Source organism: Chelon labrosus (assembly GCF_963514085.1).
Source record: "Chelon labrosus genome assembly, chromosome: 5".
NCBI lineage: Eukaryota > Metazoa > Chordata > Actinopteri > Mugiliformes > Mugilidae > Chelon > Chelon labrosus.
The window spans coordinates 14,755,247-14,827,335 of NC_140341.1; the positions used below are offsets into that span (position 1 = coordinate 14,755,247).

The 72,089-nt window shown below is 40.2% G+C and overlaps 1 protein-coding gene and 1 pseudogene across 3 annotated transcripts; both read left to right on the forward strand.

Annotated features, from left to right (window-relative positions):
- Nucleotides 1-3,683: 3,683 nt before the first annotated feature.
- LOC311488172 (nectin-1-like) lies at nucleotides 3,684-19,373 on the forward strand. 2 transcript variants are annotated; one of them, XM_084544705.1, is made up of 7 exons: nucleotides 3,684-3,971; nucleotides 11,153-11,491; nucleotides 11,580-11,876; nucleotides 13,101-13,194; nucleotides 16,971-17,125; nucleotides 18,110-18,215; nucleotides 18,664-19,373. In XM_084544705.1, the coding sequence occupies exons 1-7, from the start codon at nucleotides 3,851-3,853 to the stop codon at nucleotides 18,683-18,685; spliced, it is 1,134 nt and encodes a 377-aa protein (XP_084400831.1). In that variant the 5' UTR covers nucleotides 3,684-3,850; the 3' UTR covers nucleotides 18,686-19,373. The 2 variants fall into 2 exon arrangements, with proteins under 2 accessions (XP_084400831.1, XP_084400830.1); XM_084544704.1 differs by having other exon boundaries at nucleotides 18,110-19,373.
- A 5,790-nt stretch (nucleotides 19,374-25,163) lies between these two features.
- Nucleotides 25,164-48,881, forward strand: LOC311487974 (nectin-1-like; annotated as a pseudogene). The gene is made up of 8 exons (XR_014699936.1): nucleotides 25,164-25,288; nucleotides 30,787-31,125; nucleotides 31,215-31,511; nucleotides 33,142-33,235; nucleotides 37,228-37,385; nucleotides 38,518-38,623; nucleotides 38,748-38,838; nucleotides 39,101-48,881. The product of XR_014699936.1 is annotated as a nectin-1-like (transcript).
- The last annotated feature ends 23,208 nt before the right edge of the window (nucleotides 48,882-72,089 follow it).

The window sequence follows — 72,089 nt, forward strand, 5'->3', positions numbered from 1 at the left end:
AATTCATGCCTTCATCACATCTTGGCTGGATTACTGTAACACACTTTATTTTGGGGTCAGCTAGTCCTTCCTGGCACGTCTCCGTTAGTCCAAAATGCTGCTGTTTGTCTCTTAACTGGAGCACAAAACTCCCATTCTGGCCTCCCTCCACTGGCTGCCTGTGCATTTTAGAGTCTTTTATTTGCATTTAAATCTTTAAATGGTCTCACTCCACCTTTCCTCACTGAGCTTCTTCATCCTTACACTTCTGCTCGGTGTCTCAGGTCAGCTGATCAGCTGCTCCCAGAGGTACCGAGGTCTAAACGGAAGCTCATAGGGGACAGAGCTTTCTCTGTTGCTTATTCCTTGGCTTTCGACCCAGCATGAGACCTTGTTTTGGGCTTTTAGTGTTTTTATTATTTTTAGTGTTTTTTTTATTGTTTTTATTGTTTTACTGTTTTTAATAATTTGTCTTACATACAGCACTTTGTTACAGCTGTGGTTGTTTTTTAAGTACTTTATAAATTAAGTTTAGTTGAGTTGAATCCAGTTTGAAAACAGGTGCTTTGAGGGAAGTGGACTCTACAGACTCTAATTAATACAATAATAATAATAATATTGTCTAAGTTCACCAAAGAAAGATTCTAAGCAGAAAACAATTCGCTGTAAAAAAAAAAAAAAAAAAGCATGCAAAATTGCACTAAAAAAATCTGCGAAACTGCGAGGCCACGAAAGGTGAACCGCGTTACAGGGAGGGACTACTGTAATGGAAATAAAGTTAAGTCAAAATGAACCCAAGGGTCCCTCATATTTCAAGCTAGACACACAAGACAGTATAATATTAGGGTCTCTGTCTGATGGTCACCATGTTTCGTGTAAGCCAAGCCGCCGTGCTCTTCATTCAGCTACTAGTTTTGCATCATGTCCTTGCAGGTATAGTGTATATGTGATTTTCTCTGGGTTTATTTGGAGATTAAGTTTTATGTTGTCTATTTGCTTTGCTTTCTTCAATATTAGCGACTCCAACAGCTGACAACAGGACTATGTTGGTATCCAGATGAGACTCAGTCACATTCAACTTCAACATAACCACAGAAAATGCTTCACATATCTCCTGGAACATAAAAAGATTCATTTATAAACATTCTCCCTTGATAAATCAGACTTTTTCAAGTGTATCCTCTCACAGACTGAGAATAGATCCTGAATTACATTTAAAGTTGAATATTTTCAGTGCTCAACCTGAAGATGTGTTTATACTTTTAATATTTAACTTTTAATATTTATTCAGTTTTCCTTTTATGTGTTAACAGCTAACTCCTGACTCAACAGGGAATAGCACTAGCGTATCATAGGGGGCTGGAGCCTATCCAAGCTGTCATCAGGCGAGAGGTGGAGTACACCCTGGACAGGTCGCACAGAGAGACAGACAACCATTCACGTGCACACCTACGGCCAATTTAGAATCACCAATGAACCTAATGAGCATGTGGGAGGAAACCAGAGTACCCGGAGAGAACCCACGCAGACACACGGAGAACATAACGTCCAGCAGCTCTAACCAGCACACCTGAGTAGAAGGACAGCAACAAGGAAGACCAGCAGGGGGCGCAAGTCACCACTTTAAGCAGTCAGTCACCACCTCCACCAGTGAAAATAGTTTTGAACATATTTAAATAGTCTTTAATTAAAATGTCAAACACTGCATTCAGGAAAGCTGAATTTGTTATTGTTGCTCCTAAGAGGATGATTGTGGAGACAGACCATTCACACTCACACCTACCCACCAAATCTATTACGACATTTTATAAAACGAACCAATAACTCACAAGTTAAAACAATAACTGCAAAATTGATATGTTTTTGTAGCCCAGCACTCTGCAGTAGAATGTGTACTTCAAGCTAAATTTAACTGGAAATATTTCTGTATTTTTTTTTTGTAGGACTTTTCTTGAAGTAACAGGCTTAGACGTGAAAAACAAAATGTAATGAAATTGGATTTAATCCTTGTTGTTCACTACTCCTTCTGCAAAAACACTTTACTGCCACATGTCTGGATAGCTTCTAACTGAGTCTTACATAACAAGGAGAAACAGTCGGAAACTTGTGTCATTATTGGCAGAAGATGATGGACTGGGACAAACAACAAACTGTATAAGAGCTGTTCTCAACATGTTAAAAAAAAAAATGGTTCTTCTAGTGTGGACAATGGCACCAGTCTGTTTGAAACCTTGTGTCATCTTACTGCACCTATGTGACTATAAAAATAAGAAACATCTGTCTTCTCTCTTTGCAAATATTTTACGTTTCTTTTATTGCCCAGGAAGTCATGGCAGTGACCAAATCATTGAGTGGGATGTTCTGGTTGGAGGTCTGCTGTTTTAACATGAGTGTCAGAACATCAGATATCTATAACGTTTGTGTCGGCCCACTGGCAATGCAGATAAGATTAGATGTGTTTGGAGTTTTTCCTTCCCCTGTTACTCTGCACAAGTTACAACATATTGCATTGGCTAGTTAGCTGTCTCTGCTAACTACACACAGTTCACTTTCATGCCTGTCCAAATTTATTTTCTACTATATTTATTCTTATGTATGATATGTTGTATGGACTGCTTGTTGTTTTACTGTGATGGGGGTGTGAAGTACTGCTGCTGTAACACTACAATGTCCTTTAAAGGATTAAGTATCTTGAATCTTGAATTCGTAAAAACATGTTGTGTAGAAAATGAATAATGGTCTTTGCAACAATTATTTGTTGAGTTATACCCCATTTTTGTGAGACCAAAGTGACTTTGACCTGTGACCTTTGAACTCTCATTCCCTCAAGGCGTTCCTGGGACACTGGATTCAAAAGATGACAAACAGAGAACCTGAAAACATAATGCCTCCAGCCACAGCTGCAGACATTTTTTCATAATTCCGAACCGTTTAATTACTCTCTCCTCATTATGACAACGTGTCTCATAACTAGGTAGTGTATTACATTCATCAGATTCTGAGTCTCGATTAGGAACGTCACCTACATGGCCACAACAAATGTTTTTGAGCGTTCATGAGGATTAAGTGGTGGGTTAGAGACAAGATATAACTATAAGACCTCAGCTTTGATGTGGTGCATACAGACCAAGTCTAGATGACTCTTCTTTTTAAAGCTGAGACAGTTAAACTGACACACGTTTTAAATTAATCATTTGAAATTTACTGGTAATTAGACCAGTAAATTTGTGTTTATTTTTGCGTCTTCCCGTTCGAGCCCCAATGTTCTACACCACAAACTTTGGGATTTGTGTCTTTAAATCTAAATGTTTAGTTGTCTTGTGAATACATTTAAATATATGTGACCAACTTTCAACTAGGAATTTTTGGTATTTATGGATTTTTGGTAATTGTTAGTTTGTAAAGTCTTATCTGTTGTGTTTGGAGTTGTGTTACTAAAGAGTGGAGGGAAACATGTTTACGCTTCATGTGGGTTACTGAGAGTGGGATGTAAAATAAATGAATAGCCTAAATAAAAGTCCATCCATCAATCTTCTGTAGGCCTACCCGCTTATTCCTGTTAAGGGTCGCAGGGGTCTGCTGGAGCCTCTCCCAGCTGTCATCGGGCGAGAGGCGTTGGTACACCCTGGACAGATCGCTCGTCTATCAGGGCTAACACAGAGAGACAGACAACCATTCACACTCACATTCACACCTATGGCCAATTTAGCACCCATCCATGGATGCTTTGGATGGTGGGAGGAACCCGGAGTATCACTGTGCCGCCTTAAATAAAAATATGAAACGAAACAAAGTTCCTGGATGATGACTTCGTTTCGAAACCTATCCGGGTGCTGTGGGTTTGGTCTGACACGTGTCGCCGTGAGTAGAGATGGAGCCGCGTCTTTTTTGTGTGCTCTTCGTGGGCATCTTTTTCCTGAACCGTGATTTCTCCGTGAGATGTGGACGACTGTTGGTGCTGTCAGTTATGCTGGTGAGCAGAAACGCTGAAGGTAAGTCGCTTATTTTAAATCGCATAATCGCACAGATCGTCTTGCAGAGAAGAATTTTCACTCAGAGCGGGTACGGGTTTTCAGACCCGGAGGTTGTCGTAAAACATCTCCTTTATTTGTTCGGTTCCGCTGTTCGTATTTGGGACCATAGACATTTATGTTTGGGACTGCTGAAACGTGACTGTTGTTATGACAACGATGAGAGGCGTAAGGTACTTGACAGGCATCTTGGAAGACACGTTTCTACCAAGATGTCTGTCTTAAATACGAGATGTGTTTGTGCCACACACCTTACAGTATATGGATTTAATAATAAAAAACACATTTCGAGGAAAAACTATGAGCATCACTGTAGCGGGAGGGTAGTTCTGTTTGTGTGGCGGAATATCTGAAGTATTTGTTTCTCGGTTTTGGTTTTATGGGCTGTGTTTTCTTAAATGTCCCACTGGATCACTGACTCATGCATGCCTTAGATGTGGTCTAGGCTTTAACACTAGAAGTCCCAGAGAGCAGCCATTTGGCTTTTCTACCTATAAAACCCAGAGGGCAGCCGATCGGCTGGAAGGCTTTTAGCTAATATCCTAAATCACCTGTGAACCCTCCTTTGGTTATGTAAACGAGGCAATCACTGGGGCACCACAGGAGGGGACATGCTGAGCCACTTCAAGGAAACTTGTGGGGAGGGGAGGGGGAGTGGGCCCAGAGAGCTTATGGGGGACGGGGTAAGCACACAGAGCAGTGTTCACTTCTAACCTGGCAACACCTTGGCTGCGTTCAGACTGCAGACGGATCTGATTCAAATCTGATTCCTTCTCATATCCGATTTTTAGGGCTGACTGTTCACACTGCCTTTAGCAAGTGTCCAAATCGGATATGGTTCTGTTCAGACTGGGCCACATTCTTCACCGGTCTGATAGGTTGCTGTAGCAACGAGCGGAAGCGTCATTCAGCACGTGTATTTGTCAGACGTTATATAATTGCGACAGCGACAAGCAAAACAACAACAAACAACACATGGATGTACGTCACGTCAGTGTAAAGATTTATAAGGCATGCAGTTTCTTCCTCTGTCCAAGGCGAATTGTTTTCAAAGTCCTCCTCCATTGTGATGGCTGTAATATCACTGTCCGTGGCCGTAACGTGGCTCCTCCACAACGGAAATAGGCACCCGGTCTGGCGCATTGGTTCTGGCCTGGCGTCGCGTAAGTGACGTCACGGACAGTCAAAACCCATCTGAGTGTTGGGAGCTGTTCAGACTGAGACGCATCTGTCCATATCCGATACGAATGCGATATGAAACTACCTCTGGATGTGGTTTGCAACCGTTTGGCAAAAATCGGATTTCATGTGATCTGTCACTGTTCAGACTTCAAAATCGAGATCCGATTCAAATCTGAATGGGCTAAAAATCGGATTTTGGCTGGCAGTCTGAACGCAGCCCTTGAGACAGAAACTGGTTCATCCCAAAGACAAAACACCTTGACATAAAATGGGGGAGGGGGGAATCAGAGAGGAGCAGGATTGCTGGGGGTTTGGAGGCCAGAGTGTGTGGGGGAGGGAGGCACACCTGAGGGCTGTGAACTCATTTGCTCTGTCCGGGCTGCTAGTGACTGTCTTTCTTTCACCAGTTTCACCAGGTGGCAGCCTGGGCAGAACAAATGAGCTGAATCAAAATGTAATATATGTAGAAGGATGTAGAAGTTATCAGGACCCTACAACACTGGGCTTCCAACATCCCCACCAGACACATAGGAAAAGTAAAAGAACAGAACCACATCAAAAAAGCACTCAAAATCTGTGGTTATCCCAACTGGGCCTTCATGATATTTACACATATTTACAAATAATAATTAAAAAAAATGCATTATCAGGATACAGTGTTAGAGAGTGGAAGTGAGTGAGACTTAGACTTAGAACTTAGACTTAAAACTTTATTGATCCCTTTGGGGTGACTCCCTCAGGGAAATTTGAGTTTTCTGCAGCAGCAAGCACGCAGAGCAGTTTGCAGACAAACAACAGCAGTGGTTTGCAAATAGTTATAGAAAAAGTGATTGAATAATAAAATGGTGAACATTAAATAATGAACGGTGAACTTCCTTTGAGTGGGATTAAAATAAGCTGTAGTAAAACTCTAGTAGGGAAAAATAAACAGTAAGTAACAGTAAGCTCGGGTGGGGACTGACCGGACAGAGACGGGCGAAAGATGGCACAGTGTAGTGTGAAGAACAGGTGGGGACAAGTCTCCATTTCACCCCTCCATCTCCATACGACGCAGATGGAGAGCCAACGGCTAAGGCCAGGAGGTCCATCTTGAGTCGTCTTCAGAGCTTCCTGTGTTTTATCACTCTGGAAATGCTTGGTTCCATTCGAGACTGTACTGTTGAACACACACAGCAAACGGAGCATGTGGACTGGTTCATGGCCCTCCTTGAACTAATGGCATTTATTGCTATTGTCATCTTGCGGGGGCTGACCAAGGTTCCATCACTGCGTGACTGCTGGTCAGCAAACCTGGGAAACCCCCAGATCATTGCAACTATGTCCCGAAATCGCTTCCAAGACATCATGCGACACCTACGCTTTGATGACAAGGACACCCGCAGTGAGCGAGCAAAGACAGATAAGTTTGCTGCAATTTCCGGTGTGTGGGGATCGTTTGTCACCAACTGCATCACATCCTACAACCCTGGTCGACACATCACCATTGATGAACAGCTTTTCCCGTCAAAGACTCGCGACAAAACCTGACAAGTTTGGGATCAAGTTTTGGGTGGCTTGTGACTTGAAATCCAAATACATCTGCAATGTCCTCCCATATCTTGGAAAGGACCCCAGTCATCCCAGTGGGGAGAGACTGTCCGAGAATGTAGTTATGAGGCTGATGGAACCATTCCTGGACAAGGGCAGAAATGTTACCACGGACAATTTCTTTACATTGCTGTCACTTGCACAACGACTGCTTAGCCGGAAAACCACCATTATCGGCACAGTCAACAGGATTCAGCGAGAAATTCCACAATCAACAAGACAGAGGGACCGCGATGAATTCACCACTCAGGTATTTTCAACCACTGGTGCCACGCTGATGGTGTATGCGCCCAAACGGAAGAAGACAGTCTACATTCTCAGCAGCATACACAGCGTGGTTCAGACTGAGAATGCCACCAAAAGGAAGCCAAACACTGTCACCCTTTACAACACCACAAAGTGCGGCGTTGATGTGATGGACCAGATGGTGCGGGAGTACACTGTCCGCACAGGAACACGGCGCTGGCCAGTCGCTGTGTTCTATAACATGATTGATATGGCAGCACTGAATGCATATGTGCTCTATCAAGCATGCACCAGGAGGCATGCAGAAAGGAGATGGCTTGGCAGTGCCAGCATTGTGCGTGATTATTGAAATGTACTCACCTCACTCACTGTTACTTACTGTTTATTTTTCCCTACTAGAGTTTTACTACAGCTTATTTTAATCCCACTCAAAGGAAGTTCACCGTTCATTAATGTTCACCATTTTATTATTCAATCACTTTTTCTATAACTATTTGCAAACCACTGCTGTTGTTTGTCTGCAAACTGCTCTGCGTGCTTGCTGCTGCAGAAAACTCAAATTTCCCTGAGGGAGTCACCCCAAAGGGATCAATAAAGTTTTAAGTCTAAGTCTAAGTCTCACTCACTTCCACTCTCTAACACTGTATCCTGATAATGCATTTTTTTTATTATTATTTGTAAATATGTGTAAATATCATGAAGGCCCAGTTGGGATAACCACAGATTTTGAGTGCTTTTTTGATGTGGTTCTGTTCTTTTACTTTTCCTATGTGTCTGGTGGGGATGTTGGAAGCCCAGTGTTGTAGGGTCCTGATAACTTCTACATCCTTCTACATATATTACATTTTGATTCAGCTCATTTGTTCTGCCCAGGCTGCCACCTGGTGAAACTGGTGAAAGACAGACAGTCACTAGCAGCCCGGACAGAGCAAATGAGTTCACAGCCCTCAGGTGTGCCTCCCTCCCCCACACACTCTGGCCTCCAAACCCCCAGCAATCCTGCTCCTCTCTGATTCCCCCCCTCCCCCATTTTATGTCAAGGTGTTTTGTCTTTGGGATGAACCAGTTTCTGTCTCAAGGTGTTGCCAGGTTAGAAGTGAACAGCCACCCTCTCCCCCATAAGCTCTCTGGGCCCACTCCCCCTCCCCTCCCCACGGGTTTCCTTGAAGTGGCTCAGCATGTCCCCTCCTGTGGTGCCCCAGTGATTGCCTCGTTTACATAACTAAAGGAGGGTTCACAGGTGATTAGGATATTAGCTAAAAGCCTTCCAGCCGATCGGCTGCCCTCTGGGTTTTATAGGTAGAGCAAAAAATGCTGGGACTTCTAGTGTTAATAGCTTCTTGTTTCACCATTGATGGTCACGTTGTGGATGGTTTAACTTCAATTCCACGTCCAAGTATGTTGATCAGTAATCTGAAGTTATGAGAAAGTGTCAAGATTCTTTATTGTCACAACGTCCCTGCAGAGATTACACTTTTTAAGACTACATCGCAAAACTAATGAGCCGGAAAATCCTCTCCAGACATTCTACGTTTTAGAGAATAATTAAAATGGCTGAGAATGGCTGTCCTTTGCCTTCTTTGGAGGACACTGCAAGCTCAAAATGTCTCTGCAGAACAAGGAACATTTTGAAGGACAGTGCACAAACTGTTTTCACTGCATCACTGAGGCAAGATGTTCCTAATTTTGACGATATTACGCAGGTGAAAGAAGGCAGTCCTGGTTACTGGTTTTAGGTGCGAATTAAAGGACATATCCTCGTTGAATATAACAAAGGTTTTTCACAGTAGTACTGGAGACCAAGGTAATGCCATCCAAAGAAACTAAGTGATTAGATAATGAATCTTTGAGATGTTTAGGGCCAAATACAATGATCAGCAATACTTGTATTTGGCCCTAAACATCTTTTGACTGAGTTTAAAAGTAAAAAATGAGTCCTCCCAAAAATGTGCCACCAGTACTTTGTAAATTGTTTACTTTAGCTGCTTGAATTCAGCAAGTAAGGCATAAGGCGTGAGCAGTTTCTCACTGCGGCAACACTTTGCTAAAGGGAGACTGACTGTCAGATGTTAGCGGTCCTATTTAGAACTCACATTAACATGCCACCTGGGAAACCCATTCGCAAGTGGCCGACTTTAAGTACTTGTGTTCATGCCACATCTCCAGCCAGGAATTCAGATCCAATCTCAGTTCCACGCTCTGTATGCAAAGAAACACAGACATTATTTGGGGTGCAGCAGAATATTTTAACAGGTAGCCTACTGATCACTAACGCTGTTTCAGAACCATGAACCGTGCTGTTTGGTCTGTGTGTGCGTTATGATTCGGGTACACAAGTTATAGGAACAGTATGTAAGAAATGTATTTCAATTAATCATAAAATGGCCCTGATATGTCACTAGACATGAAGAAATCATGTTCATTTCAAATACTTATATCACTGACAACAGTGGTCTGGCCAGGATTGTCATTTAAAAGTGAAATTTGCAGCCCTCAACTGATGTTGATGTTGTCATGTTGTGTTTTGGCCTGAGGCGCCACCAGAAAAAAAAAACTTACTGTGTAGGACTCGTCACTTGCCATTGGAAGCTCCTTGTAGCAGCCCACGTTCCTGCTGGATCCTGCAGCTTAGCTGGCCACTTCGAGTCAGGGGGGAGGCTGAGGGGATACACCGTTCTACAGTATTTTGAAAGTGATTGCAGTACCAGTTTTGGCCAGTTTTGGCCACAATCCTACATACTGTTCCTTTAAGTTATTATTTATTGATCTCCGCCCTGACATTAGTTATTCACAAGACCTGAGTAAAACTCACATTATAACTCACACCCTGGTAACTTCCTTAGACACCGTTTTGTCTGGTATTAAAGTGAAATAAAGACACCAGTAAATGAAGAAATACACTTAACTCTTAACACTTAACGCAACTTCCTACGTATCATCAGCATGACCCCATTAATTATTACGGTAACTCTAGCTGATACATTATTTATCACACACAGTATACTCATATTCAGAGCTTTCATTTGTTGATTATTGTTTAAATATTTATCATTTAGTCAATGTGCAGCTACAAGGACAGAATATTTTAAAAGGTTCTCATAACCACCTGTTGCCAGACACCACAAGACACCCTCAGAAGGCCCATGTCCATTCTCTGATGAGTCACAACAATTGTGGAGGCACAATGGAGACCTACACAATATTAGGGAGGTGGTCATAATGTTATGCATGATCAGTGTATTGATTTATGCAAGAATGTTTTAGGGCTCTGTCTAATTCTTGTTTTAATCGTCAAAATATCTCAATCAACTTCTCACTCACAGTTCCTACAGTCCAAATATGTCCCATGTGAAACTTTCTGGTTTCACCCTGTTCACACACTTTGGTTTGGGGAGAGATATTCACAGTGTTGTAAGTAGGTGATAAGTGCTTGTTTGAAGAATTGAGTCTCTTGTGAGGGAGTTGTTTTGTTTACCACAATGTACAAGTCTGTGGACTTCCTACTGCACTGAACTGCATAAATTACATTGCTATGCCATTGCCATGGTGTTTTGTGGAAGTAGTCCAAGCATAATACCCCATCCAGCTAGCCTAGTTTGACTCACACAGCACTTTGAAAGCTGCCAAGCTGTCTAGCTATTTATACACCTTCAGTGAGTTGGCACAAAAATCAGTCGAGACCAGTTTAAACAAAGAAGTCCTTTCTTTCCACCTGCAGGAACTTCTTCTTTGGTGGTTTGACTCAGTCCCTTGCCCTTCTACATACTTGTGTGGGAAGCCTTAGATTAGATTAGATTACATTAGATTCAACTTTATTGTCATTACACATGTACAGGCACAGAGCAATGAAATGCAGTTTAGCATTTAATCAGAAGTTCAATAGGCAGTAAGTGCACGTGGCATAAATAGTGTGGTGTATAAGCAGTATGGTACAGATTGTTTTTTAACAGCATATGGACAATATTTACAGGTATTTAATATTTAGGTAGGAGAAGCCGGAGCAAAACCTGCCCAGGATACAGAAAACATACATTCTATTTCAAACTAATTTTATTGTAATGTAGCCACGCACATTAAAGTGGTCAGAGGTGATGTGAAAGCCTAATACAATATTACGCATTTTACAGCCCTCCAGGTGATCGGTGGAAGCACGACCGTGGTGAAAGGAGGGACTGCTACCTTACCCTGCATACTCATCGACACCTCAGAGACCCTGACTCAGATTTCATGGCAGAGGAGAACCAGGGGGAAACCTAATAATGACAATTTCCTTACCATCCAAGCAGATGGACCCCGATTTGTTAATGGACCTGATAATCGATTTGAGTTTATTGGGAATTTTAACGACAAAAATGGATCTCTACAGTTGTCCAGTGTTGAATTGAAGGATGAAGGCATCTACACGTGCATCTTCACTTTGTTCCCCAGTGGAAATCACAAGACAGAGATACATCTGAACCTGCTTGGTATGATGAAACTATACAGTTAAAATGTTGTGTTGTTTTACCTTTTAGCTTTCATATTGACTGTTTTCATGTGTGATGACTATCCTAGTGGCTCCAGTCACAACCCTGAAGGGTAATAATGTAACTTTGGATTGTGAAGAAGTTTCCCTTGCTACCTGCACGGCTGCCGGCTCCAAGCCTCCTGCTGAGGTGACCTGGCTCACTGGTACCCTGGCAGTGAGGGTCACAACCAACTCCACCCAGCATGCCAATGGTACGACTACCACAACAAGCTCACTGTTTGGAGTCCCTACCACAGAAATCAACAAGCAGTCAGTTCAGTGTGTCATCAGAGCAGCTGCCCTGCCTGAAGCAGAACCCCTGAATTTCACTATACAAGTCTACTGTGAGTATACAAATACTGCCTTACACTGAATTCTTATGGATTTTGCTGTTGTTTACATAATTACAGGTATTGTTAAAAGGTACACAGACACAAATCCAACAAGATGTGTGAGCGCAAACATTGCCTAACCTTGAATATTTTAGGATTTCTTTCCTCTGTGGGATTGTTACTTCATTGACTTAGACAGACTTTAAACGTCCACAAGGGAAATTCTCTTGAGAGCCACAAGTAAAAAGAAAGAAAAATAAAACACAAGATTAAAATAAAATAAAGTACAAATCTAGTAAAAATAAAATAAAAAAGGTGGAAAAGGTGAGTTGTTGTACAGTTGAATAGAGTCGGGTATGAATTACTCTACATTGTTTTTCTAGATAAAGGCAGAAAGGGACCCAAAGACTAAAGAGGGAGAGGGTCAGGACAACATTAGGACATCTAGACTAAGACAAGGATCCTGGCAGACCAAAGTGCTTTCTTAAAAAAAAAAATTTAAAAAAACGAAGCTAGCAAACTGTGGGTGTAACATGGTGTGTCAGTATTTATAATGACATGTCTAAACAAGTACAAATAAACGCTCACTTGTTCACCCGTGAGGTTAGTGAGTTCAGTTAAAGTTCATAGCGGTTGATTGGCTGCCCTCTCCTCAAAAGTGAACATTTCCTCTGTGTGCACAAAGGGATAGGTTGGATGCAGGTTGGCTGAAATTATACTGTATGTCACAATAGAAGATGCAGCACATGACTGACATTTATAGTATATAGTGTTTCTGTTCATTATCTGTCACATGGTATTCTGTTTCTGGTGGATTTCCCCCAGCTGTCCATTTGGTATTGGTATTCTTCCAACATTGTCTGCAGGCATGTCTGTTTAATAAGACAGTCTCACCTCTCAGGTATCTAAAAGCTGCTGTGTGATGTATCACTCATTTAAGGTCATGGAAAAGTGTGAGTTTCAAATGCAATGCTGTAAAAACACCTTAATGAATGGATTCATACATTCAACAGTGCCTTTAAAAACACCAACATGTTATTCTGATCGCAGCACACATCAGTACCCAATACAGAGCAGTGTCAGGTTGTTACTGTTTAATCCATAAGACTTTAACAACAAGAGTAACTGGCTGGATAGGACCAAGTCATTCATGTTAAACCTTATTTTGATATCATTAGTGTCTCCTCCCTTATAGAAAAAAACAACTCATTCTTTCCCTGTTTTTTGTTTTTCCAGTCGCACCCATGAACGTGACGATCGTTCAACGTTCTGAAAACTCATATGAGTGTGTGACCGAAGCCAACCCAGAGGCAGATTTTACTTGGAGCAGGTACAGTAAATAACATTATCAGCTAAGACTCTATTAATCAAACAGCGATATTTACAGGATTTATCCCGGAGCACTGTATGCTTTGTCATTTTCCAAAGCTTTGCACAATGGTCTAACAGTTGTGACTTTAGCGAAAGGAATTTGAATGATGTCCTCTGTGCTTTCGACTGTGCGCAGTTGGAAAATACACTAAACTGTATCTTTGGTGAGAATAATTTAAAATGTACTCACATTTTTGGCCACATTGTAAAAATTAAAGCCCAATGTTACTGTCAGCAGTCTGGTTTACTACTTAATTACAGTTTGAAAAGGCTCATGGTTTATGTGGTTTAATGGCATCTGCCTAATAAAAAATGTACAGTCACTTTTTAACATGAATGTTTCTTTGACTTGAAATAATAAGCTGAATGAATATAATACTGAGGATTCACTAACTCAAGGAGTTCCTTTTTAATCTTCAATGTTTTCCCCCTTTTATGTATATTTATTTATTAAGACTACTAAAGAGTATTATAGAGTAGATATATCATTGTTTGAAGGGTGAGACTCAGAAAGAAGGATTGCTGGTTGAGGCGGCGGATTATGGACTATGATTCCGATTAGAGAATCAAGGCACTTGGACAGAGAGATCTGTTTTGTCTTCTTTAATAAAGGTTACTGGATTTCACCATCATGGTACAACATATGTTTATGTGTGTGGTCTGAAAATATAAAGAAAAAGCAATAAAATGTATTAGAAAATATTCTCAGAAGATTATTCAACAGTTAAATCAGAATAAACATTCATAAAGGAACTGCTATTTAAGCATAATATAACAACAGATATGTAATATGGTATGGTAATATGGTGGAGGAAACTATACAATTTCCAACATAACATTAGCAGAGGCAAAGCATGCTTAACAGCATTGGAGCCTTACATATCAAATTAACCACAGTGAATAACTAGACTTTAAAACTCCTCATTAACAATAATCTTAGTCACAATCACAACAATAAACTGAGTTGCAACATTGGTGCTAGCAAATGAAATATTCATAATTAAGCCATCACAGGCATCCAAACTTAGCTGCAGTGCTAGTAAGAGGCAGAGCTAACAACTACTGGGCTACAGGCTACTTCGCTAACTCAAACTCACACAAATACTTCCCTGTAACACAAACTGGAATAAATAAACAAAATATCCATGACTAAGAAGCAGAAAGCACATACATTTCCTCAAGAACGCACACATGATATGAGAAACACACAAAGTCCATGCAGCTTCACACAGTCTGCTCACTAGCTGGTCTGCTGCTTGTCAGTGTGGCTGAGCATGTCCTCCTGACCTGTTCAGGCTGCGTTACTGCCTTTCACCAGTAGATGGCGTTTCACCTGTTGTGCTTTCTCACAATCATAGAGTATTTCAATCATTGCACTATAGAGTAAATAAAAGCATTGTGCAGCATGTACAGTATGTGGTCAGAAAAGACAACAGATCTCACAAACTACCATTTGCTTTGTGTGAATTCAACAACAGTAACAAGAGTATCATAAAATAAGAATAAGCTTCACCAGGACAGTCTTATTACACAGAGACTGTGTTTTTGCATTTCAAAGGCAGCTGGTGGTTTTTAATCACAGTTTTATCAGACTGTCAGACTGAGTTTTTCAAGCAGCAAGTGAAATGGAAGGATGTTGCAGTGGACAGACTGTTATTCAATTTTACAGCTGCTCCTTTAGGCCATGTGGTGTAAATGGGTCACAGTTATTTGGTAATGTACAATAGTTGAAGTGAGCCTTGGTGAGCCTTCTACCATGTAAGGCCAAGTCCACACATATCCAAACGATCTTTTCCCCTTCCGCTTTTCCCTGGCATCGTTTCAAGGTTAGATAACTAATTGACCACACCCACTTATTTAAATGCAGATCAAAAACGCAACTTGTTAATGAGGCAAAGGCAAGTATAAAAATAATGAGTAAAATTAAATGATCAGGTTCTACTCATTATGTGGTCAGTTTAGTTTGACATGCAATGTTGTTTAGAAGTAAGTAATAGGACAATTTCAGCCATACTTGGACAAGCACTTGGATGTCGTCTTTACTGTGGAAGTATTGGCCTGAGACTCTTATGATTCATAGCTTCATATCTCCAACTAAAGTCTATATTTAGTCTGAGCCATGCATGCCTCTGTTACAGCTCACAACTCACGACAAAACAGGGTCGCCAGCCCATCGCAGGGCTAACACAGAGAGACAGACAACCATTCACACTGTTTGCACACCTACGGCCAATTTAGAATCACCAATTAACCTAATGAGCATGTCTTTGGATGGTGGGAGGAAGCCAGAGTACCTGGAGAGAACCCACGCAGACCGGGGGAGAACATGCAAACTCCACACAAAAAAAAAAAACAGTCGGCCCATGGATTTAACTTCATACACACAGGGATTGAACGTATTTTATTGTATCTTTGGTTGTGTCTTTTCTTGCATAGTTGCCTCTCAGCTGGTAAAGCTTGTCTTACCGAAATGAGCCTATGAGAGCAGTACAGTAAGCTATGGATTTAGGATCATAGACATTAAAGACAGCTCAGACGCAGGATCATTTTTGTTTTCAGCTTACAGTCTCGTCAGACGGGCACCAGGTGTTTCCCCTACACTGTTAAATATTTTCCTGTAAAATATCAGTAAAGAACTGGCAGCAGGGTTGCCATTATCTTACTGTAATTTTTTATTTTATACTGTAATTTTTAAAATGTACAGTTTTGTACTGTTAAAAATACAGCATTTACTGTTTTTTAAGATTACTTTCACAACACTTTACAGACAACTGGTTTGTTTAAAAATAAATTAGCAGTCTTCACAAAATCTATAAACTACAACCAAATGTCCTTTGTGAATTTAGAACAGATCAGCTTCTTAATGCACTCTGACTTTTATTTTAACATGAATTTAGAATCTCCACATTCAGACAGCACCTTCTTTCTAAAAAAAACAAACAAACAAAAAAAACTTTGTCTTTTTGCTGAAAATAGTGCAACAAAAGAACAATGTATTCAGATTCAGATTTGGAAATACTGAATAAATATTGATAACAGTTCAGATAATGAAACTTAATGAAACTAAGAGACTGTTCCACAAAGCAGATTAGAAGGTTAACCAGATAAGTGTAAACATTTTTCATTATCATGGTACAAACTCTCAGATGTGTGTGCCCTTTGTGTCCTCTTGTAATCTGCTATTGTAATCCGGTCTATGAACATGACAATCCGAAGAAAAGTATCACAAGCCCTGAAAAAATATCCAAAGTCCTGACATAACACCTCACACAGTCAAAACATGTCAGCGTGAAACATTCAAACAGTTGTATGTGTATGTTCAGAAACAGGACACAAATAAGTCGTCGAGAATAACAGGGATTCAGACCTTCTAGCCTGTAAGGGAGAGAGAAAGCGGGTGAAATTGAGAGGGAGAAAAAATTAAAGCAATAAGACAAGCTGGTGTCTTTGTGTGCGTGTGTAATGGGATTGAATAATTACACCATTTTAAATGAAGTCTTGCTGAAGGTCCATGAGTCTTCTCAGCAGAGTGGATACATATGGGTTGACTATGTATTCTGATTCTTTCTCTGCCCATAGCTGCAAAATAATTCATCATATAATCTACCCTGGAACAGCAAACTGTCATTTTAACACTTGGGTTATTGTGCAGATTAAGGAAATGAGTTTTAACATGTTCTCCTGTTAGTCTTTGTCTATGTACATTTTATGTTGACCCTCATTTGTCTCCTCCAGATCTGGCCAGTCTTTGCCTGAGTCTGATATTAAAGTGCAGGGTGCAACTCTGCAGTTTGTGAGGAAGACCTCTAATCTGAATGGCCTCTACGAGTGTGAAGCTGTAAACGCATATGGAAGGAAACGCGGAGGTCTCCACGTGTGTATGGATTTTGGTAAGATTTGAGTTGGATGTGTAGATTGTCAAAATACTTCTTGATATGTTTGTTCTGGACTTGTCTATTGTATCTAAGGACATACGTGATACTTGATGACGTCAGCATCTGGTGTCTTATTCAGAAACCCCTAAAGCAAAAACATTTGACAACAATGCTGACCCTTTTTCGGTTTGGATGCGCAGAATCTGAAACTGCTGAAAACCAAATTTATACACAGTGGCTTTTTTTTTGTCAAATAAAATATTCTAAAACAGTATGGTTTGACCTACACATATGAACATGTCTTCTACTTTTTGTGAGTTTCCATTGCTTCCTTTGGCAAATGGCGTATTTGGCGCTTTAAATTCCAGCACATTCTTTTCCTCCATGCCATCGGTCCAAGCAAAGAATTCTTTGGTGTTATGTTTAAGCTGCTTAGTGTACTTCAATGGTCAATTGAAAAGATTGAAAAGATTATTGTCTTGACAAAGTCTGCTATAAAACATGAGCATGCTTCATGCCTGAACTCCTTCCTGTAGAGGCATTCAAAACAACTCAGGCAACAACACAGAGCAAATGGAGATGTAGATGGGTAGCAGAGGTTGAGTCTGCTGCCAGCACAGCCCACTGAATAACTTAATGAATGACTACCCATCCCAGATAACTCTGAACTCAACTCTTTAAAACCTTTAGCACGTTCTGTCTTGTGAAGTATTCTGTTCCTGTAAGTTCATGTGTCAGGTGCTTTTTGTGCTTCAGGGCCTGTCTACATAGGAACGATTATATGCCATTGCCAAGTTGTTTGTAATATAAAACTAAATAACCGAGAAAAAAAATCTCCAAAATCTCCCCAAAGTACAGTTAATAACTGTAGCCTACAGTTTCAACAAAGAGAACGGAGAAAGAAAACCTACAGAGAACCTGGTTTAATTAGTGACACTGATGATTCAGTATTTTCATCTGAATGTTTTCTTTATTCTTGTGTTTTTTTTGTTGCTTAAGGCCTCTACGCTGCTGGCTGGACATTATTTGGTCTTCTGCTTTCCCTGAACATTGCAGCCTTTGCAGCCATGTGGTACCTTTGTAAACACAAAAACAAGCCACTAAGGTACCAACTACAGTCGCCCTCCATACATTTAAGCTAAACATATGGTGCTACTTAGTATACAAATGCATACTGCTCATGCTATGTGAATATTTTGTTGTATTTATATTGTTGTTTCATTATGTAACCCAGATGCTGCTCTAACATTTCCTCCAAGTGATGATGGAGCAGAAGAGATAAAGGAACAAATACAGTTCATTTGTTAAAATGTATTATACCTCTTTTTTTGTTCCCTCCTCTGCCAAGAAATATTTTATGTATGAATACTACATGTGTCTATGTGTGTTATATTTCGCAGTTGTATCTTTAGTTGTATCTACTTTTCTTCGAAGATCTGAAAAGTAAAACAGTAAAATTAATTTTATTGGTGTTCTGTTTTTATACATTCTTTCTGTAATCTGCTTAGATTCTGAAGATTCAATTTTAATTTGTTTCTTGTTTTTTACTGCAGGAATCTATTGCAGAAGGAGTAATGAGATTGACAAGAGTTTGACAGGTGAAAATTGGAGAATCCGAAGCAAATGACTGGTCAAAGTACACTGAGGCAATCTACAAGAAGGGCCAGAGTTGAGTCTTCTTTTTGAGGAGACTGAGGTCCTTCAACATCTGTCAGACAATGTTGAGGATGTTCTATGAGTCTGTGGTGGCCAGTGCACTCCAGTACGCTGTTGCATGCTGGAGCAGCAGGCTGTGAGCAGCAGAAGCAAATAGACTCAGCAAACTGATCTGCGAGGCCAGTGATGTTATAGGGGTGGAGCTGGACTCTCTGATCACAGTGTCAGAGAGGTGGATGCTGGCAAGAGTGGAGACCATCCTGGACAACTCATCTCACCCACTCCACAACACAGTACCTTTAGTAATAGACTCATTGTACCCAAATGCACCACAGAACAGCACAGGAGGTCATTCTTGCCTGTGGCCATCAAACTTTATAACTCCTCCCGCTGAGTGTTGGTCACTCTTAACACTCTCAACACTTCAGACTCTTGTTAATATATTTGCAGCCTCTTACCTATATTGTGAATACTCTTTTATTTTTTGTATTTTTTTATATTACTTTTGTTTTATTGTATTTGCTCTGTCAACTACCAACTGTCAATTTAGGGGAGTATCAGCAACAAAACAATTTCCTTGATGGATTAATAAAGTATTCTGATTCTGGTTCTGATGATTCTGAAATGTTTGAGAATCAACTGGTCAATGAAGAGTTGGACAACATGGGCAGATGGGCAGTGTTTCAGTTTATATCCAAGGGTTTCTCTTACTCATTGGTGTCACACAGGGACGGACAGGCCATCTGGCATACCGGGCATTTTCCCTGTGGGCTGATGTGCTATTTGCACACTAAGGCTATGTAATGAGTAGGCTAAAGCAACACAACCACTTGGTAAATAAAACGTAATAAAATAATTTTGGTTAATGTTCTATGGCCAAGTTAGTTTGTATTGTAAACACAGGTAAAATTAGCTAACGTCCACTAGTGGCTATTTATAAAACACTGTGTACACTGACTGGATGAGGAAATATGTAGATAGTACTTTTATGTCTTCCTTCCTGAACTAAATAGTCTTGAATGTGAGAAAATTTTTTAAAACCGCCATTGGAGCGGCTGTGGCTCAGTAGGTAGAGCAGGTTGTCCACGAACCAGAGTTACAAGCTTCCACATGTTGCTTGTACACTGGTTTGGTCCAGTTCAGTACTGGTTTTGATGAGTTTTGTTGTCGGGGCAAAGTTAAGAACTTTGGTTTGCTTGGACTTTTTGCTCTGGTATTTGGGGAGATACACCACGTGTTCACTGTTAGCAACTGTTTGTGACCTGATGTGGGATTGCCATGTGCAGTAGCGGTTTTAGGCACGGGCGGAACCGGGCAGCTGCCAGGGGCGGCATTTTTTCATGACACAAGGGGGGCGGCACGAGCACTTGGGGAAAAAAATAAAAAATAAACAAATAAATCTGCGCCGCTACGTGGTTTTCTAGTATTTGTCATAAGTGTGTGGGGAACTGGCAAATTGTCGTCCCCTGCAGCTGCAGTCGCCCCTGCTGCTGAGAAGGTGCCGTGCATAGAAGCTGTGCGTGAGAAAGGGAAAGGGGAGGGGGGCGCGGGGGACAGTTCACCTCTGGGTCTCTCCCAAATTGAACGGACGTGGGGGGGCACATTTCATTCCTAATATAATAAATACAGGCCTATAATTCCTGCACGTTTTTGTTTTTATGAATTGTGTGAAATGGTCAAATAAAAATAGGTAATACAAAACGATGATGTGGTCACCAAGGTGAACTGGTTAAGTCTTGACTTCTGGTCGTGAGTGACAGCGTTGGAGGATGGAAATCTGTTGATTGTCGAGTGTCAAATAAACAGAGATGGACAGAAAAAGGTCAAAGCATCAGGTGACCAGTTTAGGAACAAAAGAAAAGATAAAGGTCTTCTATGTTTTCTCTCTGTATGATTACAGTATCATGTCACGAATGAAGGGCTAATGTTAACTGCTGCTGTACGTTTGTTAGCCTTTTACTATGATGCTTGCAATGCTTATACAACAGTAATTCATCTTAACAAACACCAGGTCTAATTTCAAGATTGTTCTTTGAAACAAAACTGTTACAAGTTCAGTTATTAACTGGAGGCAGTAACCAAGGAGCTAATTGTTCCTCCCTGAAAGATAGATTAATATAGCGTCTAATGACAGACGCTTAGAGTGTAAGGGCATGTTGATTTAAATTTGCAATTGCAATTCATGGATGTTCTTTTCTTTAAGCGCGCGCACGCCGGGGGGGGGGGGGGGGGGGGGGGGGGGGTGCGCGCGCCGAGGTGGTCTCGCCCAGGGCGCAATTCAATGTAGAACCGCCACTGGCCATGTGCCATTCAGACGGTAAGTCTAACTGTCTTGATATGCTGTGTGCAGAGATTTCTCCACTAGGCTGTAGGACACTTCTTCTTTGGGTTGTGTCCGTTTATTTTTTTTTTGTAGTGTTGTTGGGGAGCGGTTAGGGCTGGTTGTCTTTGGACATCTATCTCAGGAGCATTTCCGTGTGGTTTTCTTGTAGGGTTACCTGTTCCTGGGTTACTGTACAGGCCCACGGGGTTTGTGCTTAAGCTACCCAGCGCAGAACCACATGAAGACTAGGGGTGAGTCTTTTAGTACTTGAGTAAGTGTGTGTCTGACACATTGCTGTCTGTATCGGTGGATTAGGAATGATACCTTATTTGTCAAGGTTTTTTGACGTGCCTACGATGGCATTTGTGAATGACTATAAAAATGAATGACTATAAAAACGAGCTGATTCAAATGACTAACCATTATGGCATTAAGGTTGCAGAGCAGAAGCATACGGAGGTGTCATCATCTTTGTTTGAAAAAGGTCTTCAGCTTCAGTCCCTGTAAATATAGTGGACCCTTACAATTTTGTCGAGCTGTGTAGGGACCTTGCTTTAGAAGGCTAAAATACATTTTGCTGTTCAAATTGTTCAATGCTTGGTGAGAGGTCAAAAAAGGAATCGCCATTCTTGCAATGAGGATCTTGATTTTTTTTTTTTTTTATTTATATTCATATTTTATTTATATATATATATATATATACACCACTAGAGATCAAAATTAGAGAACAATTTATGAACACTTGATTTTTTCCGAAATAATGTAATCCTCGATTGTTCAACATTTAAAGGACTCTTTGTTGTGGCAATGCCATGCTACTAGAATAGTAATAACAAAACATAGACCATTAACAAAAAAACTTTATTTTGTAGAAAACGTGATGATCAAAATTAAAGATCAGCAATGCCTGTAGGACAAAGAAAGCTTATAACATAATTTTCTGGAGGATATGACAATCAAAAATTAGTAGGAAGTGTACAGGCCTTTGCTTTGAATGACTTCAGCACATCTACGGCCACAGGACATAACCAGTCTCTCACACTGCTCTGGTGTGATTTTGGTCCACTCTTCTTCCAGTCTCTTCCACAGTTCAGTGACAATAGTGGGTTTCTTGGCCATAACTTTGTCCCCAAGGATTTTCCAGAGGTTTTCTATAGGGTTTAGATCAGGACTCTGGGCTGGCCATTTCATTATTTCAATGTTTTCACTTGCAAGGAACTGCTTTACTTGTTTTGCAGTGTGACAGGGGGCATTGTCCTGCATGAACATTGCTGGCTGATTGGGTGATGAATGCAGGCAAGGAATCATATGTTGTTGAAGAAGGTTCTTATACACATTTGCATTCACTCTGCCATGTAGCTGTATTAGAGGCCCAACTCCTGTTGCAGAAAACATTCCCCATACCATAACACTTCCTCCTCCACCTTTCACTGACCTTTTTTTTTTTTTTTTTTTTTTTACACACTTTGGGTTCAGTCTTTCCCCAGATTGACGACGAACATAATGTTTTCCATCGGATCCAAACAAATTAAACTTGCTTTCATCACTGAAGTGAACTTTGGACCAGTTTTCCTCTGTCCACACAACATGTTCCTCAGCAAAGGTTAGTCTAGCCTTTTGATTCTTTCTGCTAATGAGAGGTTTGGTCACTGCAGAGTGGGCTTTCATTCCAAATGCTCTTAAACGTCGAGACACTGTGTGACGAGACAGAGTCTTACCCTGTTCGGCACTGAACTGACGAGCAATTCCAGCTGCTGTGTTGAACCGATTGTCCATTGAGGTTCTCCGTGTTATCCTGTCCTCTCTTTCAGTTGTCTTTCATGGACGGCCAGCCTTCTTGGTGGACTTGAATGAATTTGTGACTTTGTAAAAATGTAATATTCTGGATATCACAGATTTGGAACGACCAACTTCTCTCCCTATTGCTGACAAGGTCATCCCTTTGGCCTTCATCTGGACAACCTGCTGCCGGAGGGTTTCAGTGACTCGAGAACGGCTTGCCATCTTGTGAAGTTAGTGAAAATTGGAAGTTAGGCTGCCAGTTAAATGGGGGTTGTCAGATGATTAAGGAAATTGGCACCAGGTGCCAGACTAACACCAGTTACTGGGAGATTTCTGAAAGTGTTCTCTAATTTTGATCAGTATTCTTTTTAGAGTATCTGATTTAAGTTTTTTATACTGTGCTACAGAATATATGTAACTTGTGAAATATGCTTAAAACACTGCCCTTTTACTTGTGTTTGGATAATTTTATGAGAGGACAATGGAGTGAAGTTGACATTTAGGAAATTATGGGTTGTTCTCTAATTTTGATCTCTAGTGTATATATACACTTCAGCTTCATGGGAATTTCCAAAAACCGACACCCAAGTCCAATAGGTCTTACATAACCCAGTACTGTTTATAGGCCTTCACTGACCCCATGAGAGAAGAGAAAAACTCTGTTGAGCCTATTTTATCTCTGACCAATCCCTCTTTCTTCCGTGCTTTCAAACAAGGTTAGAATGCACAATGCACAACGGTCACGGACGTAATTGGGGGGGGGGGGGACAGGGGACTTTTTCCGTTTTGGTCCCCTGCACTTTTTACCGTCCGAAAACAATGTTACGCTCATATAGTAAACAGAGACCCGTCAAGCACTAGAACCAAGCGGAAAACGGCTGCTCAAGCTGAAGCCTGTTTCTCTTAGTTTAGACCCGCCCACAAGCTCCTCCATTGGCTCTGCCGTTTCTTGTGTGATTGGCCGTCCCCGCTGCCACTCCACCTTGTTGTCACACCGGTCTGCTAGTCTGCGGTCAGGAGTCCTTGTTAATCTACGTAGATTAACAAGGACAAGAACAATTTACAGTAGTACAGTAGTACTACTGTAACAACAACAATTTACAGTAGTACTACTGTAAATTGTTCCTTTGTTCTGCCTGGGTCGTGTCAGCTTGAAGGATTGTAATATCAGAGGTTTCATTTAAATTAACGTTTGAATCGGTGTCCATGTGTATGTGTGTTTGGTAATTAGGCGCAGCCAGGATGTCTAAAAAAGAAAAGTGGACATAAGTCAAAGTGTAAGTTACTCAAAGAAATGCGTTACAGCCATCCCGCAACACCTTCACTGGCTCCGATAAAGCAGCATATCCACTTCAAGATCCTCCTCATCATTTACAAAGCTCTCAATAATCTTGTAAAGTGTATTAATTTTATTGAAAGTGCTGATAAATAAAATTATTATTATTAAAAAAGGGAAAAATACAAAATATACAAATGTGATTTTATACGTCCAAACTCATGATAATTGTGAAACTGCGTTATTTCCACTATAACCGTATCGGTATCGTCCTTGGCTGTCATGCCAGTGGGAGTCATTCATGCATTCAATTAGTCAGTAGATGGAGACATAGCGTTGTTCTACAAGGAACGTTTTCAAATGTTAAACCCAGATTTTTAAGTCTGTTGTTAAGTCTTATCTGTTGTGTATGGAGTTGTGTTTCTAAAGAGTGGAGGCAAACATGTTGGTTTATAAAAAATTAAATGACTACTGACAAATTCCAGACTAACTGAGCATGTTTTAAAGAAGAATCTCTCTACCTTCTCCAAGAGTATCCACTGGCATTTGAATTATCAACACAGAGGCTCCTCACACATAATGTAGCTTCTGGGAGGAGTGGACGAACAGTGAGACCAGGGTTCAGGATATCTACATATGGAAACAGGTCTCCATTGTTCAGATCATCATTTGTTTTGTTTGCTATCAAAGGACAGGGATTCTGTTACCACAGGAAGCTATGGTATATATATCCCACGCGTGATAGCTTTGTTTCGCTTGAGTAAACATCACCACCTGCCGTACGTTGACGTCACAACGTGACGCCTCCATAAAGTATGCAGTGGTAGTAGTAGGATGATACGCAGTATTGTTGGCTTTTACCGTTTGTTTCTGGATGATGCTTTCGTTTCGACTCATTTGTTTTATTCTACAGGCTACATCGTAGTAAACACTGGGTTTTGTGGTTTTGGTCTGTTTTTAAACACCGTGCGGGCTGGAAACCACCGTCCGTGTCGCCGTGAGTAGAAGACGAGCGAATGGATGGAGCCGCGTCTTTTTTGTGTGCCCTTCGTGGGCAACTTTTTCCTGAACCGTGATTTCTCCATGAGACGTGGACTACTGTTGGTGCTGTCAGTTGTGCTGGTGAGCAGAAACGCTGAAGGTAAATCGCTTATTTGTCGTCGTAATTGCTTGTTTGCGCAGGTGCGACACAGATGATGAAGAATGGAGAAAAAACACGTTCTCCTGACACGTGAATGGTTCTAAATTTATTTTCAGCACCATTGTGATCATTTATAGTAAGACGTCACGTATTGGCCTCAGAGGGAGCTTATGGGGCTGATAAGAGACTCAAACACCGTACAGTATGGCACAGTGTGTGCATAGTAAAACGTCATCTCCTGTCTTTGTTCCGCTGAGCATGTTTGCGACTGCTGAACCGTGACTGTTGTTATAACAACGTTGAGAGGATAATGTCCCCCCAGATGACCCCAGTCATCTGGGGGGACAGTCTTAAATAGCTGCAAAATGTGTGGATGTGTTTGACTGCGCCACACACCTTACAGTATCTGGATTTAATGATAAAACACATTTCAAGGAAAAACTGTGAGCATCACTGTAGTGGGAGGGTCTATGTGAAGGGACATGTGATGTATTTGTGTACAGCGTAGCTCGGTTTTAGTTTTATGGACGTGTTTTCTTAAATGTCCCACTGGGTCACTGACTCTTTGATGCCTTAGATGTGGTCTAGACTTTAATAGCTATTTGTTTAACCATTGATGGTTAGGTTGTGGATGGTTTAACTTCAATTCCATGTCCAAGCATGTTGATCAGTAATCTGAAGTTATTAGAAAGAGTCAAGATTTACTGTCATGAAGTTCCTACAGAGATCACACTTTTTAAGGCTACATCGCAAAACTAATGAGCCGGAAAATCCTCTCAAGATATTGTACCACTCCAACATTGCTCTGCAGCAGGTGTAAAAGTGTTGTTACCTTCTTTGGAGGACAGTGCAAGCTCAAAATGTCGCAGAACAAGGAACATTTTGTTCAGTGCGCACCCTGGACACGAAATGTCTGCCCTCCTGTCGTCTGGGAGGAGATACAGGAGCTTAAAAAGCAGGACCAATAGACTTGAAAACAGCTTCAGAATGCTGCTAATTCATAATTCAGTGCAATATCTTGTATTTTAAACAGCATAGTAGTTTATTATTTTATATCACAAACTATTTGTGATATACAAAGTCACCTCTACCTGCTGAGGAGACTGAGGTCCTTTGAGGTGTGTAGGACACTACTCAGGACCTTTTATGACACTGTGGTTGCATCGGCAACCTTCTACGCCGTGGTCTGCTGGTGTGGCGGAGTCACGGAGAGGGACAAAAAGAGACTGGGCAGACTGATCAAGAGGACTCGCTCCATCCTGGGCTGTCCTCTGGACTCTGTGGAGCAGATGGGGGAGAGGAGGATGTTGGCTAACTGTCAAACATCAGGAACAACCTCTCTCTCCCCCCTGTAAGAGACAGTTGGGACTTTAGAAAGCTCCTTCAGCCAAAGACTGCTGCATGCTTCCGGAGGTGTTTCGTCCCCTCAGCAGTCAGACTCTTTAACATCAGCATTTCTTAGCGCTGCTGCTGAGCTTATTTTCTGGACAAGAGCACAATATGTACCAATTCATCCCTGTCTTTACCTCATGTCTTTTTTGTGCAGTACTTGGTGCAACTCCTATTGGAGTTTGTTTTATTCATGATATTCATGAATGTCAATATGTGTTTTCATCCTTACCACCTCAAGACTCTATTTATATTAGTTGGTTCTTTCAGTTTTCGGTTAGCTACATGTTAAACCCCCATGGGCCTGAGAGTCTATTTCCTGTTGATTGTGGCTTCGAGAATGTAGGAAGAAACGTGTGCGTGTTCTCCACATTTTGTCCCTCCTCTGAGCCACGTCATGACATATAAATATTTATTGTACTGTAACGTACACTACCGGTCAAAAGTTTTAGAACACCACACTTTTTCCAGTTTTGTACTGAAAATGATTCAGTTTAGTGTGAACACACTCTTGGCATTCTTTCTACAATAGAAATCAAATATTCTTCAGAAAGTTCTTCCCAAGTCTGTTGCAGAAGTTCCCATTGATCACACCACATTGACACAATTGGGGAGACTGAGAAACGGTTTACATCACTAAGGCGTACTACACAAACAATTAACATCTAACAAAAAACAGAAAATACTTTAAACAAAGCCATTAACAAAGAAATATCAAAATTCTATATACTAAGAAAATAAATAGCCAGACTAAGCTAAATCCTCCTCCTATGGAGACGTTGGGGAGTTGGTACAGCTGAAGGTGTCAGTGGGTTACAGACTTTTCTTTCTTGTTTCTTTCTTACTTTGTGGCTATGGGTGCAGCCATCACAGCCTCCAAAATAGTTCTGCCTCATCAAAGGAACAGACATGGGCCTTCTGAGGGTGTCCTGTAGTGTCTGGCAACAGAATGTTAGTTGGGGCCTTTGAGTCCTGTGGGTTGAGGGGAGGAGCCTCTGTGGATCAGGCTTGTTCCAGTGCATCCCACAGATACTTGATTTGTTTGAGATATACTGAATTTGGAGGCCAGGTCAACACCTTGTGCTGTTTTTCATGTTTTTTGAGTTGTTCCTAAACCATTTTTGTGTGTGTGCCTGTGTCAGGCTGCATTCTGCTGGGGATGGCTGCTGCCATAATTATTATGGAGTTGGGGTTCCTGGTCTGGTCTACATACAGTTAGTAAGGCTACAATATGTTCTAAAGGCTCAGTACCAGCACTGAATGTTAGTGTATTAATATCAGAAACATTATTTTACAACACTGGACACTGAGTCTTGTTCTCCTGTCACATGTTCTTGTTTTCATAGTAGAATGTTTTAGAAGTCCTGGGGAAATAATCCAAGGTCATCTGGGTCACATTGGTGCCTAACCAATACTGGCTTTTCTGGGCTGACACCACAAATGTATACGCCTTGAATGCCTTGAAATTGCCTCAAGATGTTTTACAAAAGCCGGTCTAAAACCCAGCCTGAAACCCCCAGAGCAAGCCTGAAGGCGAGGGACACAGCAGTTGCAGCACAGAATTGCATGTCTAGTAATAGAGAAGAAAATTAGAAGACAAGAGATCAATGCCGAAGAAAATAAATGAGACGATAGAAGCTTGGAGCGAGAGAGAAAGGAGAAGACATGTGCTCAGTGCATCGTCCCCCAGCAGCCTAGGCCTATTGCATAATTAAGGGATAGTTCAGTCCAACCCTATAACTATAAGCTTGATCAAAAGGAAAGTCTTAAGCCTGATCTTAAAAATGAGAGAGTGTCTGCCTCCTGAACCCAAACTGGGAGCTGGTTACACAGGAGAGGAGCCTGATAGCTGAAGGCTACCTCCAGTTCTACTTTTTGAAATTCTAGGAGCCACAAGTAGGCCTGTGCTTTGAGAAGTGAAGTGATCTGTTGGGATAATATGGTACGCTGAGGTTGTGAGGTTGAAAAAGGAATCACCACTCTTGCAATGAGGATCTAGAAGTCAGTGTTTCTTTATTCAAGCAGTGCACAAAATCTCACACAACTCAAGGTTATGAGCAGAACAGAAAAATGAAACAGTATTTATACACAGTGATAGATTATCTTCAGTACACATCATACTGCCTGGCAAATACATGTTATCTATTCACCAGAAGGAGGGAGTATTTTCCTTGAGATAACAACAAGGTCTCAGGCCTCCTATACTCTCTCTCTTTGAACTAATAGGTTTTCTAAACAACAAGGCACTTAATTGCACATGAATATAACCTGTTTACTAGATCTAGTAACTAAACCCAATACTTTTCTATCAGAGGTCTTTTGGATACGATGGAGCTAGGCCTTTAAGGGCCTTGTATGTAAGGAGGAGGATTTTAAATTCCAGATTTTAAATGGAGCCAATGAAGAGAAGCTAAAACTGGAGTACTATGATCTCTCTTGATAATTCCTGTCAGTGCTCTTGCTGCGGCATTTTGAATCAATTAGAGGCTTTTCAACAGCCAGACAGTAATGATTTACAGTAATCCAGCCTGGAAGACAGAAATGCACGAACTAGTTTTTCAGCATCACTCTGAGACAGGATGTCCCTAATTTTGACGATATTACGCAGGTGATAGAAGGCAGTCCTGGTTACTTGCTTTAGGTGCAAATTAAAGTACATATCCTCATCAAACATAACACTGAGGTTTTTCACAGTAGTACTGGTGGCCAAGGTAATGCCATCCAAAGAAACTAAGTGATTAGATAATGAATCTCTGAGATGTTTAGGGCAATACAATGATCAGCAATCCTTGTATTTGGCCCTAAACATCTTTTTACTGAGTTCAAAGTAGAAAATGACTCCTCCCAAAAATGTGCCGCCAGTACTTTGTAAATTGTAACTTTACTTCAGCTGCTTGACTTCAGCAAGTAAGGCATAAGGGGTGATCAGTTTCTCAGTGTGGCAACACTTTGCTAAAGGGAGACTGACTGTCAGGGTCAGATGTTAGAGGTCCTACTTAGAACTTGCATGAACATCCCACCTGGGAAACCCATTTGCAAGTGGCCAACTTTAAGTACCTGTGTTCACGCCACATCTCCAGCCAGGATTTCAGATCCAATCTCAGTTCCATGCTCTGTATGCAAGGCATAGGCATTATTTTGGGCGCTATTTATTGATCTCTGCCCTGACTTATAGTTATTTACGAAGAACTACATAAAACTCAGATTATAACTCAGACCCAGGAAACTTCCTTATGCACCGTTATGTCTGGTATTAAAGTGAAAAAAAGACACCAGTGAGTGAGATAATACACTTAACTCCACGCAGCTTCCACGCAGCTTCCTATTTATCATCAGCATGACCCCATTAATTATTAACTCTAGCTGATACATTATTTATCACACACAGTATACTCATATTCAAAGCTTTCATTTGTTGATAATTGTTAAAATATTTTTCATTTAGTCAACGTGCAGCTACAAGGACAGAATATTTTAAAAGATTCTCATAATCACCTGTTGCCAGACACCTCAGGACACCCTCAGAAGGCCCATGTCCATTCTCTGATGAGTCACAACAATTTTGGAGGCACAAAGGAGACCTACACAATGTTAGGAATGTGGTCATAATGTTATGCCTGATTGGTTGATTTATGCAATAGAATGTTTTAGGGCTCTATCTAATTCTTGTTTTAATCGTCAAAATAAATCAACTTCTCACTCACAATTCCTACAGTCCAAAGTTACAGAAGATGAATGAATGAATGCTGTTTTGCCTTGGCACAACAATCAGTCAAGACCAGTTTAAGCTAAGAAATTTTTGTGGTTTGGCTCGGTCTTTGCCCTTCTACATACATGTATGGGAAGCCTATGGTAGGAGAAGCTGCAGTGAAAGTTGCCCTTGATACGGACAGAAAGAGAGGGAATCACTGATGTCGATGTTAAGATAGACACAGCATGAAAAGAAGGAGCTGACAGAAGCAGCAAGGCTAGACGTGATGAAAGTGAAAATACTATCAGGTGCTGATGCATACATTCTACTTCAAACTCATTTTATTGTAATGTTGCCATGCACATTAAAGTGGTGAGAGGTGATATGAAAGCCTAATACAATATTATGCATTTTACAGCCCTCCAGGTGATCGGTGGAAGCACGAGTGTGGTGAAAGGAGGGACTGCTATCTTACCCTGTATACTCATCGACACCACAGAGACCCTGACTCAGATTTCATGGCAGAGGAGAACCAGGGGAAAACCTGATAATGACAATTTCCTTACCATCCAATCAGATGGACCCCAATTTGTTAATGGACGTGATAATCGATTTAAGTTTATTGGGAATTTTAACGACAAAAATGGATCTCTACAGTTGTCCAGTGTTGAATTGAAGGATGAAGGCAGCTACTCGTGCATCTTTACTTTGTTCCCCAGTGGAAATCACAAGACAGAGATACCTCTGAACCTGCTTGGTATGATGAAACTATACAGTTAAAATGTTGTGTTGTTTTTACCTTTTAGCTTTCATATTGACTGTTTTCATGTGTGATGACTATCCTAGTGCCTCCAGTCACAACCCTGAAGGGTAATAATGTACCTTTGGGTAATGAAGAAGTTTCCCTTGCTACCTGCACGGCTGCCGGCTCCAAGCCTCCTGCTGAGGTGACCTGGCTCACTGGTACCCTGGCAGTGAGGGTCACAACCAACTCCACCCAGCATGCCAATGGTACGACTACCACAACCAGCTCACTGTTTGGAGTCCCTACCACAGAAATCAACAAGCAGTCAGTTCAGTGTGTCATCAGAGCAGCTGCCCTGCCTGAAGCAAAAACCCTGAATTTCAACATACAAGTCTACTGTGAGTATACAAATACTGCCTTACACTGAATTCTTATGGATTTTGCTGTTGTTTACATAATTACAGGTATTGTTAAAAGGTCTGTTATAGAAAGATTAGTTGTTATAAAGTTGGATAGAGTAGGGTATGAATGAAGTCCTGTAGCGTTCACTGTGGGAACAGAGCTGGATCAGTCTGTTGGACATTGAGCTCTGCTGTCCCTCTATAGTTCGGTGTAGTGGATGTGATGGATTGTCCACAATAGGGAGCAGTTTGTCCAGTGTCCTCCTGTCCCTCACTGAGACAATTGTCTCCAACTCTTTGCCTTTCGGATCAATTTCATTGTCCTTTTTGCTGGTACTGCAAAAAGGACAGAAGAGTCTACTGCAAAAAGGACAGTAAAGTCTACTCGTACGCTTCTTGTACACAGCATCACTGTTGTCCCTCCAGTCCAGTCTGTTGTTATACTCGACATTGTTTTTCTAGATAAGGGCAGAAAGGGACCCAAAGACTAGGTTAAGAGGGAGAGGGTCAGGACAAAATGAGGACATCTAGACTAAGACAAGGGGCCTGGCAGACCAAAGTCATTTCTTAACTGATTGCTAAAGACAAAATCTAGCAACTGTGGTTGTGACATGGTATGTCGAAGTTTCTCATTTTTGCATAAGTGTTTGACATATAATGACATGTCAAATACTAGTTCATACCAGTTGCTTGGCTGCCCTCTCCTCCAAATGTGCACATTTCCTCTGTGTGCACAAAGGGATGGGTTGGATGCAGGGAGCACATTCCTTGTATGATTTACATTTCATATTTACATTTTATCATTGTTATCACATCCACATCCCCATTCAAATCTAGTGGAAACCTGGAACAGTGCAGGTGCTTAAAGGCACCCTCTCTGCTGCATGTCTGCAAACTGTCTTTTATTAACAGTCCAGGAAGGCAGACATATGAGGAATGTCTCCTTGGAACACTTTAAGACAGGGTGTTTCCGGACTTAAAGTGATGTTGAATAGTTTGGACAGGCTTTATGTGGACCGATATTTTTTTCTCTGTATTGATTGAATAATTTAAGGATTCAAGGAGTATTTAGTTGTCAATTTAACACATGTTGTTAGTTAGTTCCTCTGGTCCTGGTGCAAGCCAGTAGAAGAGACAATAAAAAGTAGAAAGATACAATAAAATTAGCTTACTAAATATGGTTGGGGGCTACAGGGGTCCTCCAGTGTTCAGTAGTCTCACAGCCTCCATTGTAGTCCTTTGGGAGATATTTAGATCTGTGTATGTTCACATAGTGGGAGTGGCTGGGGCACCGAAACGCATTATCTGCCGCGAAACATTTCACCAATATTTTGTTATCATACGCTAGTGCTATTTCCCTTCGATTAATGAATGGATTCATACATTCAACAGTGCCTTTAAAAACACCAGCATATGTTATTCTGATCGCAGCACACATCAGTACCCAATACAGAGCAGTGTCAGGTTGTTACCGTTTAATCCATAAGACTTTAACAACAAGAGTAACTGGCTTATCTGAGGGGATAGGATCCAGTCATTCATGTTAAACCTTATTTTGATATCATTAGTGTCTCCTCCCTTATAGAAATAACACAACTCATCCTTTCCCTGTTTTTTGTTTTTCCAGTCGCACCCATGAACGTGATGATTGTTCAACGTTCTGAAAACTCATATGAGTGTGTGACCGAAGCCAACCCAGAGGCAGATTTTACTTGGAGCAGGTGCAGTAAATAACAATATCAGTTAAGAATCTATTAATCAAACAATGGAATTTACATGATTTATCTCGGAGCACTGTATGCTTTGTCATTTTCCAAAGCTTTGCATAATGGTCTAACAGTTGTGCCTTCAGCGAAAGGAATTTGAATGATGTCCTCTCTGTGCTTTTGACTGTGCGTAGTTGGAAAATACACTAAAATGTATCTTTGGTGAAAATTATTTAAAATTTACACACATTTTTGGCCACATTGTAAAAATTAAAGCCCAATGTTATTGTCAGTAGTCTGGTTTACTACTTAATTACAGTTTGAAAAGACTCATGGTTTATGTGGTTTAATGGCATCTGCCTAATAAAAAATGTAGAGTCACTTTTAAACATGAATGTTTCTTTGACTTGAAATAATAAGCTGAATGAATATAATACTGAGGATTCACTAACTCAAGGAATTCCTTTTTAATCTTCAATGTTTTCCCCCTTTTTTATATATATATATTTTTTTTTTTAAGACTAAAGAGTATTATAGAGTATATACATATTATGTATGTTAATCACTGCACCACTGTATCAGTAGTGGTGGGCGGATCGATCCAAATATCGATAATCTCGATACCAACGTTGGTATCGAGATTGATCGATACCAATGTAATGAGATCGATACTCAAGTTTCAGTTTCTCTCGTTTTATTAAAGAGGCGACTGTCGCAGTGCAGAGCAAGCCCATTTTGCCCATCCTCCCCCCTCTTGTGTTTGTTGTACCGTCACGTGACTCCGCGACGCCAGGTGACCAAACACCGCCCACCGCTCGCAGCCAGGCCCTGCCAGCAGCAACACATTACACACAACGTAGAGATGGAGCAGGAGAATGGCAGAGAGAAAGAGTAGGGCTGTGCAGTGGACAGACAGTTCCATGCAACAACGTTGCAGGTTCCCTAGTGATTTTGTTGTGATATTTATTCTTCGCCTTCTACCATGTGATTTAGCAGTTGCTAAACTCTGAGACTCATCACATGTTACTGTAGAGCAGGGGTGTCAAACGTATTTTCATTCGAGGGTTTTAGTGCGATTAAGTACATTATGAAAATGTTTAGATTTAATGAACTATACTTTTACAAAACATAAGAAATTGAAAATCGTAATTTCAGCACATTGCTGCCATCTGCTGCTCAGTTCTGGTTCTCAGCACATAAATAGGAATTTACTGGAAAAATTATTGAAAAATTGCAGCTAATGTCTTACATGTAATTCTTGCAACTTGCAAATCCATGCCGCAGGGGCAGAGCGGATCCTCTGCTGGGGCCGGTTTTGGCCCGCAGGCCGTATGTTTGACATCCCTGCTGTAAAGGTATGATTGGGCAGCACGGTGGTACAGTGGGTAGCTTTGGTGCCTCACAGCAAGAAGGTCGCTGGTTTGAATCCCCGGGGCGACTGGGGCCTTTCTGTGTGGAGTTTGCATGTTCTCCCCGTGTCTGGTTTCCTCCCATCATCAAAACATGCTAGGTGTTAGGCACTGGTCAGGTTGGCACACAGTGGCGGCGCGCGCGAGTGCAACCAACCCTCCATGTCTGACCATGCAATCTCGTTATATGATACTTGTATCATTTATAACTATATAACTGACCTATATAACTATATAACTGACCACACCCACTTATTTAAATGAAGATCAAAAACCCTACTTGTTAATGAGGCATACTAGTTCTGCTGTAAGGCCAAGGCAAAGGCAGGTATAAAAATAAAGAGTAAAATGAAATGATCAGGTTCTACTCATAGATATTATGTGGTCAATTTAGTTTGACATGCAATGATATTTAAAAGTAAGTAATAGGAAAATTTTTTAGCCATACTTGGACAAGCAAATTGGCCTGAGACTCTTGTGATTCATAGCTTCATATGTCTAACTAAAGTCTGTATTTGGTCTGAGCCATGCACGCCTTTGTTACTCAGACTAAACGGACAAGACTAAACAGATTTCTTTCAACCGTCTTTCCAAAGCATGTTTATCTATAAACATGCTTTACTTAAAGCTATAAATCCTACCACCCTGCACATGGGTAACATAACCTTTCAGTTCTATGAAGCTATTATCCTTTGTCATATCAGTGTATTAAATTCATTCATTCAACTGCTTGTCCTGTGAAGGGTCACGATGGGTGCTATCCCAGTTGTCCAGTCTAAAACAGAATACATTAATTCTTCTGAAAAGTTGGCTTGTATGAAGAAATTAATATGACTGAAAAGTCATTTGAGAAGAAAAGATCTATTCAAAACAAGTATGATGAGGTTTCGCGGAAACTGGAGGGATGTGTTGTCTGCTGGAGCTCAGAGCAGCGAAAGGAAAAGGCTGAGGACAGTCACTCTTGACGTTGCTCTTGAATCTTAGATAAAAGGTCTTAGTCCAGCAGAGGGATGGCACAGGCAGACAGATTTTGAGCACTAAAAGCATTGTAAGAGCCATTAAACGAGTGGCCACTAAATAAATCATCAAGTAGTCAGGTGGTTCCAGAGGTTTCGTACAACTGCTTATTGTTCAGAGTTGGTTGTTCTCATGTTAAGTTCACACTGAAAGTAAATGCACAGTTAAACTGAATAATGGTCATTAAAATGAAATACTGCAGTTGGTTGGAGCACAAATAGACACACAGGAATGTTACTGTTAGATTATTATTTCTAGTGTATTAATGTGTCAGTAGTTGGGGAAATTGGAGATAATTGTATGCGCACTTTGGTAGTTTCATCTGATAGTGAGTTCAGTTTGATATGGTACTCACCAGCAAAACAGTCCTTCTTGCATCAGTGTCCACAGTTTACTGCAGATTCTTAAATGTGGAGAATTCCTGGGATTACTGCGCTGTTTGAGTATTTAAATATTTAGTGTTGCTCTATCTTACGTGGCCATAAAACCTACTGTAACGGGTTGTTTAGCCTCTCTATGAACACCTGAAACGGAGAGTGTTCTCTTTGAGTCATGTTTGTGGCCGAATCCTCTTACCTCGTGTTGTTTGACTCTTGAGCTGATAAATGTGTCAGTGTTTATCTTGTCATTTCTGGGATACAGAGTCATATTGAGTCAGTATCTGTGAAGGTTCTTAGTCACCCAGGTCATGATATATCCAAAAAAGGTTTAAAAAAAGGCAGCTGGCCTTATTAGAAGACTTTTCACCACTCATCCAAGTAGCTTCTTATACAGATCTTATAATACAGTTTTAACTTCCGTCCCCAGGATGTTTCAGCCCCATTCACACCTTGACACTGGAGCCTCTGGCGGACAAGGATCATTAGAGCACCATTCATAGGGAAAGAGGACAGGGAGTTTCCAATTTAAACCTCAACTTCCCACCAGTCCCCTAGAACTGAAGAAGCTACTCGGATGAGTGCTGAAACGTCATCTCAAAAAACTCTACAAGTCCAGTTGCCTTGTTTTTAAACCTTTTTTGGATACTGAGTCAGTGTCATGTGATAGTAGAAGAGCCCCGTGTTAGCTGGTTTGAATGCTAATGTCACATGATATCTGTGCCACACAACAGAAAAATGTCTTTCACAAAAATTGTAGCTATTATTTCTTCACATTCTGTTAATAATTCTGTTTCTTTTTTGAATGTTTTAAATGTTAGTCTTTCTTAACAACCTTGCAAAGTGCTCGTTTATAGAGTATCAGTGCCTGGTGTCAGAAAATGTGTTATTGTGGTGTGATATTAGAATTAGTGAAACCTTTTCCTACTCACACCACATGGGAGGGTGGAACACAGAAAAATGAAGTTCTTGGAATGGTAAATAACTGGAGCGATAATACCCATACTATCTCCCCATTCAAATTAATCATTTACCAGCATCTGGTTAGTTCCAGTCAGGGGGAAACAGTTAGCCTTTCTCTGCCCATAGCTGCAAAATAAAAAAATCTACCCTGGAACAGCAAACTGTCATCTTAACACTTGGGTAACATGTTCTCCTGTTAGTCTTTGTACATTTTATGTTGACCCTCATTTGTCTCTTCCAGGTCTGGCCAGTCTTTGCCTGAGTCTGATATTAAAGTGCAGGGTGCAACTCTGCAGTTTGTGAGGAAGACCTCTAATCTGAATGGCCTCTACGAGTGTGAAGCTGTCAACGCATATGGAAAGAAACGTGGAGGTCTGCTCCACGTGTATATGGATTTTGGTAAGATTTGAGTTGGATGTGTAGATTGTCAAATACTTGTTGATATGTTTGTTCTGGACTTGTCTATTGCATCTAAGGACATACGTGATGCTTAAAATGATGACGTCAGCATCTGGTGTCTTATTCAGAAACATCTAAAGCAAAAACATTTGACAACAATGCTGCCCCTGTTTCGGTTTGGATGGGCAGAATCTGAAATTGCTGAAAACCAAATTTATACATAGCTTTTTTTTGTCAAATAAAATAATCTAAAAGAGTATGGTTTGACCTACACATATGAACATGTCTTCCATTGCTTCCTTTGGCAAAAGGCGTATTTGGCGCTTTAAATTCCAGCACATTCTTTTCCTCCATGCCATCGGTCCAAGCAAAGAATTCTTTGGTGTTATGTTTAAGCTGCTTAGTGTACTTCAATGGTCACTTGAAAAGATGTTAACATGCTTGTCTTGACAAAGTCTGCTATAAAACATGAGCATGCTTCATGCCTGAAATCCTCCCTATAGAGGCATTCAAGACATCTTAGGCTGAGATGACCACACAGAGCAAATGGAGATATAGATCTCTTGGATAGCAGATGTTGAGTCTGCTGCCAACACACCCCATCCCAGATAACTCTGACCTCAACTCTTTAAAACCTTAAGCACGTTCTGTCTTGTGAAATATTCTGTTCCTGTAAGTTCATGTGTCAGGTGCTTTTTGTGCTTCAGGACCTGTCTGTACAGTAACATTTACATGGCGTTGCCAAAGTAGTTTGTGATATAAAACTAAATAACCAAGAAAAAAAAATCTCCAAAATCTCCCCAAAGTACAGTTAATAACTGCAGTCTACGGTTTCAACAAAGAGAACTGAGAAAGAAAACCTACAGAGAACCTGGTCTTTTTCCTAAAACGTCTCACGAGACACGTAACAAACAACAGGAACGCCAGACCACAGTTGGGGGTTCAAAAAAAGTGTGTTTTATTTTAAACTGAAAGCAAGAGCAGGGGAAAAATTGACATTCATGTGCTCAGCAGGCCAAGTGAGGGGTGACCAGGAGGAGACGGGAAGAACCGCTTCTCATAACAATGACACTGATGATTCAGTATTTTCATCTGAATGTTTTCCTTATTCTTGTGTTTTTTTGTGCTTCAGGCCTCTACGCTGCTGGCTGGACCTTATTTGGTCTTCTGCTTTCCCTGAACATTGTAGCCTTTGCAGCAGTGTGGTACCTTCATAAACGCAAGAATACGCCACCAAGGTACCAACTACAGTCGCCCTCCGTACATTTAGGCTTAACATACAGTGCTGCGTAGTACACAAATGCATGCTGCTCATGCTATGTGAATATTTTGTTGTATATTTATTGGTGTTTTATTATGTAGCGCAGAAGCGGGCACACATGCTGTGCCAACATCTCCTCCAAGTGATGATGGAGCAGAACATGCTGTTCCAAGTGATGTTGGAGCAGCAGAGGTAAAGGAAAGATTACAGTTAATTTGTTAAAATGTATCACAGCTCTGTTTTGTTCCCTCAAAGTTTAACCTGTGCCATAAAAACATGTTATGTATGAATACTACATGTGTATAGGTGTGTTATATTGAACAGTAAAATTAATTTTGTAGTGTGTTCTGTTTCAGTGTACTACTGTTTTTAAATATTCTTTCTCTAATCTACAAAGATTCTCAGACTCAGCAGATTCAATTAATTTGTTTCTTTTTTTTTTTTTTGACCGCAGGAACGTGTTTGACAGCTGCAGGAGCAACAAGATAGACAAGAGTTTGACAGCTGAAAACTGGAGAATCCGAAATAAATGTTTGTGAGTCTACTGTTCAGTAAGCAGTTGGGAAGCAAGGACAGCTGTTGTGTTTAAGTTTATACCCATGCTTTCATATTACTTACTAGTGTCACATCAGAAGCAACTGCAAATGACTGAAGAATGACAAGCGTGGGGCAAATTATGGTCAACTGACTTTTATTGTTACTGCTGATTTACAGGATGTGGCTTCTGGAGCAACTGTCTGTGCCGCTTTTTTCCACCTGCCTTAACCCTACTTCTGTTGCAAACAGATGGGGGAGTCTGTATGTGCCTTAACATCAACCATTTTAAATGCTCACAACCACAGAGGCCTGTAATGTGCATGCTAACCAGAAACGTAGCAACTGTTCTCATCATATACTATAAATCTATAGTATATGATGAGAACAGTAAAGTCCTTATTTCTCAGTGTTTACACCTCACTGTTAGTATGAACAGACCCTGAGTGTACCCTTCCATAGAAGTGTTACACACTGTATTTTGGCGGCATATCTGTGGTTGCCTGTCTGGTTGTACTGGGTGGAGCTGTAGGTGTGGTAGTCACAGTTGCACCACGACTCTCTTCTTATCTCTGGGTATAATTATTGTTAAATCCGTTATAATCAGTGGTTCCTAACCATAATATTATAACAATCAACACATGGCCACAATCCAGAGCCAACACCCTGGTGCTTCATGTTTGTTCATGGTTTAAGTCAATTCCATTTGTCTCAATCGACACAAGCTGGCAACAAGTTATTTAACCCCATCTGGTGCAATGAGTAGCTTCTCAGTTCTTAAACAACTATGTCTAAAGACGCATCCCTGCTTTGCGCAGTGGCCAGACATCAACACAAGAACTTGGTGAAAAATGAATGCAACACTGCCTGGCTCGTACTCTTCCTCTCCATGGGCCATCACCTTAACATGGTGGAGAAGTTTGCGTGTCCCTACGAACCTGAGAGCTATATTGTCTGGAGCTTGGTGCTCCTGGTAGGTTCTCCCTCGGCAAACAGGTCTCAGGGGAGGGATCAGACCAAGAATGGTTCAGGCACTGCCCTGTGCAGGGACAAGACTATGGCAAAGATTGGAACATGAAATGTGAGCTCAATGCATATTACAGGAAAAGCGCAGACCCTCGTGAATGAAATAAAGGCATATGGCATCTAAATACTTACAATTGCCAAAGCTAGCTGGAAGGAAGCAGGACAAACACGACTAGCATCAGTTGAATCAATCATATACTCTGGACACACAGGAGATCAGGCTTCTCACTGAGATCATGCTATCAAACACAGCTCAGGAGACTCTTAGGATGGGAACCAGTGAGTGCAAGGATCAGAATAGAGGAAAGGAAGAAACTAAAGACCTGGCTCAGAGGAGGGACAAAATGTTGAGACCACACGTTTCTTTAAAGTCAAATTCAAATTTATTGATGAAACTTAAATAAAACTGTAGCCACACTCACACTTTTCTCACTGTAGAGTGAGAAGAGTGTGAGCTGCCTGCCCCAGTATTTAGACCACAATCAGACAACTCCCAGAGCCTAGCAGCCTCTCTCTGTCTCTCTCTCTCTCTCTCTCTCTCTCTCTCTCTCTCTCTCTCTCTCTATATATATATATATATATATATATATATATATATATATATATATAGATAGATATAGATATATATTTATTTATTTATTAACCACATGATACTGGTTAAGGCCAACATCAGTGATGACATAAACACGTCCATGTGCATAGAATGCGTCGACATGTCTCAATGAAAAAACACTTACTGAAACGTCAACAGTCATTAAACAGAGACCCAGAGGTGAAATTGTAGCTGAGCCCTGACTGTTTGGACTATTACAATGAATTTAGGCTGATGGTTGGCTGGTGCTGAGAGGCTGGGAGTGTGATCAGGTTTTCGAGCAGATGCTAATCACTGACATGGCAGTGCTGCTTTCCTGTGCATTCACAATCTGCAAGCAGATTATTTCTGCACTAATTGACTCATAGAACTAGATGATGTAAATTCCAGTCAGTGCTATGCTCGAGGTAGGTGGAAACTGATAGAAAAATACTACTGATTGTATCATTGTGTTCTATGCGCACCGTACCGTTGACTAGATGTTGTTTTTTCAAGGCCAATGTGAGGAACAAAGCGTGTCCTGTTCATTTGGTCCCTTGACAGCTGCTCCCACATTGCCCTGTTTGTCCCAGTAAAGATTGGTTACTGTGAGGTGATACTTTGGCTCTTTGGATTTTTTGTCTGGTCACTTCACTTGCTGGCAGTAGCTCATTGCCGGATCTGCATTTGTTTGTTCTGCTTCTTTTAGCACATCTGCAGTGATTGAGGAGGGCCCCCTCTTATTTGGTTCGACATACCAGTAGCGTGTTCACATCACTTTGCACAAAGACCTCATTGTTCCTACGTAACCTTTCTGCTACCATTCCTGTGTGTGCTCGTGCTGCAGCTATCTGCAAGGCCTTCATACCATCTCTGCCTAGTAAATATACAGGACAGGATTTAGAAATGACCATTTTAATCCTCGTGGATAGCCCTGACACTGGACCGAAAACGGCTGTTGCCGCTGTTAGAGGTTCCATAACATTGTGTCCTGTAGTTGATTGAACTACCATCTTGTCGTTAGACATGCAAATGTGGATGATTTTAGCACTATTCTGCATGCTCCTGAAACACAGAGAAACACAACGTCCTGGCTGCTTATTTCCAATGTAAGGTTTCTGTCCTACTCATAGTGTTCTCATAGTGAAAGTCTGTGTCGGTGTCTGAATCAGTTTCTTTGTGGGCTTCTGTGCATGACCTTGTTTTAGTTTAGTTTTGGGTTGTTTATACTCCTCGCGCTTATAATAGCTTCCGCGGTTGCCTTTCCCGCAACCTACCTGTTTTTCGCCAGGCTCCTCGTCCCCGCCACACCACAGCCGGAGCTGGAGCTGGAGCCAGACACTCCCTCCCAAGATGGCCTGTTCGCTTGCAATGGAAGCAGATGACCTCCCTTTGATAGAAGATTTTGCTGGGGGAAGAGAAACCTTCGTTAGTATAGAACATTTCACTTTTCTTGATTCCTTTGTAATCGCATGAGTGACTTTTTCAGCATGTTTCGGATGAGGTAATATGTCATGAAGTGCCGCATTTTGAGTAGCACCTGAGTAGCATGCAAGATCCAATCTGACCAAATTAGGATAAACTGTGTTTCCCTGACTGCTTGTGTTTGGGAATGTATGTGTGAGTGTGTGCTGTATACTACCTGCTGCACCAAAGATACTGTCCAGGTCTGGTGTAGGGCGGGGGGAGTGAGTGACCGGCTGACCGGCTGTCATTGTTATACAAGTCTATCTATGTGTAACTAGTCTAAAGTTGAAGGAGAGCAGAGAACACAATCAATGATACAATCAATAGTATTTTTCTAGCAGAAGCCGCCTTTAGTGTTGCATCACAGCATGAAGGTTCTTGGTTCTGTTGCCTGGCTGGGGTCTTTCTATGTGGAGTTTCCACGTTCTGTCTGTGTCTGCTGTGTTTCCTCACTCATAGACTTGCATGTTATGCATTTCTAGGAGTTCAAGTTAAAACATTTTAACATCCTAATTACATTCTATAAATCTGAACTTTTTTTTGAATAGTATTATTTGGTAAAATGTCTAGTTTTAAGTGTCTTTTTCATTCATAGATACAGTGTTCAAATATGTTATCATTATGCTTGGATAAAACCAAACGAATAATCTACTACTCAAAAAATAGTTGATGCATTAATTGAAAAAATAATCGATTGATAAACATAATTGTTGGTTGGTGCCCTAATTTGGGAGCCAAACTGATTGTGTGATGTGTGATACTGAACATCATTGTGTTATTGTAGATATTTTATTCCCTCGGTGTTCACAAAGGTCTGTCCTTTCACAATATTATACAGGCCTTTGTCTTTATAATATTGTACTAATATACACCAATCGGCCATAACATTAGGACCATCTGGTCATAATCACTCAAGTGTATAACACTGATTATCTCATGGTCGTGGCACCTGTCTGTGGGTGTGATACATTAGACAGAAAGCAAACATGTCATTCTGTTAGAGGCAGCAAAAACGGTGCCAATATACACTCTGCATTGCAGTTTTGTATGCATAGCCGCAGAGCAGTCAGGGTGCCCATGCTGACCTCTGTCCACAGCTGAAAGCTCCTATAATGGACACGTGCGCTTCAGTTGTGAACCACAGAGCAATGAGAGAATGTGGCCTGAACTGATGGATCATGTTTTCTTTGGCATTATATGCATGACTGAGTATGTGTGCATCTTTTACCTTGGGCACACATAGCTCCAGGATGTAAGGAAAACCACCTGTCCATTTCCATGAGGGCGTGCTCAGCATAGAACAAAGTGTAGATGCTGGCTCCTATCAAGATAACATCCACATAAAAGCCAGTGCTTAGGTTTCCCAGGAGAACATGACCTTGTGATGAGATCATCAACGTGATTTACTTCACTGCTTGGTGGTTTTAATGTTGCGGCCGATTATTGCGCGCGCGTGTGTGTACTTTTTTTTAATTATTATTATTTATACATGCACCTCAAATCTACTCAACTGTACATGATGCTATAAATGTACAGTCATACTGACCACACACAGTTATAGTTGATTACCTTCTGAAAACATCTGACTTGAATATTTTCCTCCTGTTTTCACAACAACAGTGTTAATTAAATCCTCCAGCAGTTTCTGTTATGGTTTATAACGGACTGTTGTGGGTATAATAACACAGTCAGAGTCAGCAAATTTTTTTTTGACTTTTGCAAGATCATCAGCGGTCAAATGAACTTCTGTGGTACTCAAGTTACGGAAAGAACATCTTGTCTTGTTCCTTGGCCACCAACTTTGAGAAAGAAACAGACATCCAGGTCCTCAGTGTGCACGTGTGGTTAGACCATCTTTCCTTGTCAGTTAAGACAACAGGCCACAGGAAGCTCTGTGAGCTTATACAGAGGCCTTGCTTTTATCCTCACAGTCCCACAACTCACTGTCCTAATATGTTATTGTTTAAAATGATTGCCGTGTTCACCGTCTCAGCCCATGCTAACATCTGACTACTTCAGCCATCATACTTCATATTTTAAAACGAGCAGTCACTACTATAGTCACGTCATCACAAGCAATCAGCAAACCCTTGTGAACATGTTTCCTATCAGGGCATTAACAACCCAATGCTTGATGAATTATATATACAATTAAAATCAGTCTAATTGTCAAGACATTTCACTCTGTACCAAAAAATAACAACCTTCAAATAGAGGAAATATGAGGAAATATCAGGGGACCACATGGCTTCACTTGAAAAACACAGACTCATTCTCTGGGGACCATGATTGCATGTTTAAAATGTAATCTAATCAGTCATTGACCAATGAGCCTTACATTCCTTGCATTCTCCTTTTTTATGATTTTGTCCCATGCCAAGTCCCATGAGTTGAATTTGTTTGACTTACATACTTTGTTTCTGTGGCAATGTCAATGTAAACTTGAACTCTTAAGAAGCAGTAATAAAGCAGGATCCAAATGGGAGCGCCGTCTAAAGCATCCTCGCTACCAAGGTCTGAAAACAAAGCTACCGACAAAAACACAAGTAAACACACGTTATGCTTTAACCTTTTAAGAGCAGGTACAATATTTGCTTTCCCTCTTGGCTGAAACTGACATGAAGGCTTTTTATATGACTGAATAAATAAGTTTAATTTATAACTACAACCAACACTAGGTCAAAAGTGTTTCTTCTTTATAAATACAGTATACTACAACTGGATTTTAACACCTTAAATATGCTAGGTCCTTTAACCTTTGCTGGGTCATGCTGGTCATGTGCTTTTATCTTCACTCAAAAGTGTAGTTTGAAACTCTGTGCGAGTTTTAGTTCGACATTGATAGACCACGTAAAACCAGAGATATTAATGTTTTAATTGAACACAAAAATATGTATCTGGGCATAAAAGTGGGATGGGATGGGATGGGAAGTGGTTGAATCAGCTGATGCTAAGTAGACAGTCCTAAGAGTGTGCTGTTTGTTCATTGGTAGATTTTAGGGAGGTATTTGGTATTTCATCCTTTTTTTTTTACTTTTTGGCTTAGTTTGTCGAATTATGCTTTATCTTTTAGTTGCTTTGTAACAGTTTGTTTGTTTTTCGGTTTTTATACATTTCATTTTTTGCTTCTTCTGTTGTGAGTGTTTTTTTTTTAATTTTGTCAGTTTATTTATCTTTATTCTTGGATTTGTACAGCCAAGACCAGTTTATTACTACGGTACAAAGCACCTTAATAGTTATTTTAATAGTCTGTAAAAGACATTCTTCAAACAAACAACATAAACGAAGGTGCTTCTACCTCCCAGTAAACGGACTGGATTGGCTTCAGTACCTCACAGTTGAATCTGATATGTATATTTATATAATGTCCAGGTTTCGTCTTGCGGTACAAATTTAGGTTTTAGTGATTTGTTCAATCAAGATATGTTCATTAGTTTGCGCCTAATTACTCCAACACTGGATATTATGAGTGAGATAGCTTTTTGCTTATTTTAATCTTAGAGCATTAAATGATTAACAGTGTGTTTTAATATTGTTTAGCAGTATGTCATATGGGTAGTGTTACATTTAAGACTTTTTACATAACTGTGTTTTGCTTTATCTCTGTTTTATATTTATTTGTGTCTTTCTTTATAATTAAAAAAAAGACAAAAACAAAACACACCCTCTGTTCATGCAAGTATATCTAGTGTTTGTTCTGCACATTACATCCTATTTATTGTATGTTTCACTTCATTCATAGCATTCTCTATTAATGGTATTAGTAAGATAATCCTTTACTTGTCCTACAGTAGGGACATTTGCAGCATTGCCGCAGCGGACATTTGAAGACAGTGCACACAGGAGATAAAAGAAGTAAACATTAAGTAAGTACAAAATATAGACAATGAAATACAATAGAAATCATACATATGTGTGTAGAACAGTTTGACATGTTGCACAATGAGGGAATAAAGGATATGTAAACAGTCTTTCTCTGTAATTAAGAGATTTCAGAGTCATATGAGAATTTATGAAGATTGCAGCTTGCCAAAAGATGTCTGAAGTCTGCGGTGCAGAGGGAGAAAAGAAAGGGAGCCAGGACAATTCCTTGTGGCGCTCCGGTGCTGCAGACAGCTTTGTCAGATACACAGTCCTGTGTCCTCACATACTGTGATCTGTTGGTCAGGTACTCCAGCATCTATGATGTGAGGTGGTGGTCCACAGTCAGGCACCGCCCACACAGCTGAGAAGCAGAGCAGAGCTAGAGCTGGGGGGGGGGGCATTCATACTTATAAAAATGTAGTAAATCTTTCACTGGATGATAATTAGTATACACCCCAAAGCGTAGGATGTGTCATCAGCATTTTAATTAATTTTTTACCGTCTTTGTATAAATAGTTGATTGCTTTCTGATCTCTGTTTTTACTGGATATTAAATCATGAGATTTCCAAAACAAAACATTGCGAAAATACATCAGCGCCTACAGCAGCTCTTCTACACTTTTCAGTCTCCTGACCTCAGAAGAAGAATGGGCGTCTTTCCCAACTAAGAAAATAAAGGTCCCCAAACAAAACTATAGCAGGAGACCACAAGCTGTCATTTGAGCTAAGGGTTGCAAGTGCAACTATTAAGAAATGAAGCCAAGGGTGCCAAGAGGAGGCAAGATCCACCCTTAGCGTTCTTTCCTACATGGAGAATTTCCTCATCACTGAATCCTCATCCCCCTGGGCTCTAAATCCATATGGATCTGTCTCTCTCAACACCTAGACTGCTGAAATGCTTTGTTCACTCATGTTACTGCAGTAAATGTTAATCCTGCACTCTGACTTGATCTCTCGTTATTGAACCAGGCGAATGCAGCCTTTTGAACGTTATTTCCTTCAGTGTTGTCAGATTTAAATTGATGATGATATAAATGTAAAAAATCACTGACATTTCTTTGGGGTGCTGGGCGGGTGCTATGGCTATTATAGGGGGAGCTACAGCACCACCTAGCTTCTCCCTGGCGCTGCCACTGCTGTGTCTCGTCACTCCTTTGCCCACCTGTATATATGGCCCTCGCATTGCCTTTGTTCGTGTCATGTTGTCTGCTATGTTTCCATTGTTCTGTGACGTCAACCAGTTTGGCTCCTCGTTGTGTTCCTGTGTTCTCTCCTTTGTTTTTCTGGCCTTCACCAGTGTCTTTTTTGATTTGTGTTTGTGTTAATTACCCTACCTTACCCGCAGCACCTTAAGTTTTGGTTTGTAAGTTTTCATTAAAGGGGAATTACCGTTTTTTACAACGTGGACCTTATTTCTGTCATATACGATCGTTAACTCACCCATATAACTTTGATATCATTTGGAGTCGTTCGGGTGATATTTAGATCCAGTGGAGCACCACGTGTATCAATATATTGTGTGATCTGGGCACCGAAACGCAGCCTCTAAATAACGCGGTATCTGCCGCAAAACTAGTTCATTTCACCAATATTTTGTTATGATACGCTATTGCTATTCCCCGTTGAGTCCAGAGTTATCTATTACAGCGGTTGTTATGCTTTGGCCAGCTGTTCCTCTCTCTTCCTCCGCATCCTCCTCTCAACGTGCTCCTCATTCATATACTCTGGCTCAATTTGGTAATGACGTCCATCATAAACAAAGTCGTCATCCATAACCTCAGAATCGGAAAAATATTCAGCCATGTAGCAAAAAACTAGCAGTAGCAAATTACAGGTAAACAAGCCGACCATTGCGGGTGCGCGCGGAGCTCAGAAATGACATCATCCAGGTCAGAGGTTAGTAGGTCAATCTACAGATCCCGGATGATGATAACAGGTAACTCCGGACTCAACAGGGAATAGCACTAGCATATCATAGGGGTCTGGAGCCTGGAGCCTATCCCTTGCTGTCATCGGGCGAGAGGTGGCGTGCACCCTGGACAGGTCACCAGTCCATCACAGGGCTAACACAGAGAGACAGACAACCATTCACACTCACACCCAGTGCCGGCGCTCCGCACATGCACATCACGCACTGCGCGTAGGGCACCAAGTGCCTGGGGGGGCACCAAAAAATCTGGGTCGTGAAAAATCATCACAATAGGCTACTAGTATAAATAACAAATAAAATATGTCTAAACAGAGGCGTCACTGGGTTTTCAGGACAGGGGGGGCTTAGCCCCAAGGAGATGCACAGGATGTGAGCAAACGAGCGCACGAGCACAAAATTTCACGAACAGCTAGCAAAGACTGAGAAATTATTTATTAGTTATTAGTAGTTATTTATTATCAGTCTGTTTGTTTAATACAGTACAACAATAAACAAAGGTTTGCACAGTAGCAGAATGTGTACAGCATTAACAAGAAAGAAAATGGCTACAATTGCAAGTTACTTGGTGGAAGCATCAAAGAGGATCATAGGCCAAGGGCGACATCTGTTGGTGAAACTGCAATTAGAAAAAAAAAAAACACAATCTCAGTGTTTGTATATTTTCATGTTCACAGAGTTGTCAAATTATGTACAGAATTATTATATTGTGCCTCATCAGACCTCTTTTAAAGGTAAAATAGAGTTTTGAATTTTAAATGTTCCAGTGCTACATAGGCCTATATAAATGACTAATGTGTGCAATATTTTTGTATGATGGTTCAATCAAAAATGCATTTCAGTAGAATATATATATATATATATATATATATATATATATATATATATATTATATATATTTATTTCTTTTCATGTTTGGTGCCATTGTTAATGTAAAATTATTTATTTGCAGCAGTTATTTTGGAAGTAAAGGGAACCGAACTAAGAAATTCTGAATGGTTGTTATTCCTTTGGGCCCAGAATTTGGTGCTATGCCCCTGCCAGGCAAGCTGCTGACCCGGAGCTCTCTGCTCTGACTGTTTCCTCAACATAAATTTGAATAAATATTTACAAAACCTGGATTCTGACAATAAGTGCAGTGTATGTAAAAAAAAAAACAGAAAATCAGAAGAGAGGAGAGCAGAGTGAGAGACAGAAGAGACAGGAACGAGAGGCAGAGGGCGACAAACTCACCGAGAGAAGAAACCAGGAAATAGTGTATGAGAGAGACAACTGTGATATGAGACCAGAAATGTGAAGGATAAAAAAACAAATGTAGAGGATGAAACACAATTAGCAACAGTCTAAATTAGCCTCCACCTCATTTGAATATGATGGGAAAATGCTGTATGTGTATTGATATATCACTATGAACGATTTATCAATCAGAGCTAAAAATGTAATGTTGATTAATCACAATAAATCTTTTTCTGTAACCACTTGTCCTTTGAAGGGACAATCAAGATTTGTTATAATGGAAATAAAGTTAGGTCAAAATGAACCGACGGGTCCCTCATTTTCCAAGCTAGATTCAGATTCAGATTCAGAAAACTTTTTGTCCCCGGGGGGCAATTTAAGGCACAAGTGAGCAGCCTAACGTGCAAGTACAGACATTTTAAAGAGCAAAAAACAGAAACAGAACAAGATACAAAATACAAAATATAAGTAAGTATATACAAGTTATCATGCCTTAAATGTTATGACTATCTAAAAGTGTCCATGGAGAACGTATACAGACTGTAACAGGCACACAAGACGGTATAATATTAGACGGTTAGAACTGCTTCAAGTCAGCAGACTTAGGCCTCATCTAAGTGTTTTAACTCTCTGAGCCACAAGATGTGGGTATTCAGGTGAAACATACATGATTCATGTGTTCAAGGAAAGGATGCTCAGGGTTCACACCATGTGGCCAACGTGTCTTCAGCATGAGAGGAGGTTTTCCTGTCAGCAAATTCTCACAGTTTGAACCACCTGGAAGTCACTGAAATGATAATTAAAATAGTTGTGTGTCGTCACTATAAGACATGCAGTGAAATGTGTCTCCTGTTCATTTTGCTTGTACGTACACAGTCTCTGTTCTAAGAAGGGCAATGTTATTATTGGTAACTGCTTTATCTCTGCAGAAGACGTAGGTCCGGGGCAGTGAACCAATATCCAGTCCAGGATCAGACTCATTCTAAATCAAGAATCAGAATCAGACTTTATTGGCCAAGCATGTTTACACATACAAGGAATTTGCTTTGGTCCAAAAGAATAGACCGTGGCTACCCTCCGCGGAGCCATCTTGGAATATTGGGGGCAGGAAAGGGGAGAGAAGAGGAGAAAAAAACAGCTCCCAGACTACACTCTTCTGGGGGGAGTACAGTGTGGGACCAGGGAAAAACCTCAGCAACATAAGCACATATGAGCACACTTCACAACATAAGAAGTCAAAACAACTTGCACCGGGGGAGGGGAAAGGGGGGTGGAGGTGTTCCAGCGTAGACAGGCATCCCCGGGCCACAGCCAACTACGGCGCGGCCTTCGGACCCCGCCTGTTGCACTGGATGGGTAAAGCTGCGAAGGCGTGGGATTGGGGGTCGGGAGGTGAATCGCATATGTGCATGTGGGTGAGTGTCCTTGTGTGCATGTGTGTACATAAGCCTGGAGAATCGCTTCGTCTAGCCTCCCAGTCAGTGCTTCAGTTCGCAGGATGTCATCGCGATAACACAGCAGGTTGCCATGGAGACGTGAGAGCGAGACATGAGAGACGTGAGAAGAGCTTTGTCAACTTTAGTTCTGCTTTATTTATTTCCTGCCTTAGAGGTTGTACTGAACCCTTTTCTTATTTTCTATTTCTGTCACCATAGGTCCAAAATCAAGAGCAGGACAACATGGATCAATGGAGAAATAACAAGAGGAGGAGTCAGTACATAGAGAGGCTGAAATCAATCTATGATCATGTCTGAGCTGACGAGTCATTAAGACGATGCTGAAAACAGAGACATGTTGTGAATGTTGTCTAAGTTCACCAAAGCAAGGTCCCAAGTATGATTTGTTGTAATGGAAATAAAGTTAAGTCAAAATGAACCCAAGGGTCCCTCATATTTCAAGCTACACACACAAGACGGTATAATATTAGATGGTTAGAACTGCTTCAAGTCAGCAGACTTAGGCCTCATCTAAGTGTTTTAACTCTGAGCCACAAGATGTGGGTATTCAGGTGCAACATACACAATTCATGCGCTCAAACAAAGGTTGCTCAGCGTTCACACCATGTGGTCAACGTGGTGTAAGAAAGTTTTCCTGCAGCAGAACATGAGGTACATTTTATATTTCAGTTCATCATATGATTATAGTGACGAGAAATAATTTTCACAGTTTATTTTCAATTAAATTGAAATATTAAATCACTAATTCATTTTGGATTTTACATGGATGTGTGACATATGCATTAGTTTCTTGTTGTTGTGTTTCAACTGCAACTAACCACTTCCTTTCCGCTGCAACTACATACACCCTAAATTTAAAAACGCGTGGTAAAGTTCCAGTCCCTCTTTCTCTGTCTGATGGTCACTATGTTTCATGTAAGCCAAGCCACCATGCTCTTCATTCAGCTACTAGTTTTGCATCATGTCCTTGCAGGTATAGTGTATATGTGGTTTTCTCTGGGTTTATTTGGAGATTAAGTTTCATGCAGAGTATTTGTTTTGTTTTCTTCAATATTAGAGACTTCAATAGATGACCACAGGACTATCCTGGTATCCAGAGGAGACTCGGTCACATTCAACTGCAACATATCCACAGAATATGCTTCGGATATTACCTGGAACATAAAAAGATTCATTTATAAACATTCCCCCTTGATAAATCAGACTTTTTCAAATGTATCTTCTCACAGACTGAGAATAGATCCTGACTTACATTTAAAGTTAAATATTTTCAGCACTCAACCTGAAGATGCAGGACTTTATTCATGTTATGTAATGGATAGATGGGGCATTAACAGAATTACATGGAATTTAACTGTGTCTGAGGACACTAAAGGTAGGTGGATCAGTAAAAAGCAGGGCTAATAATTTCTACAACATGTATCTTACAGTTCAGGCTTCACGCTACTTAAATGAAATTCTGATCTGATTTTATACAGAAATCAGTTCATCATGGTATTTTCTTTACATACTCACACCTGCAATGGGATTGCTTCTATGTGTCATCACATCAGCTGTCTGCCTCTGGAGGTGAGTGAAAAATTTCACTTTGTGTCTCTTGTTATTACAAAAACTACATCCTTATTTATTTATCTGAAAGTGGTTCAAACTAATTCTCATTTTTTTTTGTCTTTGCTGACACTGACTTCCTACATGACAACTGGACTGAGATAGTTGTACTCCATTTCCTTTTTGTTCTATTTCTAAATAGATTTTTCACATTCTTCTTCTTTCTGGTAATAAAAACATTTTCAGAGCATCACAGTAATTTCATGTCACGTCACTGGATTAAAGCAGACATTTTGACTTCCAACCGTCTCTGTGAGCGACATTAGTGAGGGCTCATGCACAAAAATAAACCTGTCTCATCTAAACAAAATGCAGGTTTAATGGTTAACATTAACTATACTTTAATGCCGAGACGAGTCTCAATATCAGTGGTGCCACTAAGTTTTGAGAAGTTTCTTGTTTAACCATGATACTTTTCCAATGCAAGATGTATCAATCACTCTCATATGGAGAAAGATCTTACTATGCTCTCTCATTATCTCTCTTTTCTGTAGTATTTTTGTTTATTTGTTGTCCAGTTATAACATGATAAGTTGGAATATGACACTCAGATTTAATATTAATGATAAATTATGATGTTAAAATAAGAAAATACATACAGGTGCACTGAGTGTTAAACAACAAACATTTTTAAAATTTTGATATTGATGGATATTAGTAGCTCTGGTGGGGACTTGAAGGGATGGTTAAGCTTTTTCTAAGTCAGGTTACACAAGCTACTTATTTAGTGTAGCTGGTAGTGTGAGGATCCCCAGTTTGAAGAAGTAGACAGGAGTATGGACACGGAAGATAAGCTTGTCTCGACCGTGTAAGCAGCAAAACGTGTTTAGGCCACATAAAACAAGACTCACTGAACATAATGAGTTCTTGTTGACTATATTTAAAATATTATCACTGTGTTATCTTGCTGCAGTTGAGTTGCTGGTTTGTCACTGTGTGACTTTTTGTAACACCTTATTTGGAGACCAGAAAACGTATTATCACACCAAAGTCACACAAACTAACTCATCAAAGCCGACCAGAATGTGATTTGTTCTGTTTACTTTTGTCTGTGTAGTCTGGCATCTTTTAAGAAGACATCATTTTCAGTTGCCTGCTGGAAAATGATGTAAAGTTGATGTAAAATGTTTTTGCAGCAAGTATTGTTGCAGAGTTTACACTTTTAACATTTAACTGATAATATTTATTCAGTTTTACTTTTGTGTTTGCAGAAGATGCCGAGCCAGGACTCCAGACTACAACCTGTATGAGAGTGAGATCCTGAGCCAGGCTCAGTATCAAGTTCTGCTGAGAGAAGAGGTTAGAGGAACTTTGATAATACACAAATTAAAGTCTCACGGTGTATTTTAATCAATATCACTCATTTCTTGTCCATTTACTTTCAATTCTTATAGGTGCTCACTCCACAACTCTACAGCTGTGCAGTGCATGAACCAATCACAGAATGATGCATGAAAAGCAAAGAGTACAAGAGAAAGAAAGAATTTCATTACATGTAAAAAAAAAAAGTACGCATTTTTTTGTTTTGTCCATTGTTTCATGTATGCAGATCATTAGAATTTTATGGTGTCTTTTTTTTTTTTGTGCTAATTTTATTGTCCTGCAGATGTTGCTAATGACTCAAATGTGTCGTGGTTCTGTGTTTTGAGTATTTCCTGTGACCCTGTGTTGTTCCCCTCATTAATTGTTGGATTGGTTTCTCCTTGTGTGCTCTGCCCTCATTCTCTTCATCTGTGTCTCGTCACTCCTTTGCCCACCTGTATATATGGCCCTGTCATTGCCTTTGTTCTGTGTCGTGTCGTCTGCTATATTTCCACTGTTCTGTGACGTCACCCAGTTTGTCTCCTCATTGTGTTCCTGTGTTCTCTCCTTTGTGTTTTTATCCTTCACCAGGGTCTTTTTTGATTAGTGTGTTAGAATTACCCTGCCATATCCCGCAGCGCCTTAAGTTTTGGTTTGCAATTTTCATTAAATACATTTTGTTTCCTACTCCTGCCTCGTTCCTGTGTCCTGCCTTTCCACATTCTTCTTTGATAACTTTTTCATACTTTTGCTCTTGAGCCTGAGCTTCCTACACAGTATTCATGTTTTCTTCAACGTAAAATTGAATAAATTTCACCAACAGTCAACCAAATCTCAAAGTATTTACAAAACCTGGATTCTGACGATATAAAAGTGCAGTGAATTTAAAAAAAAAAAAAAGAAAGTAAATCAGAAGAGAGGACAGCAGAGTGAGAGACAGAAGAGACAGGAACGAGAGGCAGAGGGCGACAAACTCACAGAGAGAAGAAACCAGGAAATAGTGTATGAGAGAGACAACTGTGATATGAGACCAGAAATGTGAAGGATAAAAAAACAAGTGTAGAGGATGAAACAGAATTAGCAACAGTCTAAATTAGCCTCCACCTCATTGAATATGATGGAAAATGCTATATGTGTATTGATATATCACTATGAACAATTTATCAATCAGAGCTAAAAATGTAATGTTGATTAATCACCATAAATGTCTTCATCTTCTTCTGTAACCACTTGTCCTGTGAAGGGACAAGCATGATTTGTTGTAATGGAAATAAAGTTAAGTCAAAATGAACCCAAGATGTGGGTATTCAGGTGAAACATAGACGATTCATGTGCTCAAACAAAGGATTCTGTGTTCACACCATGTGGTCAACGTGTCTTCAGCGTGAGAGGAGGTTTTCCTGCAGCAGAACATGAGGTGCATTTTATATTTCAGTTCATCATATGATTATAGTGACGAGAAATAATTTTGACGGTTAATTTTCAGTTAAGTTGAAATATTAAATCACTAATTCATTTTAGATTTTACATGGATGTGTGACACATGCATTAGTTTTTTGTTGTTGCTGTGTTTCAACTGCAACTAACCACTTCCTTTCCGCTGCAACTACATACACTCTACATTTAAAAACGCGTGGAACTTTACGCGTGGCAAAGTTCCAGTCCCTCTGTCTCTGTCTGATGGTCACCATGTTTCGTGTAAGCCAAGCCGCCGTGCTCTTCATTCAGCTACTAGTTTTGCATCATGTCCTTGCAGGTATAGTGTACATGTGGTTTTCTCTGGGTTTATTTGGAGATTTAATTTTATGCTGACTATTTGTTTTGCGTTCTTCAATATTAGCGACTGAAACAACTGATCACAGGACTATGCTGGTATCCAGAGGAGTCTCGGTCACATTCAGTGACTACCCACAGGTAAAACAGGCCCTATATCAATACAAATACAACACCACTGACTTTAACTTCAGTCAGAGGCTAAACAACAACAAGAATATGCGCCTTGTGGTGAGATTGTTTTCTCAGTTATAAAATAATTACTTCCTGCCATCTGAGAAGACGATGTGTCAGAGGCTGAAGGAAAAAAAAAAATCCTATACATGTCTGGCCACTGTGAGATGTGAAAAAGGAAATACATTTCTACACCTACAGTATGTGTTGTTATTTCCATCAGAACAATGTGTAGTTACATTTCTGGGGAGGTGCAGGTCAGGCTATAATGTAGAGTAAAGACCTACAGAGCACCTACTGTATAAATCTGATGCAGAACCATACATGTGGTTCTACTCCACTGCTATTACCTGCAGAAAATCTACCTGAACGCACAGAGAGAGGATATAACAGTGAGATGTCATTCAAAATAAACTGATGATTGCAACTGACATTTGATAGGAGACTTAACAGGAGTCACCAGCTGGACTTACACAGACCATACTTGTCAGCAAATTCTCACACTTTGAACCATCTGGAAGTCACTGAAATGATAATTAAAATAGTTGTGTGTAGTCACTATAAGACCTACAGTGAAATGTGTCTCCTGTTAATTTTGCTTATACGTACACAGTCTCTGTTCTAAGAAGTACAATGTTATTATTGGTAACTGTTTTATCTCTGCAGAAGACGTAGGTCCGGGGCAGTGAACCAATATCCAGTCCAGGATCAGACTCATTCTAAATCAAGAAGAGAGGTGAGAAGAGCTTAGTCAACATTTGTTCTACTTTATTTAACCACTTCCTTTCTGCTTGCAACTAGATATACCCTAAATTTAAAGTTCTTGGTAAAGTTCCAGTTCCTCTTTCTCTGTCTGATGGTCACCATGTTTCGTGTAAGCCAAGCCGCCGTGCTCTTCATTCAGCTACTAGTTTATCGTCGCGTCCTTGCAGGTATAGTGTATATGTGGTTTTGTCTGGGTTTATTTGGAGATTAATGATTTATGCTGACTATTTGTATTGTTTCCTTCAGTATTAGTGACTGCAACAGCTGACCACAGGACTATGCTGGTATCCAGGGGAGACTCAGTCACATTCAACTGCAACATATCCACAGAAAATGCTTCAGATATTTCCTGGAACATGAAAAGATTCATTTATAAACATTCCCCCTTGATAAATCAGACTTTTTCAAATGTATCCTCTCACGGACTGAGAATAGATCCTGACTTACATTTAAAGTTGAATATTTTCAGTGCTCAACCTGAAGATGCAGGACTTTATTCATGTTATGTGACTGACAGACAGGGCATTAACAGTATTACATGGAATTTAACTGTGTCTGAGGACACTAAAGGTAGGTGGATCAGAGTAAAAAGCAGGGCTAATCATTTCTACAACATGGATCTTACAGTTCAAAGTTCAAACTGCATGCTACTTAAATATAATTTTCATTTGATTTTATGCAGAAATCAGTTCATCATGGTATTATCTTTACATACTCACACCTGCAATGGGATTGCTTCTATGTGTCATCACATCAGCTGTCTGCCTCTGTAGGTGAGTGATGCCTTTCAGCTTCAGATTCAGTATGAACAAATAAATTTCACTCGATCACATTGTGTCATTACGTCTGTGTGCACTTAAAAGGTCGTTTTAGGCAAAATTTTGAAACAATAATTTCTATATTGATAGTTTGTGTTTTAAATTTGGAAAACCTCGCTAGTTTATTCGTGCTATTAGATCCTTTCTAGATTACACACGGTCTTGAAGCACTCAGATCCCTTTTCTGTTGATGTCATGTCACTGGTCACCGTTGTGAGCCCTTAAAAACAGGGTTCATCATCTCACATTTGAATCCTGTAGACCACAAATTAAACACTTCTGTAGTGTTATTTAAGAGCAGATGATGACACAAAGCTGTTCCCTTTTCTCAGAAAGTGTTGACTTGCAGCTGAACTGTACATGGACACAACAAGAGCTTTATTACTCATGTCATTATTCTCTAACTCTGGACTTTTCAGTCTCTCCTCGTGTGTCAGAGTTTTCAAATATTTGTGCAAAATGACCACAAACTAAACTTTAAGTCCTAAAACTTCATTTCAGTGGCTGTTTTGTTTTGAGAAGTTTGATCTGCTTTTTTTTTTTTTTTAGCTTGGACTTCTTTTTTGTGCGTGCCATGAATTTTAGTTTTTAACTTTTATAACTCTTAGTTTGGGTTTTCATTTACTGTTTTTCTTCCTTTGTGTCGTCCCTCATTAATTTCGTGCTTCACCACTGGTTTCACGTGTGTCGTTAACCCATCAGCTCTAGCATGTGTATATATAGCTGTGACTCTTCTTTATTTTTAGTTATTTAGTCATTGTCAAATTGCCTTTGTGTTGTTCATCTTGCCTTTCCTGGCTGTGTGCTATTGCTACACACTGTTGCTGCAACTTGCAATTTCCAAGATGTTAAACGTTAAAATGAAGTCAACTATAGCAGAGACATTAAGTCAGTGAACGGACTCTGGACAGTCACTTAAATGCCAAAGTATTATCAGACTTCCACATATACAGGGAGGCTGGAGGTCACGGTTAAATTAATGGCCTTTAATTGTAGAAACAGAGCTGAACATCTGAGCACTGCTGTCTTCATCTTATCTGATGTTAGTGAAGATACTGGTCATAGTAAACCAAATAAGACTGTTGATACTAGACTGTATTGAAATGAGTAGAGGTGTCTTTTATCACCGAGGCGGCCGTGGATCAGTAGGTAGAGCGGGTTGTTGATAAACCAGAGGGCTGTTCGATCCTCAGTACATGTGCTGGTGTGTGAATGTGTGTGAGCGTATGGGTAGAGGTGTCACTGTGAGTGTAAAGCGCCTTGAGTACCAACAGGTAAAACGGCCCTATATCAATACAAATACAACACCACTGACTTTAACTTCAGTCAGAGGCTAAAGAACAACAAAAATATGCGCCTCGTGGTGAGATTGTTTTCTCAGTTATAAAATAATTACTCCCTGCCATCTGAGAAGACGATGTGTCGGAGGCTGAAGGAAAAAATATCATTCGTTATTTGGGATAACTACTGATTGGTATATGTCAAGCATTAACCAGGATACCCCCAGGTCAAAACTGACTGATGAAATTGTTTTCATAAATAAAAGAGCAAGAGCAACAAAGTATAATTTGCATAGTGCAGCATTTATTTTAAAAACTATTTTTTGACCTTCTTTATAAAATAATAAATACAGAAAAACAGCAGACAGCTTGTTGGCCCCTGACAGAGGACTGTAATCTGTTTACAGCTGTATACACTGGAGACCTGCAACAAAAGTAATAAACAACAAATCATTCATAAATGAATTCTTATTTCACACAAGAATGCAATGCTTTGACCTGAATGAAGCGTCTTGAGATGATTTGTATTGTTATTGACGCTATATAAAAAAAAAAAAAAATTGAAATTGAAATTGAATGTCAATAAATACTACCATGGGCGTCGTCGTGGGGGGAAAAGAGGACCTGACTACCCAGGGCCCAAGTGGGGAGAGGGCCCATGGAAATCCTGATTCTTTGAATGAATGAATTGGGCCCTCCAATTAATTTGTGTCATAATGTATTTTAAATATATTGATAACATCAACTGAGAGAATGAACTTTGTGTCACAGCCCTCCCAACATATTATTCTGGGGTCACCCTCTTGGAGACGCAAAATTGTTTAGTCTGCCTATAGACATCTGCCGACGACAAGTACATCAGTGAGCGGAGACTGAATGAACTGGAGGCTAACTGTCATCATGCCGCCCAAAAAAAAAAAACCCACAAAAATTGGTTGTATTGGAAAAAGAAAGTGCGGAAAGAAATGAAATCGGGCAGAATGAGCGGAAACTACTGTTAACATGCTTTCTTTCCGAAAGGTGAACCGAGTTTATTTGTTGTGTAACTGCATCCAATTAACGTTAACATTGTCATAGTCCAGAGTCAGTAAATTACATCCTTACATCTCGTGTAAGGCTTTAGTAAGGCTTTATGTTTATTTGATTTGATTCTCTGTGTACAGTTGTTGGCTCCTGTTCAAGAATAAATGTTTTTAAATCAAAATGTGTCAAGGATCAAAACGTTTAGTACACAAACCAGATGTAGCCTAATGTTTATAGGCGTTTGAGCACAAGTAGGCCAAATGCATCAATTCAGGTGGTGAATAAAAGAACCAGTTATCAATATAATCCGATCTGATTTTAGCTTAAAACCCGATTTATGCTTGTTTATTTATAAATAAATGCCCCCAATTTTTTATTTTTCTAAATTTTATTTTATTTATTTATTTATTTGCTCGGGCACTGGAATTGATAGGGGCCCACTGACATTAAGAGTGTACAGGGCCCAGAATTTGGTGCTACGCCCCTGCCAGGCAAGCAGCTGACCCGGAGCTCTCTGCTCTGCTCTCCCTGCCCCCGCCCCTCCTCTTTCATGCGCAGAGCAGGAGTGCAACAACGTCCGCAGAGTATGCGGAGGAGAAATTGGTTTGTAAAAGAAAAAGCAGTGGCTCAGTAATTTGGAGATGGTTCGTGTTCAAAGTATGAGATGAGCAACAAAATTACGTTATATGCAGAGGTTGCGCTAGACCAGGGATGGGCAACTTAAATGATGGAGGGGGCCACAATTTTTGATCGACACTACCAGCCGGCCACATAAGGCCGCACACTTAACACTTATGTATATACGTGAGTGTGTGTGTTTATTGAAGCAAACAAAAAATAACCACTAACTGTTATGAATTTTTTTTTTCAGTGCAAAGAGCTCATGAAAATAAAACATACAAATCACCATCCATCTCAAGGATGACAGAAAGCTGCAGAACAGCAGACAGACATTAATTGCAAGAACTAATTTGTGCATTTTTACACTAAGAAAGAGTTTAACATTTTTCCAGTATACCTCACCACTATCAGCAGTGGGCACTGGTAAAAAGTCGCTGTTGTTTGCGTACTTTTGATTTGAGGTCCGCTACGATAGCAGCCCTTGCAGCTTCAGTATACTTCGTATTTTCATTCATTTTCATTAAAATGTCATTAACTTTAAGTACTTTTTCAGTATTGACAGTATTGACTTTAAATGATAGGAAAAAAAAATAATAAGTTTGGGCTGCCGACAAGTCTTGTCCGTACTCAGACTGGGACTGTTTTCTTCAACATAAATTTTAATAAATATTTACAAAACCTGGGTTCTGACAATATAGAAGTGCAGTGTATTTTTTAAAAAAAAAAAGAAAAAATCAGAAGAGAGGAGAGCAGAGTGAGAGACAGAAGAGACAGGAACGAGAGGCAGAGGGCGACAAACTCACTGAGAGAAGAAACCAGGAAATAGTGTATGAGAGAGACAACTGTGATATGAGACCAGAAATGTAAAAAAAAAAAGTTTAGAGGATGAAACAGAATTAGCAACAGTCTAAATTGGCCTCCACCTCATTTGAATATGATGGGAAAATGCTATATAATAAATATAATACATTTTATAGGCTCCTTTCACGACACTCAAGGTCACCGTACAAAATTGTTTAAAATAAAACACAATACAAATACACGAAATAGTTAAAATAAAACACAATTAAAGTACACACAAGCATAATATAGAACATATAGTTACATGCAAATGACAGATAGAATGGGAGATAGAAGTGAGACTATGGAATGGAGTAGGCCTGTCTGAATAAATAAGTTCTGAGCTGAGATTTGAAGGTAGTGACTGAGTCTGAATTTTTTAAGTGTTCCGGGAGGGCGTTCCACAGGCAGGGGGCTGAATGGGAGAAGGCTCTGAACCCCATGGTGGTCAAGCGGGCAGGTGGGATGGTGAGTTGTTGTGATGAGGATGACCTAAGAGTGCGGGCAGGAATGTTTATTTGGGGCAAGTTAGTGAGGTACTGAGGGGCGAGGTTGTTTAATGCCTTGAAGGTGAGAAGTAGGATTTTGTAGATGATACGGAATTTGACAGGAAGCCCGTGGAGTTGCTGCAGGACCGGTGTTATGTGACTTATGGAGGGGGTTCTAGTGATGATACGCGCAGCGTAGTTTTGAACCAGTTGTAGCTGGTTTAAGGCGCAAGTGAGCAGCTTAACGTGCAAGTACAGACATTTTAAAGAGATACAAGATACAAGATACAAAATACAAAATACAAAGTATATACAAGTTACCATGCAATAAATGTTATGACTATCTAAAAGTGTCCATGGAGAACGTAAACAGACTGTAACAGACACACAAGACGGTATAATATTAGATGGTTAGAACTGCTTCAAGTCAGCAGACTTAGGCCTCATCTAAGTTTTAACTCTCTGAGCCACAAGATGTGGGTATTCAGGTGCAATATACACAATTCATGCATTCACAGAAAGGACGCTCAGGGTTCACACCGTGTGGTCAGCGTGTCTTCAGCATGAGAGGAGGTTTTCCTGTCAGCAAATTCTCACGCTTTGAACCACCTGGAAGTCACTGAAATGATAATTAAAATAGTTGTGTGTAGTCACTATAAGACCTGCAGTGAAATGTGTCTCCTGTTCATTTTGCTTATACGTACACAGTCTCTGTTCTAAGAAGGGCAATGTTATTATTGGTAACTGCTTTATCTCTGCAGAAGACGTAGGTCCGGGGCAGTGAACCAATATCCAGTCCAGGATCAGACTCATTCTAAATCAAGAAGAGAGGTGAGAAGAGCTTTGTCAACTTTAGTTCTGCTTTATTTATTTCCTGCCTTAGAGGTTGTACTGAAACTTTTTCTTATTTTCTATTTCTGTCACCATAGGTCCACAATCAAGAGGAGGACAACATGGATCAATGGAGAAATAACAAGAGGAGGAGTCAGTACATAGAGAGGCTGAATTTAATCTATGATCATGTCTGAACTGACGAGTCATTTAGATGATGCTGAAAACAGAGACATGTTGTGAATGTTGTCTAAGTTCACCAAAGCAAGGTCCCAAGTATGATTTGTTGTAATAAAAATAAAGTTAAGTCAAAATGAACCCAAGGGTCCCTCATATTTTAAGCTACACACACAAGCCGGTATAATATTAGATGGTTAGAACTGCTTCAAGTCAGCAGACTTAGGCCTCATCTAAGTGTTTTAACTCTCTGAGCCACAAGATGTGGGTATTCAGGTGCAATGTACACGATTCATGTGCTCAAACAAAGGATGCTCAGCGTTCACACCATGTGGTCAACGAACATGTCTTCAGCGTGAGAGAAAGTTTTCCTGCAGCAGAACATGAGGTGCATTTTATATTTCAGTTCATCATATGATTATAGCGACGAGAAATACATTTGACGGTTTATTTTCAATGAAGTTGAAACATTAAATCACTAATTCATTTTGGGTTTTACATGGATGTGTGACATATGCATTAGTTTTTGTTGTTGTTGTGTTTCAACTGTAACTAACCACTTCCTTTCCGCTGCAACTACATACACCCTACATTTAAATACGTGGTAAAGTTCCAGTCCCTCTGTCTCTGTCTGATGGTCACCATGTTTCGTGTAAGCCAAGCCACCGTGCTCTTCATTCAGCTACTAGTTTTGCATCATGTCCTTGCAGGTATAGTGTATATGTGGTTTTCTCTGGGTTTATTTGGAGATTGAATTTAATGCTGACTATTTGTTTTGCTTTTTTTCAGTATTAGAGACTGTAACACCTGGCCACAGGACTATGCTTGTATCCAGAGGAGACTCTGTCACATTCAACTGCAACATATCCACAGAAAATGCTTCGGATATTACCTGGAACATAAAAAGATTCATTTATAAACATTCTCCCTTGATAAATCAGACTTTTTCAAATGTATCCTCTCACAGACTGAGAATAGATCCTGACTTACATTTAAAGTTAAATATTTTCAGTGCACAACCTGAAGATGCAGGACTTTATTCATGTTATGTGACTGACAGACAGGGCATTAACAGTATTACATGGAATTTAACTGTGTCTGAGGACACTAAAGGTAGGTGGATCACAGTAAAAAGCAGGACTAATCATTTCTGAAACATGTATCTTACAGTTCAGGCTTTACGCTACTTAAATGAAATTCTGATCTGATTTTATGCAGAAATCAGTTCATCATGGTATTATCTTTACATACTCACACCTGCAATGGGATTGCTTCTATGTGTCATCACATCAACTGTCTGCCTCTGTAGGTGAGTGAAAATGTTCACTTTGTGTCTCTTGTTATTACAAAAACTACATCCTTATTTATTTTATCTGAAAGTGGTTCAAACTGATTCTCAGGTTTTTTTTGTCTTTGGTGACACTGACTTCCTACATGACAACTGGACTGAGATAGTTGTTTCCTTTTTTTCCGTTTCTAAATAGATTTTTCACATTCTTCTTCTTTCTGGTAATAAAAACATTTTCAGAGCATCACAGTAATATCATATCATGTCACTGGATTGAAGCAGACATTTTCCAACCGTCTCTGTGAGCAACATTAGTGAGGGCTCACGCACAAAACTAAAACTGTCTCATCTAAACAAAATGCAGGTTTAATGGTTAACATTAACTATACTTTTTATGCCGAGACAAGTCACAATATCAGTGGTGCTGCTAAGTTTTGAGAAGTTTCTTGTTTAACCATGATACTTTTCCAATGCTAGATGTATCTATTACTCTCATAGGGAGAAAGATCTTACTATACTCTCTCATTATCTCTTTTCTGTAGCATTTTTGTTTATTTGTTGTCCAGTTATAACATGATAAGTTGGAATGTGACACTCAGATTTAATATTAATGATAAATTATGATGTTAAAATAAGAAAATACATACAGGTGCACTGAGTGTTAAACAAGAAATATTTATTAAATTTTGATATTGATGGATATTAGTAGCTCTGGTGGGGACTTGAAGGGATGGTTAAGCTTTTTCTAAGTCTGGTTACACAAGCTACTTATTTAGTGTAGCTGGTAGTGTGAGGATCCCCAGTTTGAAGAAGTAGACAGGAGTATGGACGCGGAAGATAAGCTTGTCTCGACCGTGTAAGCAGCAAAACGTGTTTAGGCCACATAAAACAAGACTCACTGAACATAATGAGTTCTTGTTCACTATATTTAAAATATTATCACTGTGTTATCTTGCTGCAATTGAGTTGCTGGTTGGTCACTGTGTGGCTTGTTGTAAAACATTATTTGGAGACCAGAAAACATATTATCACACCAAAGTCACACAAACTAACTCATCAAAGCCGACCAGAAAGTGATTTGTTCTGTTCAGTTGTCTCTATGTAGTCTGGCGTCTTTTAAGAAGACATCAGATTCAGATTCAGATTCAGAAAACTTTATTTGTCCCCAGGGGGCAGTGTAAGGCACAAGTGAGCAACTTAACGTGCGAGTACAGACATTTTAAGGTGCAAAAAAACAGAAACAGAACAAGATACAAAATACAAAGTATATACAAGTTACCATGCCATAAATGTTATGACTATCCAAAATATTCATGGATAATGTAAACAGACTGTATAAGTAAAGTGACTAAAGTGCAAATGTAAACAGTAAACAGTAGTTACAGGAAATATGTATTTACAAGTTATAGCCGAGGTAGAATGGGTAATAAATAAAAACAACCAAGAGTCTCTGGTATGTGAGTATGGGGGTGTGGGGCAGGGGGAGGTTGACTGTACTATGACTGCGTGTGAGCTGGAGAAGAGTCAGAAAGAGAGAGACAGAGAGAGAGAGAGAGAGAGAGAGAGAGAGAGAGAGTGGGGAGGAGTTGAGGAGGAGGATGGCTTTCATCAGTTTCAGTTCCCTGCTGGAAAATGATGTAAAGTTGATATAAAATGTTTTTTTGCAGCAAATATTGTAGCAGAGTTTATACTTTTAACATTTAACTGATAATATTTATTCAGTTTTACTTTTGTGTTTGCAGAAGACGCCGAGCCAGGACTCCAGACTTGAACGTGTATGCAAACTGCTGAGAGAAGAGGTTAGAGGAACTTTGATAATACGCAAATTAAAGTCTCACAATATATTTTAATCAATACTACTCATTTCTTGTCCATTTAATTTAAATTCTTATAGGTGGCTACTCCACAACTCTACTGCTGTGCAGTGTATGAAGCAATCACAGAATGAGGCATGAAAAGCACAAAGTGCACAAAGAATTTCATTGCATGTAAAATAAATAAATAAATAAATAAATAAATTACGCATTTTTATATGTTTTGTCTATTTTTTCAAGCATGCAGATCATCTTTCTTTGAATTTTATGCCATTTTCTTTCTTTTTTTTCTTTTCTTATTTTATTGTCCAGCAGATGTTGCTAAAGAATCAAATGTGTCATGGTTCTGTGCTTTGAGTATTTCCTGTGGCCCTGTTTGGTTTTCCTTGTGTTTCCTGTTCTTCATTGGCGTTTCATGTCTTGTGTTACTTCCTGTGTTTTCCCCCTTCTTGATTGTTGGATTGGTTTCTCCTTGTGTGCTCTGCCCTCATTCTCTTCGCCTGTGTCTCGTCACTCCCTGCTCACTGCTATTCCCCGTTGAGTCCGGAGTCCAGAGCGGTTTGTTGTTCTTTGGCCAGCTGTTCCTCTCTCTTCCTCCGCATCTTCCCTTCAATGACCTCCTCATTCTTATACTCTGGCTCAAAACAGTAATTACGTCCATCATAAACAAAGTCGTCGTCCACAACCTCAGAATCGGAAAAATATTCAGCCATGTTGCAAAAAACTTCTTCTTCTTCTTACATAACAAGGTGAAACAGCTGGAAACTTGTGTCATTATTGGCAGAAGATGATGGACTGGGACAAACAACAAACTGTATAAGAGCTGTTCTCAACATGTTAAAAAACTGGTTCTTCTAGTGTGGACAATGGCACCAGTCTGTTTGAAACCTTGTGTCATCTTGTGACCATAAAAATAAGAAACATTTTATTTTGAAAAGCACAGGCTAATGTTGCTGTTTTGTTTGTTTTTATATTCTCTATGCATGCAAATCATCTCTCTCTGCAAATATTTTACGTTTCTTTTATTGCCCAGGAAGTCATGGCAACAACTAAATCATTCAATGGGATGTTCTGGTTGGAGGTTTGCTGTTGCAACATGAGTGTCAGAACATCAGATATCTATAATGTTTGTGTCGGCCCACTGGAAATGCAGATAAGATTAGATGTGTTTGGAGTCTTTTCTTCCCCTGTTACTCTGCACAAGTTACAACATATTGGAAAAAAGGATTAATAAAATATCTTGAATCTTGAATTTGTAAAACATGTCGTGAAGAAAATGAATAGTTGTCTTTGCAGCTAATTATTTGTTGAGTTATACCCCATTTTTGTGAGACCAAAGTGACTTTGACCTGTGACCTTTGACCTCTCATTCCCTCAAGGCGTTCCTGGGACATTGGATTCAAAAGAAGGTGACAAACAGACAACCTGAAAACATAATGCCTCTGGCCACAGCTGCTGACATTTTTTCATAATACTGAATCCTTTAATTACTCTCTCCTCGTTATGACAACGTGTCTCATAAGTAGGTACTGCATTACATTCATCATATCCTGAGTCTTGATTAGGAACATCAACTACATGACCACAACAAATGTTTTTGAGCGTTTGATGAGGATTAAGTGGTCAGTTAGAGACAAGATATAACGATAAGACCTCAGCTTTGATGTGGATCATACAGACCAAGTCTAGATGACTCTTCTTTTAAAAGCTGAGACAGTTAAGCTGACACATGTTTTAAATTCATCATTTGAAATTTACTGGTAATTAGGCCTGTAAATTTGTGTTTATTTTTGCATCTTCATATTTTTGTTCTACACCGGGAACTTTGGGATTTGTGTCTTCAAATCTAAATGTTTAGTTGCAAGGACAAAATTTTGATTTCAGAGGTGGGACACACAAGTATTTTTAATAAAACTCTAATCTTTCAGTTCACTGTGTTTTCTAGTAGTTCTAGTAGTTCTTCTAGTTTTCTATTGCTACTTTTAAGTTTAATGTTCCCTTTTTTTGTTTGACTGGTTGTAAAGCATGTAGCAAAACATTATCACCCAATTCTGTGTTTCACCTTGTTAGTCAACTTCACTCCAACTCGGTACCACCAATTTTACACTTATTTATGGAATATATGGTAAACAGACCTCATTATAGCACCACCCAGTCAAAGTGTTGCGGGCTGGCTGTAACGTATTTCTTTGAGTATACACTTTGACTTCTAAAGAAGTCTCTTATGTCCACTTTTCTTTTTTTAGACATCCTGGCTGCGCCTAATTACCAAACACATGGACACGGATTCAAACGTTAATGTAAATGAAACCTCTGATATTACAATCCTTCTAGGTGACGTGACCCAGGCAGAACAAACGCCCAACTTGCAGCAGCACGTTAACAAGGACTCCTGACCGCAGACGAGCAGACCGGTGTGCAAGCAAAGTGGAGTGGCAGCGGGGACGGCCAATCACACAAGAAACGGCAGAGCCAATGGAGGAGCTTGTGGGCGGGTCTAAACTAAGAGAAACAGGCTTCAGCTCCTAGTGCTTGACGTTTCTCTGTTTACTATATGAGCGTAACATTGTTTTGGACGGTAAAAAGTGCAGGGGACCAAAACGGCCTTTTGAAAAAGTGCAGGGTACATGTCCCCTGTCCCCCCCCCCCCCCCCCCCCCGCCAGTTACGTCCGTGTTCAGTTGTCTTCAACTAGGCATTTTTGGTATTTATGGAGTTGTGTTACTAAAGAGTGTGGAGCCAAACATGTTTACGCTTCATGCGGGTTACTGAGAGTTCCTGGATGATACCTTCGTTTCAACACCTTTGCTTAAGCCATCCAGGTGCTGTGGGTTTGGTCTGACACGTGTCGCCGTGAGTAGAGATGGAGCCGCGTCTTTTTTGCGTGCCCTTCGTGGGCAACTTTTTCCAGAACCGTGATTTCTCCATGAGATGTGGACTACTGTTGGTGCTGTCAGTTATGCTTGTAACCAGAAACGCCGAAGGTAAGTCGCTTATTTTTAAAAAGCAGAAGTTTACGCAGGTGCGACATCGTCTGGCAGAGAAAAAATATTACTCAGAGCGGGTACGCTCTTTATGATGCAGAATTTTAAACCTTGATAAAAAAAAAAAATAAACGAACGCGTTAGAAAACAAATTCACCCCCGTACAGTTGTCAATTTCCAGACCCAGAGGTTGCCGTAAAACATCTCCTTTATTTGTTTGGTTCCGCTGTTCGTATTTGGGACTGCTGAAACATGACTGTTGTTATTAAAACGATGAGAGGCGTAGCCTACGGTTTTCTTCCAAGATGCCTATCTTAAATAGCTACAAGATGTGTGGATGTGTTTGTGCCACACACCTTACAGTATCTGGATTTAATGATTAAAAAAAAACACATTTCGAGGAAGAAACTATGAGCATCACTGGGAGGGTAGTTGTGTCTGTGTGGAGGAATATGTGAAGTATTTGTTTACGTTTCTAGGTTTTGGTTTTATTGGCGTGTGTTTTCATAAATGTCCCACTGGGTCACTGGCTCGTGCATGCCTTAGATGAGGTCTAGGCTTTAGTAGCTTCTTGTTTAAGCAGATGGTCAGCTTGTGGATGTTTTGACTTCAATTCCATGTCTAAGTATGTCCAAGTCCCTGCAGAGATTACACTTTTTAAGACTACATCGCAAAACTAATGAGCTGGAAAATATTTGCTTTCTTTGGAGGACACTGCAAGCTCAAAATATCTCTGCAGAACAAGGAACATTTTGAAGGACAGTGCACACCCTGGACACAAACTGTTTTCCAATTCATAATGAAGTACAATATCTTGTATTTTAAACCGCATAGTAGATTATTATTTTTACATCACAAACTATTTATTAATCTGAAGGCCAGGTCAACACCTTGTGCTGTTTTTTGTGTTTTTATTTTGTGTGGGTGTGGGTGTGTGCGTGTGTGTGGGTGTGTGTTTTTGTGTGTGTGCCTTTGTCAGGCTGCATCCAGCTGAGGATGGCTGCTGCCATCAAGGAATGTCATTACTATGGGGTGGAGGTTCCTGGTCTGGTCTACATACAGTTAGTAAGGCTACAATACATCCTAAAGGCTCAGTACCAGCACTGAATGTTTGTGTATTGATATAATTCACCCCAACTTCCTATTCGCACAAGGCCTTTAGAAGGACACAAAGCAGTTAACATGCTTTACAGTAGTAGCACAGAATTGCATGACTAGTAATAGAGAAGAGATTAGAGGACAAGAGCTCGGTGCCAGAGGAAAGGAATGAGAGTATAGGTGCTTGGTGCGTGAGAGAAGAGAGTAGAGGACATGTGCTCAGTGTATCGTCCCCCAGCAGCCTAGGCCTTTTGCAGCATAACTAAGGGATGGTTTAGCCCTAACTATAAGCTTTATCAAAAAGGAAAGTCTTAAGCCTGATCTTAAAAGTAGAGAGTGTCTGCCTCCTGAACCCAAATTGGGAGCTAGTTGCACAGGAGAGGAGCCAGATAGCTGAAGGCTCTACCTCCCATTCTACTTTTTGAAATTCTAGGAACCACAGGTAGGCCAGCGCTTTAAGATCGAAGTGATCTGTTGGGATAATATGGTACAGTGAGGTCTTTCAGATACGATGGAGCTAGGCCTTTAAGGGCCTTGTATGTAAGGAGGAGGATTTTAAATTCTGGATTTTAAAGAGAGCCAATGAAGAGAAGCTAAAACTGGAGTACTATGATCTCTCTTGATAATTCCTGTCAATGCTCTTGCTGCGGCATTTTCAATCAATTGGAGGCTTTTCAAAGAGCTATGTGGACAGCCAGACAGTAATGATTTACAGTAATCCAGCCTGGAAGACACAAATGCATGAACTAGTTTTTCAGCATCACTCTGAGACAGGTCCTAATTTTAACGATATTACGCAGGTGAAAGAAGACAGTCCTGGTTACTTGCTTTATGTGCAAATTAAAGGACATATCCTCATCAAATATAACAAGGTTTTTCACAGTAGTACTGGAGGCCAAGATAATGCCATTCAAAGAAACTAAGTGATTAGATAATGAATCTCTGAGATGTTTAGCTCCAGATACAATGATTTCTGTTTTGACTGTTTAAGTAGAAAATTAGTCCTCCCAAAACTGTGCCACCAGTACTTTGTAAGTTGTAACTTTACTTTAGCTGCTTGACTTCAGCAAGTGGCATAGGGCATGATCAGTTTGTGGCAACACTTTGCTGAAGGAAGACTGACAGTACTTTGTAAACTGTCAGGGTCAGATGTTAGAGGTCGTATTTAGAACTTGCATTAACATCCCACATGAGAAACCCATTCACAAGTGGCCAACTTTAAAGGTGCAGTAGGCAGGATTGCGAAGATCCAGGACTTAGCCAAAAAATTTGAACATCGACAACTACTCAGTCCCTCCCCACTTTCCGCTAAAGCCCAAAAAGGTCTCCCAAGCCCCTCCCCCCACAAGGGAGAGCTGTGCACGATAGAGCGCGTGCATATTGGCCCTGGAATACTGTGCACGAGAAGAGAACCGAGAGAGAGCGAATAAACAAACTAGCATGGAACACACTGACGTAACAACAACAAAATAGTTTTTATAATACCCTTCGTTATTGCTAAATAATTTTACGTCAAAATATTTAGCAATAGTCAACTTTAGGACAAAACCAAGGTTAGGATGTTTCTGAAAGTAGCGTACATCGGTGATGTTTGCTATCAATAACAGTTAGAAGCATTCATTGTGGCGTTTTATTCCACAGTTTAGATTTATCAGTTTGCTATGTGGTAGATATATGACCGCTACCTGTTGATGTGGTTAGACGTTTGAGAGTGAAGCTGAGGCACAGGCCTCGGAGGAGGATTACGTCCCGGCTCCTTCTACACGCCCGCGGCCAAGTGGTGCGAGGTGGTGGAGGGAGGGGAGGGCGCTATGAAATGCGTGTCCATGAGCAGTGATTGACACTCTGTTAGATACACCCCTGGACGTGATTGGTGCATCTGAATGTGGAGCGGTGGATGTCTTGCAAATCGCGCTACAGGCTCTAGGAGGGGCCAGAGGAGCCGAATTTTTTTTTTTTTTAAATGACCTGCTTTATGCAATTATACCTGAACATAGGGTCAGTTTCACCAAATATGACAGAAAGTTAGTTTTATAAAAGTTACCTACTGCACCTTTAAGTACCTGTGTTCACGCCACATCTCAAGCCAGGAATTGACATCGGTTCCACACTCTGTATGCAAATAAACACAGACATTATTTTGGGCGCAGCAGAATATTTTAACAGGTAGCCTACAGATCACTATCGCTGTTTCAGAACCATGAACAGTGCTGTTTGGTGTGCGTGTGCGTTATGATTTATTGATCTCCGCCCTGACTTTAGTTATTCACGAGACCTGCGTAAAACTCAGATTATAACTCAGACCCTGGAAACTTCCTTATACACCGTTATGTCTGGTATTAAAGTGAAATAAAGACACCAGTGAATGAGGAGATACACTTAACTCCACGCAGCTTCCTATTTATCATCAGCATGACCCCATTACTTGTTAACTATAGCCAATACATTATTTATCATACACAGTGTACTCATATTCAA

Coding starts and splice junctions, on each gene's coding strand:
- LOC311488172 (XM_084544704.1), top strand. CDS start 3,851: ATGGAGCCGCGTCTTTTTTGTGTGCTCTTCGTGGGCATCTTTTTCCTG. Junction 11,877..13,100: donor TTTCACTATACAAGTCTACT/GTGAGTATACAA, acceptor TTGTTTTTCCAG/TCGCACCCATGAACGTGACG. Junction 13,195..16,970: donor GCAGATTTTACTTGGAGCAG/GTACAGTAAATA, acceptor TGTCTCCTCCAG/ATCTGGCCAGTCTTTGCCTG.